At 43.3% G+C, this 72,089-nt stretch overlaps 1 protein-coding gene across 2 annotated transcripts; it reads left to right on the top strand.

The window, feature by feature from the left end:
• Positions 1 to 16,771: 16,771 nt before the first annotated feature.
• gabra3 (gamma-aminobutyric acid type A receptor subunit alpha3) lies at positions 16,772 to 69,759 on the top strand (the record flags this gene model as incomplete). 2 transcript variants are annotated; one of them, XM_083665047.1, is made up of 9 exons in its annotated part: positions 16,772 to 16,857; positions 27,477 to 27,601; positions 29,927 to 29,994; positions 40,891 to 41,111; positions 53,086 to 53,168; positions 55,649 to 55,792; positions 58,732 to 58,884; positions 63,030 to 63,235; positions 69,433 to 69,759. In XM_083665047.1, 9 exons carry the CDS (start codon positions 16,772 to 16,774, stop codon positions 69,757 to 69,759), a joined length of 1,413 nt encoding a protein of 470 aa, XP_083521173.1. The 2 variants fall into 2 exon arrangements, with proteins under 2 accessions (XP_083521173.1, XP_083521174.1); XM_083665048.1 differs by lacking the exon at positions 16,772 to 16,857 and having other exon boundaries at positions 27,484 to 27,601; positions 63,030 to 63,266; positions 69,395 to 69,759.
• Positions 69,760 to 72,089: the final 2,330 nt, after the last annotated feature.

Below are 72,089 nucleotides of genomic sequence, written 5' to 3'. Positions count from 1 at the left end.
TATTATTGTGAGTCATGAGGTCAAAATGCTCCTCGTGAACTAGCCCAAAAGATAGTAAGGTTTACTACAGACATAACAGCCCACCGGTATTCAGTCATATTCAGCTTATAAACATAACACCAAGGCATCCCAATTTGTGCTGCGCCAATGTAGACCTACCTACGTCTTGGTGGAAGGGGCGGAATGGGCGGTGACAACATTCCTCTCCTTGTTTCCCCGTGACGCTTTGAGGAGGACGCGAGTGGAGGACGTGAGGAGAGGAATCATGAGAAAATAATTGAGAAGGGGCCTCTGTCTTCTGCACAGCCTTTGTTATGGCCCAGGACTTGTGTGCTCGCGAACACATTGTCTACATGTTCAGAGCCGAGAGCAGGGAAGTTCACTGGGCAAAGGTTACGCAGTAATGAAATCAAAGTAATTCACTTTCAATGTATGCATGCTGTGCAACAGTGATACAGTATTATTTGTCTGTCTTGAATCAGAATATAATCATGCAGTATGACACAAGGCATACTGTAGTTCAGGTGTGTTCATTATATCCATGTCATTGTTTTAGGTCTACTCTGCTGCCACTGTTGATATTACATTACGTGCTGTTTTTTTCCCTGGAAGTACTAAAGCTGCATCTGTCTAGTAAACACATTCTGGCACACTGCTAATGTGAAGTGTTGCAATGGCTCCAAGGTGTTGTGTTGTGTGTGTGTGTGTGTGTGTGTGTGTGTGTCTGTGTGTGTGTGTGTGTGTGTGTGTCTGTGTGTGTAGCTTGTTGCAGACACAGTATTAGTTCAGCACTCAGCAGCAGTCTGAAAGTGTGTGCTGTACATATCTTTGTCTCGAGTGAGACATAAAGGGTCAGCGCTATCCTCAGAATGTTTCAGCCAAGCGTACCCTGTCTCTCAACATGAGAAGTGAAATGACAGTAGAATAGTTCAGTGAACATGTGGTGTGCATTTGGGATTTAGAAACAGTGATATCACGCATGAGTGGTAGTACTGTATAATACTGTATTGTCTGTGTAGGCATAGGCTTCCCTTCAGTGGAGTCCATACAGTATGTTACAGTATTGTGAGTCCTAATAACCAAAATGCAGTAACACTTGACATTTAGTTGCTCTTGGAAGTACTATAACACTGCATTGTGTGCAGTGTTGTAGTAATGGGATTGTATTAACATGGCTTTACATACTACATATAGTAAGTACTCTAATGTAATAAAATAAAGTCTCTTATGCACTTGTAAGAACACATGCTCAACTCAATTGATATGCAATTATGATGCTTCTTATTTATGTTACAACCAAGGTACTGTATAATAGCAACTACTGTACATGGAAACTAATACATTGTACAAGCATTTTCCACAAATATAACATTGAACAGTGTACTATAACTTTTGATAACACCGCATTTGTTTATCAAGTCAGTATAGTCTCTTCTGTATTCATCATTATCAGTGCTGTGATTGTGAAAAAGCCCAAAACAGCAGCTCTGGAATGGAGTCAAAGTCAAATATGAGGACATGTCACAGCTTTGGCTTAACTTATCTCTTCATGGACTCGTTGTTGGCCCTAAAGTCTGAATGACCTGGATCTGTCTTTGAGGATGCCTCGTTTCTAACCAACCATCCACTTTGGGCTTAAGGGCTCAGTGTGCCATGATTAGTGAAGACCTGGGTTCTTTCTCCATTCAGCCCTTCTCTCTCTCTCTCTCTCTCTCTGTCTGTCTCTCTCTCTCTCTCTCTCTCTCTCTCTTAGTGCCTGTGGTCACAGTGCATCTTGTTAGCCAAGTACCAACAACTCAGCACTGATTTTCACACCCAACGAGGAGGAAATGATTAAACCAAGTTAACTTTTCAACTCTTATTTTCTCTCTTACAGACAGAGAGCAGTCAATTTGTCATTATGATTTATTAATCAACATCAGTTTCATCATTTTAATCTCACCCTGCTGTGATATGAGGACAGCTTAGTGAGGGGCTCTGTGGGGCTGAGTTCAAACACTCTCAGAATGGTGTTACAAGCTGCGTAACGGTAACGATCCAACTTTGAATAGCATTGATCGTATTACAGATACAGTATTACAGATACAGTATTACACACAGATATTGTTGTCAAGTCAGTCCTATGAATATACAGTGTCTGTCCAGCACCAACATTCATCTCCATCACAAACCTACTGATACTCTGAGTATCTGAGTGTCTGTATAATACGATGATAGTAGTTCACCCCAGTGACATGTTTAGTACCTCAGTTTATGGATAACAAGCAAGTAATCAATGGATCCTGGAAGTCCGTGACCCAACAATATGGCTTAGTTTACTTACCCACAGCAGGACACAATGGTAGTAGTACTGTAGGACCTTCTGATAGATTGCCTAACTCAAACTCAAGGCAACATTATAGCAATGTTATAAGAACAATATTTTTTTGTTGTGTTGAGTCAAGGGATATATTTAGAAAGAAAATTCAATTATAGGGTGATGTAGGTCAAGAAAGCGATGATCCAGTGATGGGGCAAAGGGCTGGAGAATACCTGTCATGTTCATGCACGAGATATCTCTGTTACAATAGTGATGCAAAGTGACATGAAAGGGCATGTGATTGATGGTATTGATAGACTGGGAGTCCCACAAGAGCCTAAGCAGCTTGTCTCCTGTGCTCCCATTGGTGTCGCGTGCTTCCTAGCCCATCCATAAGACCTGGCCATGACAGTTTTGGACTGCAATGAGGACTGACTGTTACACACAAACTCTCTCTCTCTCTCTCTCTCTCTCAGTCTCTCATGGTCTGGTAGGGAATATGCAGAGGTCTGTCTCTCTTAGTTCCATTTCAGGGTTGTTCCTGTACTTAACTGTGTTTTAATGTATTCAAGTCCTTAAATGTTTCATGTTAACAGTATACCCTGGAGAGCTTTGGTATAAAATTCACCATGTACTCTACAGTGATGTAGTGGAGGTTTTTTTATTTTGATGAATAGGGTTTACCCACCTTTTCTGCTAGGTCAATGTTATATGCATTAGGGTTTACCCACTCATTCAATCCATGTTCAGGGTTTATCCACCTTAGTTTACCACTACATCCCTGGTAGTGCAGGACAAGGTTGAACAGAACCAAAATACTGATTGAGATCTGTCCTTGTCCATGGACTCCTTTCAAAGTTAAGGAACCAAATACAGTGCCCTGCGTAAGTAATGGGACAGCGAAGCATTTGTTCTTCTTTTGGCTCTATACTCAATAGGTTTGGATCTGAAATCAAACAATTACAATGTGGTGAAAGTAGACATTCTCAGCTATTTGTTACATATTGCTTTCACCATTTAGAAATGACAACATTTTGTATGCATAGTCCCCCTATTTCAGCACACCAAAATTAATGGCACAATTGGCTTGACAGGCCTTTCTGGTTAGTCAGGTGTGTTCAGTCATTTTTGCAGATGTAAGAGAGCTGTCAATGTCTAGTATTCATTCTAGGCTTTGCGTTTGCCTTTGAGTCTGCTGTCGGTGTCTGTCAAGATGAGGACCAAAGAGATGTCAATGAAAGTCAAGGAAGCCATTATGAGGCTGAAATATCTGAAAAAAATAATCAGAAACCTTAGACTTACAGTGGATGACCGAAGAATGCTCACCATAATTAAGAAAGCCCACAAAACTACTGTCCCACATATCAGTAACACTCTCCAGGAGGTAGGCTTAAATATGTTAGAGACTAGACTACAGAATACGTCACCAGCCGAAGTACTGAGACTTAACCAAAAAGGATGGTCAGATTACAATTTGCTCAAAAATACCTAAAAAAGCCTGCAGAGGCCTGGAAGAAGGTATTGGGGATAGAGGATTATCATGTACCAGAGTGATTGCAAGAGGAAATGATTTACAGCATCTGTGAAACATGGTGGAGGGGGTGTTATGGATTTGACATGTACACTCACCAGCCACTTTATTTAGGTACACCTGTTCAACTGCTCGTTAACGCAAATATCTAATCAGCCAATCACATGGCAGCAACTCAATGCATTTAGGCATGTAGACATGCTCAAGACGACCTGCTGAAGTTCAAACCAAGCATCAGAATGGGGAAGAAGGGTGATTTAAATGACTTTGAACGTGGCGTGGTTGTTGGTGCCAGACGGGCTGGTCTGAGTATTTCAGAAACTGCTGATCTACTGGTATTTTCACGCACAACCATCTCTAGGGTTTACAGAGAATGGTCTGAAAAAGAGAAAATATCCAGTGAGCAGCAGTTCTCTGGGCGAAAATGCCTTGTTGATGCCAGAGGTCAGAGGAGAATGGCCAGACTGGTTCAAGATGATAGAAAGGCAACAGTAACTCAAACTCGTTACAACCAAGGTATGCAGAAGACCATCTCTGAACGCACAACATGTCGAACCTTGAAGCAAATGGGCTACAGCAGCTGAAGACCACACCGGGTGCCACTCCTGTCAGCTAAGAACAGGAAACTGAGGCTACAATTTGCACGGGCTCACCAAAATTGGACAATAGAAGATTGGAAAAACATTGCCTGGTCTGATGAGTCTCGATTTCTGCTGCGACATTCAGATGGTAGGGTCAGAATTTGGCGTGAACAACATGAAAGCATGGATCCATCCTGCCTTGTATCAACAGTTCAGGCTGGTGGTGGTGGTGTAATGGTGTGGGGGTGTTACGGCCGCAGCCGACGCCTGCCCATGTATGTCTCTTGTTGTGCTGTCAAGCAGGCTATGTGCTACAAGACTCAGAGGCTCCGCCCACTCCGTCGTTATCGCCAGCGGGGATCCTGATTGGATACGTCCCAACAAGCGCGCCTATCAGGACCCAGTGCGGGGGGTATAAAAGTGGGGCCAGCTTGTCAGTCAGGGGGCTGTGTGTGTTTGAACAGTTCCCTTGCGAGACTTGATAGAGACAATTGTGTTAGAAAGATTTCGGTTTGTATTGTAATACTGTGCTTAACGCACTTGGCTATTATTTGTTATTGTTATAGAAAATTGGGCCAAGTTTAGTTTTGTTGTACTGATTTGCACCACACGTAGTGGATTCTTTTGTTTAGACACTTGAGGAGTAGAGGTGGCTGTTCTTGCCTGTATTTAAGTTTTGTCTGCTGCATTAGGCCAGTGAGGTTTTATTTTCGCTTTGGTTTTGTTAAAATAGAACGTTTGGTTTTGCTCGCCTTTTATGAGCTCTCTTTTGGTTATATTTGTTTGTTTGAGTTGAACAGCCCCTGCCGGCCCTTTTTCCTTTGTAGTAGTCGCCTAGTCTGTGTCACCATTGTCACCTTTATAAAAATGATCTAAGTTCCTTGTTAATAAAATAACTATAATTTACCAAATCCATCTGGTTTTATGTTGCTTCCCTTTCCCCTAGCGAGCCGGGTTGTAACAGGGGGATATTTTCTTGGCACACTTTGGGCCCCTTAGTACCAATTGAGCATTGTTTAAACGCCACAGCCTACCTGAGTATTGCTGCAGACCATGTCCATCCCTTTATGACCACAGTGTACTCATCTTCTGATGGCTACTTCCAGCAGGATAACGGGCCATGTCATGACAATGAGTTCACTGTACTCCAATGGCCTCCACAGTCACCTTAGAGCACCTTTGGGATGTGGTGGAACGGGAGATTTGCATCATGGATGTGCAGCCGACAAATCTGCAGCAACTGTGTGATGCTATCATGTCAATATGGACCAAAATCTCTGAGGAATGTTTCCAGCACCTTGTTGAATCTATGCCACAAAGAATTAAGGCAGTTCTGAAGCCAAACGTGGGTCCACCCGGTACTAGCAAGGTGTACCTAATAAAGTGGCTGGTGAGTGTATAGCTGCCACTAGAACTGGCTAACTTGTCTTAATTGATGATGTAACTGCTGATGTAGTAGAATGTATTCTGAAGTGTGCAGAAACATCTTGTCTGTTCGAGTACAAGCAAATGCCTACAAATTCATTGGATGGCGCTTCATCATACAGTTAGACAATGACCCCAAACATACTGCCATAGCAGGGCCAAAAATGGAAAGTTATTAACTGGCCAAGTCAATCTTCAGATTTAAATCCAATTTAACTTGTTAAACATTTTGTTTCCTGATGATAAGATTTTAGGGAAAAATACCTCAAAACAACCAACAACTGAATATAGCTGCATTACAGGCCTAGCAGAGCATCGCCAGAGAAGTGTCTGGTGGGGTCAATGGGTATCAGACTTTAGGCAGTCATTGCATGCAAAGGACCCTATATACCTCGGACTTCAGGCACAACACAGACACTTGCCATCTGCAGACGTTCTCAGACGATTCTGCTATTGTGGGATGTGTCAGTAGAGGCCAGGAGACCGAGTATAGAGGACTGGTGGACAGTTTTGTTGAGTGGTGTGAGCAGAACCACCTGCTACTCAATATCACCAAGACAAAGGAGATGGTGGAGGACTAGGGTCCCCTTGTCTCCTGTTTCCATCCAGGAGAGGAAGTGGAGGTGGTCCAGAGCTACAAGTACCTGGGGGTGCACCTGGACAATAAACTGGACTGGACTGGTAACGCAGATGTCCTGTACAAGAGGGGCCAGAGCCGGCTTTATTTCCTGAGGAGGTCTTTGGCGTGTGCAGGACTCTGCTGAACATGTTCTACCAGTCAGTGGTGGCCAGCGCAGTGCTGTACGCAGTGGTATGCTGGGGGGGCAGCATCAAGGAAGGTGACACCAAGACGCTGAACAAGTTATTAGGAAAGCTGGTTCTGTCCTCTGTGTCACCCTGGACACTGTGGAGGTGGTGGCCAATAGGAGGATGAACTCCTGGCCATCATGGACAATCCCTCCCATCCCCTACATGACACTGTGGCAGAGCAGAGAAGCTCCTTTAGCAACAGACTACGACAAGCACATTGCACTAAGGAGATCTTTTCTGCCTGCCGCAATAAGACTGTACAACTCCTCCTCCGGCTGGCTCAATCGGGGTGATCAGAGTCAGGCTGGGAGATGTTAAATCATAACTGGACTGTCCTTACTGTATATAATGTTTCAGATGTCAGCTGCTATAATGCCTTAATTTCCCCTCGGGGATCAGTAAAGTATCTATCTATCTATCTATCTATCTATCTATCTATCTATCTATCTATCTATCTAGACCAGATACTAAACATGACTGTTTAATTTGAACATTATATTAATCTGTTCCATACTTTTGGTGCCCTGAAACAGGGAGACTATGTATAGTATAAGTGTCATTTCAAAATGGTGGGACCGATATGTACACAAATAACTTCAAATAAAAGCTGAGAATATACTGTATATGTTAACCTACTTTAATTGTCTGATTTAAAATCCAAACCTTTGGAGTATACAGCCAAAAATGTCCCCATTACTTGCAGGGCACTGTATGCCCATACTATAAGAATGAATGGTGATGGAGAGATGCAGTATGCTTCTGTTCAACCAATCCAAACTTAATGTTTGACTCATAAAGTACAAAGTTAGCTATAATGATTGTCCTCTTTACAATTCGTCTTGCTTTATTTCTATGGTCCTGACTTCAGTTTGACTGTCCAAGCAGTAGAACATACAGTACAAACATGAATTGCCCTCTCTGGTGAGGATCTGCTCTGTTTGTCATGTCACACCACTAGTTTGATGGAGGCTGTCCTCTGAGAAAACCTGACAGAATTAGCATTTCATAAATGTGCTTTTTGACGTTTGAGACGAGGAGTATTAACCGCCCCAGCCTCCTGCCCCCAATCCATGGTGCTGTCCTAGCCTTCCAGGCGGGGCTGAGAGTTGTGCTGATGTTGCAGGGTCCAGGGGTTGACTAATGTAGAGCGAAGCTGCGAGGTGGAAATGGCATTCCACTATGTACATTGGGTCTGTTTCTAGAATTAAAGCGTTGCCCTTGGCGACCTTTGCCTCTGTGTTTCTCCCCGCTCTTTTGTAATGGATTGCATTTTCTCTGCCTCAGTGTACGTGCTTGTAAGACTGTCCTCACTTCCAACGTGATGAGAATTGTGTGGGTTTGCTTGGACATTCGATTAACTATCAAAGTGCTAACAAAACAACTCGGCTCCTGTACCGTATAAATCAAGAACACAATTACATTGACCAGGGTCTTCGTTATTGAATAATTACAGTAAATTATTCCTTCTCAAGCCATAAAAATACAATGGACATTGTGTTTTAATTTGACAATAACAACATGGTTTCACTGCAACAACATGGTTAATTGGTGAAATCTGTTTATCACACTTCATCACCTCGTACATGTACCACCATCATTCTCTATTAGGCACCATGCGATACAGTTAGTCTTTCTTACGTGAGCCAATGGGGAAATCAAGAAATCAAAGCGTCAATAATTGAGTGAACTGAATGTATCAGTGTTATCTCATACATATACTTGGCTGTAAGTGTTTTGAAGAATAGCAGCTATTAGCTTTAGCTGTAGTAGGAATGCTGCAGTTGGAACACAATGAGGCGAATGCTAGTGCTGCAGCATGGTCCATTGGGCACTTAGGAACTGGAAACGCTACTTATAATGAGATTTTCTTCTCTTTTTCTCCTCTTGTCTTGAAAAAACAGCCATTTCTGAGTCCTCCTCTGTAGCCTAAAGCTTTTCTCCATCTCAGTCCAAGAACGCCTGCAAAAGAAACATATTGTTGAGAGTGTTTACCATTGATGACAACTCCAGAGAACCATTCATTTGACACAGGATGTTTCCCCAGTAATGTCTCTCTGCACTGCATGTAAGCAAGTGTGTGGATCTCTTACTAGTCTTTAATTCTCCATCCCCTTTGTGTTTCTGGTAGGACCACAGAGAGTATGTGAAACGGGAGCGTTAGTGGAATGCCTGCCTCTAATGAGAGCCATAGTGAAGTAAATCATAAGTAGTGGCATCATTACCATCCCCTGTCACCCCACTTGTCAAACAACAGTAACCTTGGTTGATGGTTATATAACATAATCACTTCCTGCTGGGTTGTCTGATGCTGCATGTGTGCAGACCATAATATGGTTTGAATAGATGCTGCCTGTGCGTATATGTATTATGATTTTATGTTCATGTATTCTATGTTTCTGAATATGTAAGGATCACATTGCTCTATTGTGAGATGTGTTTGCTTTGCCCCATTTAGCCTAAACATGCCCCATGTAGATAATTTGAAAGTTCTCTAAATGGGTCTGTAGAAAGAGAATAATCAAATTAAGTGAAGATCATCAGAGCAGCAACATTTAAAAGTCAAGGTCGTGCAAATGGTAGGCTGAAAACATGATAGCATAAGGTAATACTGCATTGCTTTGAGCGCAGGTGGTGTGTGCTAGAGAAGCGATTGGTCTTCACTGGGAACCCTTAATGCACTCAGACAGATTTCGCCTACGAGGCAGCCCCTATCCCACGTTTAACATCTGGTTTCCATTCGAATGGGAAAAGTGTGTATGTCATTTACTGTTGTAATGATCTGTGCAGAGCTGTTGCACTATCCTGCAGGTCTCTAGAAAGACTAATTGTACAGTCACACTCATTTACATAATTATTCTAAAAGTATTTTATCTTCTCAAATCTGGCTATTTAGATGAGTAACTATGTGTGGGGAGGCATGAGATATTCCGTAGATGCGTAGTGTGTGATTTTGATATGGGACACAATATCTGAGATCTCACCATAATTCTATCCCCCATACTGTACAATATGTGTGTCTGCCTGGGATTGTTTTGTTGCATTTCAACTAGTTCATTATCTTCAACCAGTTTGTACTTTAAGGCATCTTGTCGGCTATGTTCTTACAGATTGTATTGGATTATCGTACCGTTTGTATATTGTAACTATTGGAATATACACTCACAGAACACTTTATTAGGCACACCTGTACTCCTTCTCATGGTGGAGGTGGTGTAATGGTGTGGGGAATGTTTTCTTGGCACACTTTGAGGCCATTAATACCAATCAATCATTGCTTGAATGCCACAGCCTATTTGAGTACTGTTGCTGACCATGCGCATCCCTTCATGGCCACGGTTTACCCATCTTCTAACGGCTACTTCCAGCATGATAATGCACCATGTCACAAGGTTTCATGAACATGACAATGAGTTCAGTGTTCTTCAGTGGCCTTCCCAGTCACCAGATCTGAATCCAATAGAACACCTTTGGGATGTGGTAGAACGGGAGATTCACAGCTTGAAAGTGAACCTGACCGAGAAAAATCTGAAAAATCTGCAGGAATTGCGTGATGCAATCATGTAATCATGGACCAGAATCTCAAAGGAATGTTTCCAACATCTTGTGGAATCAATGCCACGAAGAATTTAGGCTGTTTTGAGAGCAAAGGGAGGCCCTACCCAGTATTAGTATAGTGTTCCTAATAAACTGCGCAGTGAGTGTATGTACCTCAATGGCATCTTCCCCACTTGTGCTCAGTCACATGAGAGTGTTCCTAAGTAGATTGTTCACATTCCATGTTCCATATATTAATTCTATGGGAATTACTGTACCTGCAGACCTCTTCATTTCTGTATTGTACAGCTTGCATATTTTGATAAATGGGTGTCTAATATTGCAGAACCAGCAATATCTCAAAAGAGATGGCCCAATTGTGCTTCATTTGAACGAACGCATGTAGGTGTGTAGTCATTATAGATCCAGCTTGACAGAAATGGACTGTCAATGGTTTTCTGAAACAGATTTGTATTGGAGCTCATAAATCATATTGGACTAACTTGCATTTTGTTATCCATCTATGTTTAGTCCAAACCAGGGTGTTTCTAGGACAGGGGCTCATACATGCCTCAGTGTTTCCCTCTCTGATCACACCAGAGGCAGAGTAAACATTGCTTTGAAGTGGATTATATAGCCCAAGGAGCAGACTTAGACCAGCCCCATTCCCTCAGCAGCATCCTATTTGCTTATCACATTAATATGAAAGCACAAGGTTACATCTCGGCTGTTTGGTCAGACTCTTACCACAACTGTTTCATGCGGGTGTTTCTTTTCTTGCTGCCACTTGCTATCTGAGGTGATATGTCCTTAATTGGCAAACACCTCTCCTTGCCCCCTGTCAACGTCCACCCCAAGTTGGTTTCTGTGCTGCCTCTAGAAGACCCAAGCTGTTGAAAGGCCTTGTTGACCTTGCTTAGTCAGGTATTAAAGTCATCTTGATCTTCCCTGTCTGCTCATGGAGTGCTACAACACTAATATTACAGAATGGCACCTATAAAAAGCTTAATTAAGTTGTCTCACCTTGCAGTCGGGAGGTGACACAAGGTTTTTTTCCCCCTCTGCTTCCTGATTTACTTGAAATGTCAGAGTCACCTGTCCCTCCCACTAGCGAGCTCCTCGTTGGTTTGTCCTGTGCTGTTAGATGATTTTGGGGTTGCAAACTCAAAGCTGTCATATTGTGTGTGCCCTCTCAGCCCCCGTACGTGTGACTGTGAACAGGAGTAGACAGCCCAGGCTTGGGACACCAGCGTGAAGCTGCCGCCACCATGGAGGTGTCTTTTGCCTGTCCGCCAAGTGGTAACAGAAGCCGGTAGTGGCATGGAGGCTAGTGTCAGTTAGATAGTATGAATGGTGTTCTGATACTGTACTAGTAAATGATACTGCAGACACAGGGCTTAAATTACACTTTGCAGAGGGGTTTGAAGTCCACATGGTATTATCAAGAGAGAGGGCTGCCATGACATCTAAAGGAAACCTAGAGAGAGAGGTTTATTACTTATTTATATTGCGTGCAGTCCAGTTACAGTACACTTTCTCTGTGCATGCCGATAAGGATCACCCTAGCTTATGTTGCTTTCAGAGTGTAACGTGTATTGGTTTGTACACGCTTTTGTCTCCTAACAATCTACATGTGTAAAGTAACTTACAATACTGTATCATACCATCAGTCTCCTCCTTGTCTTTGCCTATGGATGAATGCATCAATGACATTTAAGGCTCTTAAACATGAAATATGGGAGATGATGACCTCCATGCGAGCAGGACTCGCTTCAGTAGGAAGCAGTAGATGTCATGACATTAGAGACGTAATTTTCAGTCAGACATTATAGGCCAAGGAAATGTTATTTCTGGCTCTGGAGGATCCGGGATCCTGCGGCTTTTATGGGCTACATAAAATCTCTAATGGCTAACGATCCAGAATTAGTCGTAATATAGGCCCATTAATAAAATCGCAGAGAGAGAGACAACGATTAAACAAAGTCATTTGGTTCTCAGCTGGAATGAATATCTGGGATATTCTAAAGTGTTTCAGCCTAGTTTCAGTCTAGGAAGAATGGAGTCATCAGGGACAGAGACACGTGGTCATGATATGGGCCAGACCTGTTTGTCTCTGTAACCTGACTGAACTGAGTGCTAATTTTTACCATCTCACACACAAGCTGTTTACCCATCCTCAGATCGTTTGGGTTACCCACTTCTTCTAACTGAGAACATTGATCCCCTTGAGGAAGATCTGTGTTTGATCCTCTCGCTCTGTAGGGTGGTAGGGGGGGGTCTCTCATCAATGCAAAATGGAGGAGGTTCTCAACCAAGACACAGCTGCTATTAAGCAGTTAGCTGTAATACGCTCCAGTGACCAAGCCACTGCTGACCCACAGTGCTGAGCCATTGTGTGTGTGTGTCTGTGTCTGTGTGTGTAATCTGTGTGTCTGTGTCTGTGTGTCTGTGTCTGTGTGTGTGTGTGTGTGTGTCTGTGTCTGTGTCTGTGTCTGTGTGATCTGGAGATGCCTCGCTCGCTTCTCCTGATGTTCCTCCTGCTCTTAGACAGTCTCCAATGGGATGCAGGGATCTCTTAAGGCATGCGTTTTAATCAGTGGTCATTTAGCCAAACATGAATCTTACTTTGTAGTCCACATGTGGGCCTGGAGCTGTGATGGACAGCCGGCCCCGGTGGTATTTGACTATTGACACATATGGCCATGGAGATAAAGTGAGCTGAGTTTCTTTGACCTTTCTCTCTGATGGTTTGACAGGTGCCGGCAGGGAGATGTGTCTATTTTCAATATGGTTTGTTGTTGTTTTTTCCTGCGTACATGCACATACAGTTGAGAGGATTTAGCCTCACCACTCTCTCTTTGGGCAGGACGGCACATACCGAGGCAGGTTTTTTTTTCACACCCTCAGAAGCTGATAGATGTGTCAGAAAGCACTCGGAGTGCTGAATTATATATAATTTTTAGAGAAGGTCTGTGACAGCATGTGTTTTTTATATGTTGGCTTTGTCATGTAGGATTTTGTCAACAGCTGATCTTACGATTAGAGAGAGGTAGACACAAAACATGAAATATCTCATAGATGCACTTAGGCACCTTCTGTCAAGTCACTCCTCATTGTTGTAGTGGGAGAAACATTGTCAACCTGTACTGTGCTGTATATAGTCCATGGAAAGTGTGCACTTGTGCCAGAATCTAGTTATTGCCTTGGTGCCAGAATCTAGGGGATTCAAAATGTAAAAGCGAGAGCAGATCAATAGGGTAGATGAAGGACTTCGTATTTACCAGCTGCTTCCAGCTCCCCCTACTCTCTAACGCTAATGAAAGCATTGCCCTCTCTATCTCTCTCTGACACACATGTGCACACACACACACACACACACACACATGTGCACACACACACACACACACACACACGCACACACACACCAGTACCTTTGTCGCTGATAACACTCTCACCTTTATTTTATTTTTTTGTTTAAAAAAATCCTACCCAGTTGGTTACAGTGTAAGTAATGCAGTATGTACAGTGCCTATAGAAAGTCGTCATACCCCTTTGAAATAGTTACTATATTTGTCGTACAGCCTGAAATCAAAACCCATTAAAAAAAAAAAGCTTTATGTACAAATTTAGCCATACAACATCAAACTAATGAAAAAAAAGGCGACAGTTCTGAAAATTTATAAAAAATGAAAAACAAGAATAACAGGGTTGGTGCAATTACAGCCATCAATCTGTTTGGATATGTCTCTACTAGCTTTGCACACCTAGATTGGAGAATATTTGCTCATTCTTCCTTGCAAAATTGTTCGAGTTCAGTCAAATTCCGTGGTGAGCGGCGATGGACTGCTCTCTTCAAGTCCATCCACAGATTTTCTATCGGATTTAAGTCAGGGCTCTGACTTGGCCACTCAAGGACATTCACCTTTCTATCCTTAAGCCACTGTGTTGTTCTTTTGGCGGAATGTTTAGGATCGTTGTCGTGTTGGAAGGTGAATGACCTGCCCATCTTCAGCTGTCTAGCAGAGGGACACAGGTTGTCCTCAAGAATTTGGGTGTACTTGGCAGCATCCATTTTCCCTTCAATCCTGACCAATTGCCCAGTCCAATTGCCCACATCCCCACAACATAATGTTGCCACCACCATGCTTCACAGTAGGTATGGTGTGTTTTGGGTGGTGTGCTGTGTTTGGTTTTCGCCAAACATAGCACTTGGAGTTCAGTCCAAAAAGTTCAATCTTAGTCTCGTCTGACCATAAAACCTTTTTCCACATGGCAACTTTTTCAGAAAAGGCTTCTTTCTTGCTACCCTGCCATACAGGCCAGCTTTGTGTAAAGCTTGTGAGATTGTTGTCACATGCACAGACAGATCAGTCCCAGCCATAAAGACTTGTACGTCCTTCAAAGTTGCCTTTGGCCTCTTGGTAGCTTCTCTGATCAATGTCCTCCTGGCTCGGTCATCCAGTTTGGACTGACGGCCTGATCTAGGCAAGGTGTTGGTGGTGCCATACGCCTTCCACTTCTTAATGATGCTCTGAACAGTACTCAGAGGGATAGCTAAAGCCTTCAAAATCTTTTTGTAGTCTTCACCTAACTTGTGCCTTCCTACAACTTTATCCCAGAGGCCTTTTGAAAGTACTTTTCCAACCATGGTGAATTCTTTGCAGAACCATGCACTTCTAGTAGTGGAATCCTCAAGAAACAGCTGGTTTTATTCTGAAGTAATCAAAACCACTACAATTGACGTCAGGTGGGGGGCAATTAGCCTGGTGTTTGATCTGGAAGTTGATTGGTTGCACCTGAGCAAGTTTATAATGGTATACTCTAAGGGGCTGATCACTAACCAAACCAGGTATTTCACTAATTCATTTTTAATAATTGTCCAGAATTTTTATTTTTTTTATTTTCACTTTGATGATGAGGGTTATAATGTGTACATACAGCTCAAAAAAGTTAGATTTGATTTATTTTAATTTCCAGGGTGTAATGTGACAAAAGGTAAAGATTTCACAGGGTATGATGACTTTCTATAGGCACTGTATGTGGTTGCCAGATTTTTCTTTAAATCCAGTAAAAGGCGTCTATGTTTCCTCTTGGCTGAAAGGGCAATTTTTGTTGACTTTTTTGTTTTTTTGTTTGTGTTGTCTCCTTGCCAGTCCCTAGCTCCCTACAGTCTCTGTTGGCTCATAATGTATGCATGTGTGGGAGATTCCATTATTAATCCCTACAAAGCCTATACCGTTGGTGTGTCTCTGAAGAAATGGGCGAATAACAGCAGCTTTATAAAGTAACCTCTTGAGGGGGAAACGGCATGGACCTCCTAATGCTGCAGCCTGCTGGTTGGGTGACACTCCAATCAGAGCTCTGCTGCCTGCGTGAGAGGAATTACTCAGTATTTATGCTCCATAGCTTTTGTGCTGCTGCATATTGGGAAGAAAAGCTCATAAATTATCTTGTCCTCCTGTGTATGTTTGCTCGTGAGGAAGGCAACACGTTGGACTTGTTTCATTTGAATCATTTCCTGTTGTTGCCAATTGAAGGTTTCCCCCCACTGTCTCAACATGGTCAAATATTCATATTAGTTTTGTCATGATTGCATCGAAAGCAGGACTCATAGCTGACAGCAAAGGGCATGTTGTCGTCAATCACAGCAGGACATAGTACTACCATATTAACAAGCAGGAATAGAAAGGTGACTAGAAAAGGTTGAAGCCCACTGGGGGAGTTTATTCCAGTGAACCTGCAACCTTTAAAGTGCCTTAGTCACAGGGGTTGGCACATAATAATACATATATAATGTTCAAAGCCTAATGTTAAAAGCATGTGTGAGTTTGTATTTGACATTTATATCGAAACATTAACATTTTGGCACAACATGTTCCTCATGGTAGCACTCCGTATCACTGTGTAGAGACATACTGTTCATCCTGAAGCTCATCTCTGGTTTTCGGCCATTTATGAATGTTTTCAATGATATTATTGGCATCATGTATGCTTTCAAGATGTCTTTGCAGTTCTTATTTTGGGCCTTTTATAGAGAGTGTTGTACAGTAACACTGTAATAACTTTCAGTAGATTTTCAGTGCATTATAATTGCTATATAAATGCTTGTGAATCCTTATAATGGTTATGAGTGTTTAGAAATAATGGAATACGTATTGTGTATATACAGTATTACTCCTCAAAAGGTTATAAGAGCTTAATAATCTAAATGCTATTGTTATAAAGTATGTTCACAATAGTTTTCCCAAACACTGAGAGCCCCTTCAATGTCTCTGTGTCACCGTGGACGTAGGGCAGCATCATTACATTCATCAGAACCCCTGCCTGTCTCTGGCAAAGCTTGTCATCTTGTCAGGGAAACAAGATGACAAGCTTTTTTTTTGTTATCATGTGACTGTGTGCTCTACTTTCTAGGCCCAGAGATTCGCATTGATCTGAGAATGCTAATGCACCATCATCTGCATGTCAAACAGTTTTCAACATTGTAGTAGCCAATTAGTCATAAGCTGGTGCCCAACCCTTTCTAACTCAACCACTCTGATTCCCCCCGATCCCTTCTTTTTTCGACAGGGTTTTGGGGCGCAGTTTGATATGGCTGCCACTCCCGGGAAACTTGCAGCATTCGTCGCGGGCATATGGATCTCCATTCTGCTCCTCAACCCCTTTCCTCAAACTGGGTAGGATGACTCATCACTCTCTCTCTCTCTCTCTCTCTCTCCTCTCTCCATCCTCTCCTCCTCCTCCTCCTCCTCCTCCTCTGTCCCCCATGTTGAAGCTCTGGGGATGTGTTGTAGCTAATACATTCATTAATAACGCCGCCCCAGTTCTGCGGCCAGGCTTTATGATCCGCAGAATGCCATTTGGAGGCAGACGTGGCTGAGTGTAAATCGCTATTGGATTTCTAGTGGCAAAGCGGGGCTCAATAAACCTGGAAGAAGGCCGACTGAGGGTAGACCTGAGGGAAGGCGAGACAGGGCTTAGCCCAGATTGCCTTGCCATGGTGCCAGTCAGCTCTCACTGCCTGTTAACAGCATACAGTACAGTACTTGTGAATTTCACATCTGTAGAACGGTGCCGCCAGGAGGAGGCGCTTGCCAAGCCTGGCCAGAGAAAAGGCCTAAGATCAGTGTTCCTACACAGCCCTAGGGTGCTACTGTACATGCTTTGGCCTCATGTATCCATTCAGGAACATGACCCCGGCTGCTGTACCCAGCCCAAAGCAACATTTTTCTAACTAATGTTTTGCTTAGTCTATACTGTACTGTCTCAGCCCTATCTCACTTCAATACTACTTGCCCTTACTGATTAACACAGTCAATTGGCATCTATCCATTCTGTCTCATCTATTACCCATTCCACATTACCAGCCTATTTCCTTGGAGTAATATACTGTTATTATATTGATACATCTCTGATTAGCATGTCAAATGCAAGGAGACAGTAAGTCAAATGCAATCTTCTCAAAAACGTTAAAACTATGAGTCTTTTTTTCGCATTAAAGCTTGTAGCTTGTGCATGCATGTGATGTATACAGTATAATTGCACAGAATGTGTGTGTTTGTGTGGTCAGCATTACACATGAGGACTCTCTTCATCCCAGAATTAAGCACCCCAGTCAGGGTAATCTGTCAAAGAAATGCATTGATTGAAATCTCCTTTTTCCATCTAGCTAGAGTTAGGAGCATATCAAGAATCAGATGGGGAGTGGAGGAGAAAGAGGTGGTTGGGGAGAAATGGGCGGTGGTGCAAAACCAATTCAGCACTAGTACACACGCACGCACACACACACCCACACACACACACACACACATACACACAGGCGCACACACACAATATTCAATTGGAGTAATTTAAAAAACCTTGCACTGTTGGAGCAGTGATTCATTTTATACAGTGTCAGCAAAGAATGGAAAAGAAAGATGGACCGAATCTGATTTGATGTGACATAACAGAGCCTGTTTTCCACTATACGTTTCCGTATTCATATACACCCTTCAAGTAAATCCCATCGTTTCCTCCCCCATTATTAGGTTGATTTGCTCTTTGGAAAATGTACGATGCATCCTTATTTTTCAGACATGCTGGCAATCCATTCCTGTTTGCTGTTTGCAATGCAGATTTTTGCCCGGTGCATGCATACATGCATACAGTAAAAAAACAAACAATGTTAATAACAAAAGCTCTGAGAAATCTGTGCGTCCTGAAACATGCAATATTATAATGAGGAGGAAGATGATGATGATGACGATGATAATGGAGATTATACTGTAGTTCCCAGTATACCCGAGTTACGGAATATGTAAATGATTCAGATGATTAGCAAAACAAACAAGCCCAAACAGAGTAAACAAGCCGTTTAAACAGACAAATTGAGGCCTTGTAGTGGCTTGTTTCATGTCTCGGCTCACTTTGTTGTCCTAATAATCTTTCTGGTGACTTAAGTGAGGAACCTAAATAGTCCTGCTTATTTAGATGACCCATTTCTCTCTCTCAGTATCAGAACGGCCCCTCTCTGTGAATTTGAAATACGGTATCTGTGCTTTGTTAAGCCTCCCTGTCTGATCCCCGGCCTTTTGTTGCCTTGCTTCTCCCAAACTAAGTTTAACTTCGACTTCCCCTGGGATGGACCAATAAACTATGGTATTTATTATTTCTCTCTAATGCGGTTATGTGGAAATGTATCCTGAGAATGAGAGGAAAAGAGTAATGGCTCCATGAGGCAGAGCTTCAGAGCTGGCATTAAGGTTAGTCCTGCTTTGTTAAAAAAAAGAAAAAAACGTTCAACCATGTCTTAGCAGAGATTAGATGTGCTTAACATTATTTAGGTGGCATTCCCTTCATTCTGAAATTGGATCATATGTTTCCAGATATTAATAAGCGTGAATTGTGAGTGTGCTGCATGCTGGCTCTGACTCCTCTTCTCTGACATCTCAAGGAGGCAGAAAAAGAGTAGTAATAACAACAGCAGTCATTGGCGTCTCTCACTTCCTCTCATTCTGCCTCTCTCTCTCCCGCTCTGCCTCTCTCTCTCCCGCTCTGTCTCTCTCTCTCCCGCTCTGTCTCTCTCTCTCCCTCTCTATCTGTCTCTCTCTCTCCCTCTCTATCTGTCTCTCTCTCTAATGTCTGTGTTGTTGTGTTTTTAAAGCATCAAAGGTATCCAGTTCCAGTGCTTCTGCAGTCTTTGGAAGCCACAAATGCAGTATGTCCTAAAATGTGTCTATATAACCGCACACACTGCCACCCTGACTCCAGGGGCATAGAAATTAATCTTTTTTTCTGGGGGACGGGGCTAGATTAAGCATACTCTTGGTGCATATCATCAAGGCGTCCTCAATCACTTGAGAAACGACGCAGCGTCCTTGCATGGCAATCTTTACTCAGCAAATTGCATTTAGTAAAACCTGCGCTAGGTGAGGCTTTGCCTGAGTTCCCCCTTTTTAGATTTAAAGTGGAGGGGAGCAGAGGTGGGGGGTGGGCATTGTGATGTGGTGTCTGTCTCTGGAAATTTGTATCTGAACCGAAAATGTAAGTGTACAGCCGTACCAGCCATGACCAAGTTTGTAAATAATCCTTTTAGACTTCAGAGCACCAGAGTGCTTATACCTCCAGAGTATCTCTCCACATCAGCAAAGCTGTCTCTCCCCGAGTCCTGCCGCCTCCCTGATGCCCACTGATACCATCGCCGGGCTCTAAATCGGCTTTGCTACAGTGCAGGCAGGAGACTTTGCTAATGGATAAAGTTGTCACAGACAAATCCCTCATATTAGGTTCTGTCACTCTGTGCATCGCCGCAATCCCTCACTGCACACGCTCACTGATAGGCAGGGCTTGATTAAACTATTATTCGCAACAATCCATCTTTTACATATGAATGAGCAGTGGCTGTGTTCATTTCCATTCTATGGAGGTCTTACAACTCCCCGCAATCCGCCTCGCCTCCAATCCCTGGCTAACGAGTGCGGACAGCCAGACCTTCTTCTGTTGTCTGTTTTGTTTGGAATCCGTTTTAAGCGTCACCGGCTAAAGTGACACATAATCAATGGCTATAAGGGAGAGAGTGTTGTATGTCCACCACGCTATGGATAGAGCGTCTGAAGTTCCCTGCTCCTCTCCCTTTTCTCTCCCCATCTCGCATGTATTATTCACGGGATGGAAGGGAAGGGCGTCACTTTGAGATGTGACCCGGTCGACAGATAACATTCTGTCAACGTTACGGTGGCATTGTCAAGGTTAATGTGTTACAAGGCTGGGAGAGGGTAATGTATTCCCTCATGAGCCTCCCTGCAATGCTCTCTTGGATACTTGCCTGGTGATGACTTGCGTTCCTTTTTCAGCCACATGAAGAAAAGTAAAGTAAAAAAGTAAATGTTTCTATGTAGAGCACTGTCAGATACTATATCAATATCACATGACATAAGGCACCAGTGCTCGAATTTAATAATTCATAAACTATGAAAACAATGCTATTGCATCCTAACCCTCCAATTATAGGCTACTGGGCATGCCTCATGAGCGTAACGTTTGTGTCCCGAAGGGGTTGCGCTGGGGATGCTGTTCCAGGCACGTACTGGAACAGAAGCGTGCTGTCAGTCAAGCCGCTGACCAGAGAGAGGCTTTGGGCAGACTCAGTCTTGTGGTGTAAAGTATCTGGATAGCTGTGTAAACTAAACTTGCGCTGCAGTGCCACAAGCCCCACGTGAGGCCACGCTGCTCATGGAGCTTGTCTAGCATGTCTCCTAGTCAGCTGTGGGAGTGATTCAGCTGTGGCTGACCAACATTTTCATAACAGTGACGTGACATGCCCAGTGTGGTTTGGGGGGTGAGATCCCATCTTGGCCTTTTTTTTGCAGGACAAGAGATGAGGATGGTGGATATTGGAGCATCTCATACTGAAGAACACCACGGTTAAGCAGCGCCTTTTCTTTATTGACAGGGAACATTTAATTAATGTGTTTATCAATCTGAAATTACCCTACAGTACATCTCCCCACGTTCTCCATCCTGCTCACAGTTTATTGATCCCCCTGCTAATTACCTGCATTTCAGTTGGGATAACTAACAGCAGCATTGTGCTGATATATATTGAGTAATTGATCTGTCAGCTTCAAAGTTCCTAATTGGTGAACAGTCCCAGCAGGCATCTGTGAATCATATTAGAGGATCCCCCAGAGGGCGTCTCGGCACAGTTGCACTCTCAACACGGAGAACTCAATCCTGCCCTCGGCTCTAACGGATGATACATGTCTGTCTCATTACTGACCGCTCACAGCCAGTTGACTCAATGGATGATTCAACACCTTCAGTGACGTCGAGAAGGGCCTTGAACTACTGTTGCAAATAAACTGCCGAAACAATCAAACTGCAATCCTCTGTTTTTTGCCCTGGGGCTCTCTTTTGGAGTCCATTGTTTTTTGCTCTGATTACACAGTGATTTGGTGCAAGCCAATATACTTCCTGTTATGCTGGAGCTTGCACTGGATTTAGAGAATACTGTTGTAGAATCCTGTTACAGTTCATGGTGTGATAGGTCTATGACCCCAGAACACCTTTCAGATAGCCTTTCCTAAAATCCTATCAGTACTCGTACTGTAAGATTTGCGCCAGTCAATGAGTCCTGTCTGTTGAAGCACGCTCTTGTTGAGAGTGATTCTACAGCACACTGCCTGTTGGTACGTCAACATGCCTCATTGGACTGAACACAAGGGAATAGCCCAAAATAAGTGAAGCATCCAGATTGAGTGCCTGCACAGAGCTTCAGAAAAGCATGACAAAACTCTGGGAAGCCAGTCAGTTAAACAATGTTCACTTAACAGGCTTTGCTCCATAAAAGGTACAAACTTTCTCTGAAATAATTATGAAGTTGAAAGAAGAGAAACTAATATGAAGAAAGCCCCTAGGAGATGCATTCTGCCTAAGTAAAACGTTAGGAATAATTATTCCAGTAGAACAGTAGAAAGACCTTTTTATGCATGCTGCTGTATATTTAATTCACTCACACACAGTAGATCTTAATTTAGCCAAAGGCACTAAACCAAGGACACATTGCACTTTAATGTTTGGGGGGGACAAAAACAAACAAAAAACTTGCTACATGTAGATCAGAGTAATTTGTGAGCACAATAGTTTTCTTTTCAAATCTCCCAGGGATATTATTACATGTATATCGTATGTATGAATACAGCAAGATTGTAGGTTGTAGTATGTCACTCTAGTTGGTCCTTTCTCCTGGTTTGGTCGCTTTCTAGAGCCTGACTAGGTATTGGAGGTTGATCTCAGCTCTTCGGCCTTAAAGGTGCAGGGCGTAATTTTGTAGGAAATCTGCCACCTCTAACCACCACGGTGAAAATCAGTTTGAATTTCCAAATAATATTCCCTAATAATAATATAACCCCCCGAAATGGACTTGCAGTGTTGGACATTAGCTGTTGTGTTTCTGCATATGCGTACTATTCGAAGAGGCAGCTACCAGAGACAAAAAGGCAAAAATCGGTGAGTCCACTCCCCTAGAACACCCCTGGCATTAACAACATGTTTATATGCAAACTGAGTGTCAAGTTGGATACACCATTTTAGACTTTTTCCTGACAAAAAAGCATTCGTAAATGAAATATTTATTTCAAGGAATCTCATTTCCTGATCGCTACCAATTGAACATAGTCATTACAACACAGTCATTAGGAGGCGTTTAGAAAGCTTGAATGTTACATACGGGACCTTTTTAACCCTTTACACATGCAATTTGGGGAGGTGGGGAGTTACTGGAATGGTTTGTAGCGTGGCCCAAATTTACCAAGCCTTTGCATCAGGTGCAATGTTTTTTCACATGTTTTTTCAATAGGCAAAAAAAGCACAAAACAGAAAACTAAAATGTTAAACTATCATCATTTACACTTCGCTTGAATGTCATTGCTTCTTATAACCTAACCTACTACTTTTACCTTTTTGGTGTTAACAGGTGTAAACTTCCTGAATAATTAAGGTCCCTTGTCTGCAAACAGACAAGGCAGATGTAAATGGGAGAGGCTACATGATCCTACGAGGGCCCATCCAATGTGTTTGAGTCCTGGCCAGCCTTTGCAGGGGTGAGAGGAGCAGCAGCTGCTGGGTAAAGATGGGTCTGGTTCAGCACACAGCGCCAACAGACAAACAGAGACAGACAGACAGACAGAGACAGACAGGCTGGCAGACAGACAGACAGACAGACAGAGCTGATTGGGTTTGTGCCGAAGGGTTTCTGAATCAGCACACTTCGAGGCCCTGTGTCCTGTAAAGGGAAACAAGGAGAATGTGGAAAAGGCCAATGGTGTCGTTTAGGTCACAACCTGCCAGTACTCCAGGCAATAAAGCAAATTGACTGTATTCAACCTGCTCAGTGTGGAGGCTAGGGAACCTTTCCGTTAATGTGCAGAGTAAGATTGAAGAGCGGCCCCCAGCAAGGGGCGTTGACTTTCATTTGGCAGGGTGATCAGATTGTATCCGACTCTCTTGTTAGAAATGTGCAGGTGTGCATATGCTTGCCAAAGCACTCAAACAGAGGTTTGTTTCAAATGGCTATTGATTAATGCCCCAAGTCTTCTTTTAGGAACACAACATTTTTACATTCACTGGCTATTCATTTAAAATGCTGTTGCAAGAGCAATAGATGTATCGCATTAAAAGAGCCTCCAACACCAAGCGTGTGTACATGTGTATATGATGTGTATACAGCACGTAAATAATATGCAGTAACTGCAACAAAAGATAAATAACATTTGCAGCTCATTTCAGGTTTGGAATCTATTTTACTGCTGGTGTCGGTGAAATGAAAAAAAGGGAAATGAAGGTGTAAGGGGAGGGAGAGTGAGAGCGGAGGTGAGAAAAGAGAGGGTTACAGAGTTGGAGAGAGATTAAGGGATTCAAGGATACTGTTGGAAAAGAGTATGATGAGAGAGAGAGACAGAGAGAGAGAGACAGAGAGAGATCTGCCCCCATGTCCCAGGCCCTCAGCCCCAGTGTAGATCAGGGAGAGCTCAGTACTGAGCTGTTGCCTGTTAAACCAGATGGGGGACACATATGTTTGCCATCTATCTGTGAGACATATTTGTATGTTTCTGGCACCTGTGACTCACTCAGAACATATCCAGTCAAAAAGGTCAGCTGTGTCTGGATCATGGTGGGCTGATGTAATGTTTATGCAAAAATATTAGTAATATGATGGTTTATCAAAAAGCCTATGTGTTTTATGTCCAACATGGGCCATTCAGATGTTATATTTTCCAGTTTCAATCATGGACACTCCAACCCTTATCAAGACAGCAGCAGAATATACAGTACCTTTGTCTCTCTCTCTCTTTCTCTCTCTCTCCCTAAACATTGTAAAGTCATGTTTAAGATTTCAGTATCTGTTACAGAAACCGTTACATTACATCTCTCTGAGGTGTGACATGAGTTCCACAAATAAAAGTCTCAACTGAGTTTCCAGAGTGGTCCTCTTCAAAAGAGTAGCTACTGTACAGTACATTAAACCCTCATTAGCTTGAAGTTGATGAAAGACTAATCCAGAGAAAGGTTGCTCCTCAGTGAGCTGAGATGTGGCACGTGTCTCCTGAGTCAATCAAAGCTGTATTAGCAGCTATTGTTCTACCTGTTCCCTTTTCTCTCCTGGACGCCTTATCTCCTCTGTGCATAGACAACTGGAAGACTCTGAAAAAAGAGGCAGACAAAGGAAATCAGTCATATTGTCAAGGCATTGAATGATACGAGGCATGTCTTTGTCAGAGACAATGTGTCGCATGAGATGCTGCATATCAATGTCTATAGACTGGTGGTGGGCTGAGGGGGTGTTTGAGTTGGGGGAAGGTGTGTGTGGGGGGGTATGTTGGTGGTGATGGGTGGCAGTAGGGGGTTGCCTCATTCTGGAATAGAACATTTGTTAATTAAGAGTGTATTGATGAGGAATGGGCCCCCTCATGGTAGTCTTCTCCATAGCCCCCCTGTTGGAGTGAGATGGCGATTGTCTTACATTTTAATTTCCCATTGCCATAATAAATAAATGAAGCAGGGGCCCCTGTAGCTACAGCACGCTGGGGAGAGTCATCAGCTTTCAAAATGTCATTTCTGAGCAGCTCAGAGCGGCCCAACTAATCCCCTCCATTCGATTCTGGCAGCCCCTGGTGCCCAGCAGCGAGACAATGAGTCTGTGTCGCGTGGGCCCAGCCACTCCAGTGGCGGACAGATATCGGGGTCCTTATCAGTCAATCAGTGCCAAGCCTCCCTCTAAGCCCACACGCCACACTCCAGAGGGAGGGAAGGAGAGAGAGAAGGAGGAAAGGAGAGTTGTGTGTGTGTGTGTGTGTGTGTGTGTGTGTGGGTAGAGTTGGGGGCGCTTCCCGAGGTGCCCACTTTGGATGCAGGATGTGTAAGCAGCCGCTCTTAAAGCTCAAGGAATTTAATTAGATGTCGGTGGAGTTATACCCAGTGCGGCTCTTTTTCCCTCTCTCTACCTCTCTCTCTCTCTCCCTCCCTCTCTCTCTCTCTCTCTCTCTCTCTCTCTCTCTCTCCCTGTCTCTCTATGTTGCTGTGCTATGTTTATCAATCAGACCTGCTTCATTTTCTGCTCTGGCCCCTTTGGCTTTGACTGGCGTCTGAGATGATTGGATGTGAAACGCAAATAGGAGTTCATACGTCAAGGTGCCACACACACACACACACACATACACTGGCAGAGACACTCACGCACAGAAGTGATGTTCTTGTCTCAAGCTTCCAGGGACTTTGTCTCATCCAGAAAATATGATTCTGTCATGGTCCCATCACTTCAGTGTACCTTTATGACATTGTCTTAACAGTGCTGTGAGCACTGGTATACTGACAGTTTTCCTTGACTTCACATCCCTTGACACAACACTATTACTTGTGTGTCTACCAGTGGAGCACATGTGCTTGTTTATACAGGTTGTTTGTTGTTTATACCTGTAGTCTATGTGACTGAAGGTAAAACCAGCTTGATGTGTTTGAATGCTTAACGTTGGTATTTGAGGAGATGGTCACGTGTGTTGGCAAGTCAGAGGTTGCAAGTTCGAGACTCGGTTGGAGCAACTCGAAATTCAGGGCTACTGTTTGCAACAACTTGACGTCTGTTTCATTGGTGCCGTGACCCGGATACGCAGTTGGGGTTAGCTCTGCGGCTGGGCTTGCTGTGGTATCGTGAGTTTCAAGGGGTGTGTGTACCGAGTTGAGATGGTTAGCGCACTCCTTAAGTTCAAATACCCCCATCCGCTCTGTCCAATTGCTAGCTTTTTCGATAGCACAGCTGGTTAACATCAGGTATTTGAGGATGGTCACGTATTTTGACAAGTCAGAGGTCGCAAGTTCGAGACTCAGTTGGAGCAACTCTAATTGCGGGGCTACTGTTTGCAACAACTTGCAGTCTGTTTCACGTGCTTGTATATAAATTAGTGCTGGGCTGTTAATGCCCTCCATACATGGTTCTTGATAGGGGTCATCTGGAAATAGGTTATTGGTCACCTCCTCAGGGGATGTTGGTTTGATTGAGAATGGCACTCATTAGCTCATCAGTGCTCTCTCTATAGTGCCCTCTCCATCTCACCACTGCATTGTTCACAAGGGAATTGTGGGCCCAGGAAGAGATAATTGCTCTGCATATTTAAGGTAATTAAGGAAGTGGAGGTTGACTGCATATTCAGGACCTCGTTTGTTGCTCGTGGGGTATTATGCAGGGATAAATCCCCAGGCAGAATTTGCCTATGAGTTGTCTGTAGCTCTGTGACAGGCTTCACTAATCCGTCAGGACTTCAATCAGTCTGTCCATGTCTGAAGTGTTGTGCTGCCATACGGTGCCTCAAATGTAACCACAACATGTTTGTGTCTCAATCAATGCAGCACCCATGACTATGAAGGCTAAAACATGTTCTTTCAAAAAAAATATATAAAAAGGTGCAATTACCTCTGCAGCCCTCTCAGTGGTTTGTAACAACAGTGTTTTCTCCAACGCCCTGACCTGAGCCTCCTTGTATACAGGAAATTGATTATGAGCACAGTGTGTGAAGCTGTGGACAGCCACGTGTGGTTTAGTTGAAGCTGTTTTGCAATTGCTTGCTTCACCAGCAAGTTACTGATGTGAATTTCCCATGGCTGTTCTGAGGAGCCCAAGAGACGGCCACTGGAACTGCTTCTGTATATTCAAAGACTCAAAGATGTCTGCTGTGTTCATTCTGACACATGCACTCTTTCTTTCTGTGTTGCTCTCTCTTTCTCCCCCCTAACTGTCTCTGTCTTTCTTCCTCTCTCTCCGCAGGGCGGTGGTGGTTGGGCACAGGGAGCCACTGCCTGATGACAGCAGAGACAACATCACCATTTTTACCCGGATCCTGGACAGGCTGCTGGATGGGTATGACAACAGGCTGCGGCCTGGGCTTGGGGGTGAGCTGGATGTTGATTTTGAATACTTTTTTTTTTTTTTAATTTACAGCTATTCACAGTGTCTTAACTGGCTGCCTTTAGTTCCTAGTTCTGTTAGTGCTGGACAATATCCTAAACACATGCAGTACATACAGGACCAGGAGTGAGGAACACATGCAGTACATACAGGACCAGGAGTGAGGAACACATGCAGTACATACAGGACCAGGAGTGAGGAACACATGCAGTACATACAGGACCAGGAGTGAGGAACACATGCAGTACATACAGGACCAGGAGTGAGGAACACATGCAGTACATACAGGACCAGGAGTGAGGAACACATGCAGTACATACAGGACCAGGAGTGAGGAACACATGCAGTACATACAGGACCAGGAGTGAGGAACACATGCAGTACATACAGGACCAGGAGTGAGGAACACATGCAGTACATACAGGACCAGGAGTGAGGAACACATGCAGTACATACAGGACCAGGAGTGAGGAACACATGCAGTACATACAGGACCAGGAGTGAGGAACACATGCAGTACATACAGGACCAGGAGTGAGGAACACATGCAGTACATACAGGACCAGGAGTGAGGAACACATGCAGTACATACAGGACCAGGAGTGAGGAACACATGCAGTACATACAGGACCAGGAGTGAGGAACACATTGAACTGGACACAACTACCTCCATTGAAAACTCAGTGAGCACCTGCAAGTCCTCATTCTCCTTCCTCCATCATTCGGCCCAAGCACACCCAGCCTGGCGGTGATAGATTTCTGGCTGTGACCCCCATGAGGAATTGGTTCCCTTGTCAGCGTGACCTCCACTGATCCTTCAGAGCCAGACAATGGTTACATAAACAGCTCCAGTTTTCATGATCAGAGTGAGGATACAGTACAGCACATCTCCTCAGATGTTGAACAGATTGCTTTTTGGAACAGTGAAATGACTAATCCTCCTCATAAGGAGATGCTTATCAGAGGCAACATACTACAAAGCCGTATTCAAAACAGCAGTCTCCTGACACTTTACATGTAAGCCAAGTATAGGTCCCAAGAGGTCCAACAGAGCTATGATTTCTGCCCACTGGGGATGGCCCAACATGCGGACAATGCTAATACTACACAATAATAATCAGGGTTGTGATTACTATTCTAATCATTTCACCTTCATTGTGGATTTTTGAATGTCATCTTATGAGTCATTTGAATCATTTGTCAAAAGTCCTGTAAAAGTGTGAGGATGTGATGTGTTAAGCTGGCAGTGTTGAGAATAGCCCTCTATCGCCCACCCCACTTTGATGTTTGATAAGTGCCACCGGCGTTTGCCACCTATGCACTTTCCACAGCTTTTTCGACCTCCCTAAGAGAGAAATCCCAGGTGCCCTCCAAATGCGTTGGACGTGTACTGTGTTCCAAAAGCCCTGAGCATCTGATTTTGATAAATGGCCCATGTCATGTTGCCAGGGGAACTCTAGGCTCCATAACAGCAGGATCTGGAAACATTCCATCGACACAACTATGTCTCTGAGCAAGGACTGGCAGACAGCCACCCGGCACCTTACATCAAAACTCCCTCGTTTGCACCGAGACGTTCATTTACATCCTACAATCGATTAAATCAAAGTTAAGCCCTGGCTGTGAGGCTCTAATTGGAAACCCTATAACTAAAAGGTGATTCCCCCCACTCCCGTCATCGCATTTTGGATGAGTTATGGGCAGACTGTTGGCAGTCATCACTCTGTGTTTCATCTCTGGCCTTTTTTAAATGCAGTTTTCTTGAACTCCACTCTGTGCGCATTTCACCAAATCACACAGGAAATGTTGTTTACCCAGAATCTGAGATAGAATCCACCCTTAGTTAGAGGATAATACACAATGGAGAGCATTAGGATAATACACAGTGAAAAGCATCATCTGACACCAATACAAACAAGAGCTAGCAAACAGGCCTAAATATGTTTTTAATGTGCTCCTGCCAACCCTCATTATTTGCCGGGTTTCTTGTTTAGTTTGTGACTGTTAGAATATGCAAACGCTCTCCCAGTAAACAAACCCCCCACCAAAGCTAGCTACCTTCAGAAGTTCACCCTTGTTTATTTTCTTGAGTGGTGAGGTATCAAACATTAATGTTTCTGCCACTATTGAATATTGAATATTTCAATGTGTACTGAACTGACTCAACTCCTTATCAACAACCGACTGAACAAGAGTAGGCCTTGGTAGTCAGGGGAAGTACTGGCAAGTGGAAACCATAACTTGTAAGAGACACTCTGTTGCCTTTGATCAAGTCATCTAACCTCTGTCTCCTCTCCTTGTCCAATCAGAGAGTATTACCGAAGTGAGGACAAACATCTATGTGACCAGTTTTGGACCGGTGTCAGACACAGACATGGTAAGTGTCAATGTCCTCCACTGTTCTGTGTTCTGAGATTCTAGGAATGTGACCCCCCCCCCCCCCCCCCCCCCCATATAACCAGCAGTTGACTTTCATCCATCAATGGGGTTTCTTTTAGAATTACTCTCAATACAATGACAGTATTTATTCTCCTTTTTTACCGTTCTGGAAACAAATCTTTACATTAATTAGATGCTTACAGTACTGCATATAAAGAAAAGAGATTCTGGACAGCAACTTGATCCCTTCAAAGATGTTTTTATTTGCTGACGTGTTTCGGAGCAAGCTCCTTCGTCAAAGCATGAAAGCTTTCTCCGAAATGTATCAGCAAATAAAACATGTTTGAAAGGATCAAGTTGCCGTCCAGGAGCTCTTTTCTTTATGCGGTATACTTCATATTCCATGAACTGAGAACCCCTCCAGCAATTAGTTTAGTTTGAGTAGTTTGAATTTTGAGCGGCAGCACTTTTCAGCAGTTAGATGCCCCTATACCTGTGTATTAACATTATAATAACTGTAGTAACAACATTGTTATAACATAAAAATCTCAATGCAATTACAAAGACATGACCAATGTACTGCAGTACAGTATAACAGCATGTTAATACAATGTTGTTACTAGTGTAATTTCAGAGTTACAGCACAGGAGTTACACACTTAATGTAAAGCGTGACGAATATGGCATTTATTTTCTGTGTGCAAAGATTGCAAAGGATTCTTCCTGTATATTTCCTGTATATATTCCTGTATTATTATGGCCAATCACTCCTGTTAAAGGCTGTTAGGTTAAGGTGTTGAAGTGCCATTGATGGACTTTCCTTATCAAATATGTCTCTATTGCCTTGAAATTGAACAAGATTAAATGAATACTGCAAGCGTCTTGCTCAACTGGAAGCTATACTACTGTATACATCTTGGGATTGTGAATGCCTTAGTTGGCCAAAGGCCATAGTTAATGCATGTGGATAAGGATAAATGTGGAAAAGCGGATCCTCTACAATGCAGCAGTAAGTCATATTTACCATTTGACCATGGAGACTGACACTGAAGTCAAAATAATGTTGATTCATGAGGCCATTATTTAGACCCCAATAGAATTCTAGAACATGGCTGCAGTTTACTGGGTTCTGCCTTAAATTATTATATTTCTCTAATGACTGAAATAATAGTGAAAAACTCAAAAACTAAGGATACATGTCAATTACAAGTTCATTTAGTTTTAAAGATGAGAAGCTTAGCTTTACTCAAATATTAGGATCCCCTTCACAATCTGTCATAAATCCTCACCACACTGTCAGATTGTATGTATGTATTTATGTATGTATGTACAACCCATTACTACTAAAATAAAACAATAAATAAACCTGGCAGTCTAGTCATTATTGATACCAATCAATTTGACAGTTAATAAAAAACTAATTTGGTGAAATATATCACCTACATATGAAAACATTAGCTAGCTAGCCAGCTAGTACATTATGGCTCTCTACACTCACATCCCTAGATTACACACCACACTGGATTATTGTCTCCAATATGAAAAATGGACACAAATCGATCACCAAAGGTACAGTAATCTTGTCATGTTTTATTTCTTCCCACTCAAATGCTAAAATAGAGAGTCATATGTTTTTGTTGAAGTGATTTTACCTTCCATGGTTTAAGTATTGTGTGCTTAAATTGCTTCATTGTATGAGTGAAAGTGAAAATGACGGCCGGCCGCGGCCGCTCTACTAATATACAGGGCGGCCGTCGACGGCCGCTGTGGGGTCTAACAACTGGAGAATGGCATTTTATATAGATGTACATTCAGGCGTCCTGTTCAGATTCAGTGACACAAAACATTTCAGCTGCTTAGAATTGGTTCATTTTAGAGATCAGGATCTGGTTATGGGGTGGGACTGGAGGAATTGCTCGCGTCTTAATCATACACACAATTGGGTTTTGGCATGCAAGATATATCACCAGAGCCATGCAGTGCCACTGCTCATCCTGCACGTTCCCTAATAGTGAGAGGAAAACAGAGTGCAATCTGCTGCATTATATGCAGCTTAAACCCTACTTGAATTACAAAGCAATAATTAGCTAGGTTAACATTAACATCCTCTGAGTATCGAAAGGATTTAGCGAGTTTCTAGAAATTATTTATTAATTACCCCAAAAAAGTCCAGCCGTTTTAACGCCTGGGAAAACAGCTCCAATTAACAGGAAATTACATAATTCCTTTTCTTAGAGGACAACCGATACCCAGGGCATCTCACAACTTTGTGTCTCACACATCCAGTGGTCCAATTACCCATCTATGTGCCACGATGAGTCTCATGGATCCCTCCCCCTCTCCCACCCTCGGGGCCAGTGGTTCTACCTCATCACTGGGCCCAATGTGCCACGTCTGCTCCACTTTCTAAACAGTCACGACAGGGGAAGAGTTAATGCTAAAGTCGGAGTGAAACCACACCAAAAAAAACTCAAATATCAGGCCAGTAAGAAGGGCACGCAAATCCCAGTCAAAGTGCAGAACACTTACAGTAAGTGACTGTGTTGTCTGCAGATTACTCTAGGGGCTGTCAGCCCAATCCATAGAATATGGGTTGTGTTGTTGACGGCGCGAGAGGAAGTAAATGTGCTGCTCTCTCTGTTTCTTCCTCCCTCCCTCCCTCCCTCCCTCTCTCTCCCCCTGTATCTGTTTCTGTTTCTACATCCCTCTCTCCCTCCCTCTCCCCCTGTATCTCCCTCCCTCCCTCTCCTCCTGTATCTCCCTCCCTCTCCCCCTGTATCTCTCTCTGTCTCTGGAGATCTGTGGAGCTCAGTCCCATTTGTTCGCTGGTCTGCCCTGTTATGACGTGTTCTCTGGTGGGCTGGGCTTGACAGGCCTGGTGTGATGAAATTGAGGGCAGTCTAATCTGCCCCAGGTACTGTGTAGAACCCTGCCTGATGAGGATGGCAGAGGTAGTCTGGGGGGCTGCCTTGATCCATCCAAGCTCTGCTCTCATTTCACTCTCATCTATTGTGCTGAAAAACTCTGGAGACCTTCGGTACAGGCACACTAGTGTGGACTTGCCAACAATCAAGCTTTGAAATGGCCTTATCGTGCAAGATATGAAAAAAGGCATTATCATTTATTTGTCTCCCTCCCTGGTGTTACTTTGCTTAATTGTAGTATCCATCTACTGTACACTAACGGTTTAGTATGTTATTGAAACAGGCTGCTGTCTGAGCCAGATAGAGTGAGGTGGACATGAGGCTTCTTTGGGGCTTGATAAGCTTGGCTCTGTTCTGTTCTAGTCCACCATGCATTAGCCTTGCCAGGAAGTGTCACTATTTGGTTTATTATCAAGAGGTACAAACCTCTTTCCTTTCCTCTGTGGCCTATTTGGCTAACCCTGCCAAGGACTCTTTCTCTAAGGCAACTCATATTTCTTCTACTGTAATTGGTCCCTATTTCAGCTACCAAATTACTTTTTTTTTGTGAGGAAGGAAGAAAAATAACAGTTGGATACCAAAAACTGGGAACCCTGTACAGTAAATGGTTCTCCAAACGAACAAATTAGGTGGAGTTTGAGGGTAAATGCTGAGATTAAGCATCCATCATTCTTCCCTTGCTCAAGGGGACTCAAGCCAAATGAGTCTTCTCGCAGGAAAATAAGAAAATAAAGAACTAAGGGTTGTGGGGAGGTTAACTGAGAATTAAAACCATTGTTTCTAAATCTCCAGGAAATAAAAAATGTAGCCTTCCGGAAAACTCAATAGATGCACTCTGGGAAAACTATGATGTGCTCTTACAATAGTACTCCATTTTCTCCCACCTTACACGTCTTCATTTCACTCTTTGTCACAATATGATAAACTCATATTCAGGGCGGGAATAAGTGTTAAGAGCTGAACGTGCACAGTCTGGAGGAAGACAATTTGCATCCTTAATAGGCCGCATCCATGAGAGTCTGTATTGTGTTGCCATAGTTACAAGTCGTTAAGCCGGCTCTCTTAAATCCATGCTGTGTAATTGCAATGCAACTTAAGTCTCCCAAGTATCTCTCATAAACATTTTTATGTTTATCAGAATTGTTTACTGCAGTTGCTCAGCTCAGTCATGTATTTTGAAATCTTCTTTCATCTGAATCTGTTTCATCTCTGTTTTATGAACAATAATATGTGAAATGATAGATATTCAAAGATAGTTATACAGTACTATATAACCTACATGCATTCCACATTTACCTCCAAGCATTATCAGATAACGATGTACATTAAGATATACATCAAGACCAGGCACTCCAGAACCTTCTGATCAAATTAATTGCCTGTGGCAGCAGAGAATGTAATCATCTGCCTTGCCAATGAAACTATCAGCCCCATCACGAGGAGAAGGCAGGAACACAGTAGCAATGTTTCCTGCCTCACACTCAACCTCTGAGCACTGCAATTGGCATGTCACACCACTGATAGGAGAGGAAAACTTGACAGTTGAAGAGGAACACTGGGAAATGCTTAATTCCCCACTGAGTGGCTCATAGGGAAAACATGCAATGTCTAACTGTATACTATCTAATATGATAGCATCAGAAGGAAATCTTCCTGATTGTCTACAGTACATGCTCTTGTCTTCCCACTGGGTTTACCTAGCCGTGTCTGATGTACAGGAGCAATTGGAGAATATAATGTGATTCACTATGCGCCTCTTGTGTCATTTTTATGCAATTATCCACATGATGAAAATTGCTTTTCATGCAGTCAAATCAACCATTAAGCATGAAGTCTATTTGACACCTCTTTGACAAGTGCAAAGCGTAACCTTGATCAGTTCCCACTATGCTGATCGATATTAATCCACAGGAAATATCCTATCATCATTATCATCAAATCAGTGTTATTGATCTTTGAGACGGATCCATTAAAGGACCATTTAAAATGATGTTGTTGTCGAGGTCAACAGAACATCATATGGAAATGTTTAGCTGTGCACATCTCAATCTGTTGATGTTCAATACGGCATGTCCACCATTTGTATGGAAATACTGCTGTTTGAACTGAAGAAGATTTTTCTGGAACAAATCAGACGTGTTGGCCTGAAACAATCTGTTACTAAAATGTGTTTCTGCCTCAGAGCCAAATGTGGAGGAGCTGTTGGTACACTGAGATAATGTGTGATTGACAGCACATCACACATGCACAGGTCAAATTCCCAGCAGGGAAGATGGAGAGAGGAAGAGAAAGAGAGATTGGACTGGTAAATTGGGAGAAAGCGAGAGGGGGGCGGGGAGGGGGGGCGGGGACGGGAAACAGAGGAAGAGAGAATGACTAGCTCTTAATTATCGCATACATAGGCAAGAAGTCTCTACTGTGGCTCATCATTACAGAGCTCAAGGAGAGAATTGGTCTGGTGGAACCAGGTTGTCCTCCAGCATCTCTCATTTAGGGGAGGCCAGACAATGTTTTTGGAGACAAATCAAGACTGCAGCAGAACCAGACTGAAAACAAAGTTAGTTTGTTCAATGAGAGGCACTGATATAAGGGTTAATGATAATAATAATAATAATAATAATACATTTTATTTGATTGGTGCCTTTCTGGACACCCAAGGTCACCTTACAGTAAACTAAAAATACATTAAAAGTGCAATAACAGTACAATTAAAATCAAGGAGATAAAAAAGGCATGCAACATGTTCAAACATAATAACATAGGACAAAATGGCAACAACAAGACATAAACAGCATAAAAATACAGGGTATAAAACAACAAGACAGGGAACGAAGACTAAGAACACTATTAGCTACCTCACTGAATCATCTAAATGAACGCATCTTCAGGTGCTCAGGCTACTGCAAGCTCACAAGGTGGCTGGGTTGGGCACGAAGCTTGATTTGGGCTTTGGGCCCACCATACAGACACATAACCTTGGTGAGCTCTGCAGGCAGTGTGGATCATACTGTAGGAGGGAACTGTGCTTGCTGGGAGGCAGCCACAATACCACTAGCTGAACACCCTTAAAAGAAGAGCCAGCTTCCATGTCTGTTGGCTGTGGGCGATGCCGCACCATGCATTCCATTCTCAGGCATCTGCCACCAGTCCAGAGAGGCAAGGGGAGGGAGGGAGGGAGGGAGGGAGGGAAGGAAGGGCAGAATGGACCTTTATGTCTGTTATCGACAGGAGACTACCATTGTTGAATAGCCAAAATGACACATGAAAAAACACTTTGACTGCAGTGTACTGTAAACTAACATAATTTTATTTGAAAGAACCGCACTGAATTTGAGTTATTGCTGTTTCACAAATGTTCCCTTCTCACTTGCTGCCCAAGTAGATGAATGTGTCACTCTGAATTTTGTTCAATTATACGGATGAATTTGCAAAGCAAAGCAAATCCCTATCCAGACTACAGTATCAGTATTAGGAGATGTTTTTAATTGTAATATATAAACAAAAGAATAGATTAGATTAATGTCCTGACTGACTTAATTGGATCGTAAAATGATGATGCCTCCCTTTTTAATTAATGTGCAATGCCACAGTGGCCCCTATTGCGATTACTGTGTAAGAGTATCTGGGGAATTCTATGATTAATTTGACGTTGAAACCCATCTATAGCATTTAATTCCCATGTGAGGAATGAACATCTTTAGTTGATGGTAGGCATATCATAGCAAAGGAACTATGGATTTTTTTTCTGTCTATGCAATACCATGCTCTCTCTCTCTCTCACTGTATACAGGGTAAAATACTAGCACTTTATACTGTACTGTACATATTTGTTGACAGAGTGGCCCATACTGTAACCCTTCAAAAATATTAATCTTTGACAACAATTAGTTTGACAGCACTAAACTAGACAGAGAGGCTGGCCAGAGTGTTTCCCTGGCAATATGAATCCTTTCATGAATGTCTGTCAGGTTTTGACGTGCAAACATTCTGACATTTGATCCAGACCTTGAAATCTTGTGTTCGCACTCACTAGAGTGCTATTTTCACCAACAGTTTTCAATGTGTGCATGAAGAAGTCACATTGATTTTGGCTACAGTAAGGTAAGGATCACAGTCAAACCTATAGTACACAGTCAGGGTGAGATACAGCCTTAGTGGTGCTGGATGCTTTGTGGTTGGTAACTGTAGAAGCCACTGAGCTGTAGTATACAGTAGGTTAAAAGTCTAGTGCATAATTTAAGGCATTTAAGAAGATGGGTTGAAACTCAGGCACAGCTGTACAGGCATTCCAGTCCCTAATGGTTGTTTATGTTTTGGCTTCCCATCAATGATCTATCCCAAGAAGCAGCCTTGTAGACCCTAATTACAGCATGCTGTGCTGCTGTTTTGGAGCGAGTCCCCCTTCCATAAGCTTCTAATAAGCTTTTGAGTGTTCATCTCTGGAGAGTGGCACCTGATTGAGTTGGCACCTCACACTTGGGTCTGTCCTCTCCCGGTTCTCCTACAAACATGTTAAGAAATAGGTTAATCCCAAGCCCCGCATGCCCCCCCCCCTCCCCTCCGTAGGGGAGAACGTCAGAGAGAGACGATCAGCTCCGTCTCCTCTCCTCCCTGGTGTCGATCTCCCTCCTCTCTCCTTGGTGGGATATTTTTTTTTCTTTTTCATGTTTGTGTTTTCTCTCTGTACTCTGTTGATGAGAAATCAATCACTGAGTCCCTGGAGGAGCACCAGCTGGTCTTTGAATCGGGTGTGCCGTTTGGCCTTGTGTGTAGATTGGCTCCGCTTTTCTTTTCTTTTTTTTCTTCATTCGTTTTATCTTCAAATTAATTCCCCACCTTGACTCAACACCCCAACCTAAAAAGAAAACAAACAAATGATATCTTGGCCCACAGCTAAGCCAAACACACTGTGCTGCCTTTATTTATCACTGAATGTTTTTGCTCTGTTTGTGTTGGGGAGTATGTACTATACTGTACTGTAGTAAGTGTGCAGTGAGTATTGGGGTGTTGATGGAAAAATTGGCATAGTATAAAGTGGTGTGACGCTGATGTTGGAGGTTTTGTAGTTTGGGTGTCAGTGGCTAAGCAGATGCAAGGCTTTTACAGTAGGTCAGAGTGCACAGCACTCGAAAGACACCATAAGGTTGTTCCCTTCTTCTCTCTGCAGGGATCTCCAACTTTGCCGCACCCACTATATCTGTGTGTATTTTCCTTGTGTCTTCATCTATCTAACTCTTTTTTTTTCCTAACTGGAAAAGTGCTTTGGTGTTTCCACTGGGTTTCTACTTGATAATTAACACCCTCCCTGTGATATAATTAACACAGATGAATGACTTAAAAGGGATAAACTAAATTCTTAAAGGAGAGAAGAGAAAAAGGCTGATAGAAGAGAGGGAATAACTAGGAGAGAAGTGCAGAGAAATTGCAATTAAAAGCGGGGAAAAAGACTAAACACAAGGGGGAAGTGAGGGGAAGCAGGGAAGTGACTTGAACATTCACACGAGAACACAAGCCACGCTTTCATCACACAGACGCACATCTCCCTCTGTTTATGCTTTCAAGGTTTTTTTTCCCCCCAATTCTGTTTCTTTGAAATAACAGAATTACTGGTGTGACTTGGGCAGGGAAACATAAGTTCAAAGAATGAGATCCCATAACTATAAAAGTACAGTATAGAGTTCTGGAATATGTGTGGGGCTTTGAATATCTCTGGCTGTTTGTTCTTTTTTTTTCTTTTTTTTCTGTAGGATTGTTTGTGAGGAAAGATATAGTGGAGCTGGGTTTGATGAAATACACACAGGAGCTGAATGATGGAACTGATAGAAAGATAGATGGAAATGATTTTGATGAGAGTTGTACAGCGCTTTACGTGCAGCACAGAGGTATTCCATTTCTTCAGCTCCAATGCCCTGTTAAAGCAATCTGAGTGAGTGAGAACACCGTTTCTTTTTTCTCGTTCAGACTTGGGAGTTGAATCAAAGTAGAATTGTAATTATATTTGACTTGCATTAAACACAGACCATTTCTTGAGGTGCTGAAGAAAGTTTAAGTTCCCTGGGGCCGTGGAAAATAGAATCAACGCAGCGTTCGTTGCTTTCAGCGACTTTCCACACCAAAAGCTTCCTTGTGTTCTTGGGTTGTTTGTTCTTTAGGGTTCGGCAAATCAGGGAGTTGTTTGCTCTTTTGTAAACATGCTCATTGCTACTGATGGGTGATGGGTGTGATGAATAAAGATGTGACTGAGTGATCTTTTTGTTTAAGCATTAGCACCGAAAGAAATGGTAAGGGTTTGTTTCTAAACTCAGTATATTTTTGCAGCCTTTCTCTCTGGGTCTCCTTGTGAATTTCGTTTGTGTCTTGGTAATTATATAGCTTAAAGCATTGTGCTAGACAGAATTAGCCCATTTTTAAAGTTAAATCCCCAATCTTATCTCCAATTAGCATTTTCTAGACTATGAGTAATCATGTCCTCACATTCCTCTGTGTCTTGCATTTGTTTTCGGTAAAACCATTGGCTTCAACCTTAGGGGAGTGTCTTTGTGTGTGTGTGTGTGTGTGTACTGTATGTCTCACACACACACACACACACACACACACACACACACGGACAGACCGACAGACGCATGTGCATTTAGGAGAAGATCAAAGATCTTTGCTTGAGAAGCTGGGCAAGCTGTGGTCTTACTCTCCATGCAAAGCCTCAGTGGAGGCTTTAAAACCCCAGAGCATTTGGCAGAACAATATGTACTGTAAACAATACATCATCTATGCATGTGAGAGACAAATGTCCTGTCTAAGTGTCAGCCATGTTGTGCTAGATTACCCACTGTCACTGTAGGCTGTCTCTGTTTCCACCATGTGAGCAATCAAGGCATCAATATAGGCCAGACGGCAGTTTGAAAACAATGGACATCCGGAAGGATTTATACCATCTTTATTGAAAATATGTCAATTTCAACAGACATCAATGAGACATGTGATATTTATGTTTGTTTGCATGGTGATGAATCAACAAACACAAGTAGGTGTTACTACTGTGTAATAGTACTAACCCTAACCCTAACTATTAATACAGCCAACACTCTAAACAAAACACGTCCTCATTACCATTCATCACTGTTTCAGTGATATACTGTAGGCCTATGTGGTGTAGCACTGACATTGTGTCAAGATTGCCAAACAAGTTTGAACTAAAGCACTTAACTTAAGTGCTTAACTTAAAGTGTGTGGATTAAGTTAATTGGAACAATATTTAATCTATCATGTAAATGCAAACATGACAAAGTTGGGGACGACAGGTGATAGCTCCTCGATTAAATTCAGCTCCTGGTCTGGTTAAAAATGTCTCTCTTGTATCTTGTTGTACTGTACAGTATGTTCCATGAATATCCCGCTTGACCATAACTGACCAAAATGCCCAACTGAAAATAAAACAAAAGTTAGCAGATTGTATTGTTTTGACATATTAATACCTATGGAAAATCCTATCAAACATTGAAGAAGGGTCTAAGGAATCTAGTCTGAGGACAGCTCCTCACTTCAGCTGCAGCCACTAACACCAGGCGATTTCTCTCTGAACTTAGAGAGGTTTATCGGGGACAGTGTCCCTTGTTACGTGTTTGGCAATATGGTCGGAGAGATAACTCTTGGAAAAGGCATGTTTTATCCCGCTGGCGACAGCTGTGAAAACGCAATCATTCGAGTATGAACTCTGAAGGATGCCTTAAGGATCCCACATTGACAAGGCTGTTTTCCCCTTAAAATAAAATGCATGATGAATTATTGACGTGCGTGCTTGGAGAGGAATCTCAACTCTCTGGTAGTCAAGGCCACAACTGACAATATGCAAGGACATCGTTTTTAATCTCTTTTCAAGATGGGAGAGGAGATTGAGAATAGAAGATCAGCATTAGATCATGAATACAGTATAGTTACCTTAGTAACTGATTGTTCTCTTGTTGTTTCCCTCAGGAGTACACCATTGACGTGTTCTTTCGTCAGAGCTGGAGGGATGAGAGGTTGAAGTTTGATGGACCAATGCAGGTTCTCCCTCTGAACAACCTTCTAGCCAGTAAGATCTGGACTCCAGACACTTTCTTCCACAATGGGAAGAAATCTGTGGCTCACAACATGACCACTCCCAACAAACTGCTGCGACTGGTGGACAATGGCACCCTTCTGTACACAATGAGGTGAGTCACTTGAGGTCTCAAGTGAGAAAACCAGCATTGCCCCTTTACTCTTATAACTCCACGTCATACTTTTACAGTTATTAAAAACCACTGAGAATGTTTTTTTTTGCTGTGCTGGCAGATCGAGCCTGGGCTCCAGTGTAATGTTTGTGACATGGTTGGAGTCTGAGGTGGGAGAGGTTGCCTTAGGCCAGCTCCTGGAGTGACCTGTACACAGAGGTGCTTTGATGAATGACTGGGAATTGAATTGTGGATGGCTGGTCCAGGAGCTATCTAGAGTGATGTGTCTGCCTGCCAGGGGAGCGACTGGTCATTCCCAGCATCCAGCTTGACACAGCAGCAGCACAGCAGCACATGCTTCATGGATAGATAGCCATTGTAGTGTAGAGTTTAGTTACTGTACTGTAAGCTCTTCCATCCTTACTTATACTAGTAAAGTACTGTTCGCCCTGAGAACAGCAGCTTTTAGAGGACACTCATTCAGTACACTACACAGTTCAGTATACTGCTACAGTACATTATATGTATATGCACAGTACGGTAGCTATTGAGAATCTTTCAACACATTTGAGTAGATGTAGTGCCTATCTTAGAAAGCTGTACTAGCACGAACTACTTAATCACTTACTTACAGTACAGAATGAACCTTCCCTCCACAATCTCATCATCAAGTATTGCTTTTGAATTGCTTGACATTACTGTATAACCCTTAATCAAAACTCCAAATCTAAGTAGGGCTCTTCATTTTGTAGTGACGTTTGTCCACAGGGACTCTGATGCTGATAATGAAAGTAGCTCTCAGGTACAGTTAATTTGGCTGTGAATTTCATGCTGCAGTTTTCACATTGAAAGGGTGATGGAACTATTCTTTTTTAGGCTGGGTCTTTTTTGAGTTCATTTGATGTGTCTGTAATTCTCCCGAGGCTAAGAATAACATTTGAATTTGGATGGATTATTAAAAGGCCTGTCACTTGTTCATTTGCAAGTAAAGATAGCATGTGGCAAGGCCTTTTGGCTATTTTAGACACTGTGCTCAGGCAAACAAGATGCATAAAGTGAAACTAATTCTGGAGCGCCAAAGTTGCACTCTGTACATTAGAATAAGACCAAAACCTTATTTGATTTCATTTAATTTCATTTATTCTGAAAATACAGTATCTCTTTTCAGTTGTCATCATCGTTGTATTGCTACTAGGATTATTACAGCACTCGGCAATTCCCTGAAGATGTCCCATGTATTGTTTTCATAAAATAAATGAGAAAAGCAGAAAGCGAGCCAGTGTTCAATGTTTCGGCTAGTTGACTTTCCATCTTTACCACCATCACCCTACCGTACAGTACAGTACATGTCAGTGATTGTTGCATATGCATTGCACTCTGTTTCAATACAGTCTGTCACACCATTGCATCTACGATACCCCTGATCTAGTGCCACAACCAAACTGGAACCCTTACACGACAAAATAAAACACTTAGGTTGCATAATAGGTTTCCTTGGAGGGTTGAAAAGTATACCTACTGTACGATAGGTCTGACACATAGAAAAACATGTTTAAGCCTGCAAAATGTGCAAAATGTCACCTTTTGTTCTCGTATTGCAGTGTGTTGTGGTGTATACGCCTCTGTGTGGTGGCATTGTGAGAGGAGGCTGAATAATTGATCCCAGGCTACGTGTTTGTAGCTGTTCCTCACTAGCAGGTCTCCTCACTCAGAGTTCCTCCGGTTGTATCTTAAAGACAGGCTACAGTTGTTTCTAACAGCATTTTACAGAGAGTGCATTATGTTTTCATGAATTAAAGAAATCTGTGTGCACAGACTGCCTGCGGTTTATGTGACTGATACAAAAGATAGATTACACTTCCATTGCATCCACCCTGCAAGCTGACTCAAAGGCATCCTCTAAGCTACGGCAGAAAACAAAGAGCTTTTTCCTTTCTTTACTTAGGAGCAAAGCCCAGATCAAATACAATAGCAGTTATGTACAGTATTGTACAGTGGAAAGCCATACATTGCCATGTACAGTAGAGTACCACACATTTTCTTATGTTGTCAGTAGTTACAGTATGTTACTCTCTGATTATGCGTCATGGAAACTCATTAAAGCACCACTGTACAAAGAAGATTTGATCATATTAGTGAATGAAGGTCCCAGTCGGGTTTTTTTTTTTTAAGCATTCAGGGTCCCCCTTTTTAATGTCTCATGTTCACAGCAGCATTATTAAAGGAAATACAGTACATGTCAAAAACAGCAACAGAACCCTTATGTGTGAAATGACAGAAAGGGCCTGGTAATGCTGTTGTAGTCTCAATCAGAAAGTCACAACAGAATTTCTTATAAAACTAAACAGTCTCATTCTGCAGAGGTAAGCACTTCTGCCGACGCAGGAGCAGACAACGTGCTGGGAGAGGGAGAAAATCAATATGCCAAGATACAAAAAGAACAAGAGAGACACTGATTGTGGTTTTGTTTAGCGAATCAGACAGCATGGTGCAGTCTCATCAAAGCCTGGGCCAAAGTCACACTGCTTATGAGCTGCAGAACTCCACCGCGCCATCCACCGTCACCAGCTATATTCAGCCCTGATTGGCTCCACAAGGGCAGGTATGCTGGGAACAGTCAGCACCGCCTTTATGAATTAACTACAGTACAGTATATCTGCTGCTTGTTTTAGGAGGGTGCAATGCAGCTAGCAGAGAAAAAATAAAGTTATAAAAGAAGCTCTGCCCCCCCCCCCCCCCCCCCTACCTGTATCCTCTAGTTCTACTGCACTGTCTGTGTCTCACCCTCTGTGTCTCCCTGTGTCTCACCTTCTGTGTCTCCCTGTGTCTCACCCTCTGTGTTTCCCTGTGTCTCACCCTCTGTGTCTCCCTGTGTCTCACCCTCTGTGTCTCCCTGTGTCTCACCTTCTGTGTCTCCCTGTGTCTCACCCTCTGTGTTTCCCTGTGTCTCACCCTCTGTGTCTCACCCTCTGTGTCTCACCCTCTGTGTCTCCCTGTGTCTCACCCTCTGTATCTCCCTGTGTCTCACCCTCTGTGTCTCATCTGTAATGTTTAGTATTTTCTGGCCCTGATACTCCTACCATAGTACCACTCAGAGTAGATACCTCTCTAGTCTATTCTGTAACATTGTTTAGTAGGAGAGAAGATGTCTGTTCATAGCAGGAAAAAACAGAGATGGGAGACGCCAGAGGGTTCACTCAGCATCCATTTCCATCCACAGTCTTTGGAAAAATAAGGACTGGGTCGGATTTTCAATGCTGGGAAACAACAGGAGGGCTGTGAACATGAGTTTGTTACTAGTATCTGCACATTGCTCTTATTGATTTGAGCTAAACGTGTGTAATGTCCAGGGTCTTACAATATGTTCACCACACAGTGGAGCATGTGTCGCCCACCAATCGAGAAAAAAACACTTCATTTAAATAGTGACTGCTATGCACATGCGCAGTTTGACGAGATCTTCTGCGCTTGTGAATAATTGCCAATACACATGAAAAAAAGTACTTGTGACACAATTTAAAATATCTTCCCACTAACCTGCACTTCGTTGTCCAGCTAATTTCACACATTTATATTACGAAATATGAAACCTATCACTGACAAAATGCCTGCAGTGGCTACGTTGCTAGTTTGAACAGGGGTGAAGGGGTGAACAGCGGCTAATGTACCAGATATCTGGTTAAACCCACGGCCAGAACATCTAAAAAGAAGCTATCTAAGATATAGAAGAAAATTAAATCTAAAACAAAGCTCAGACGATAATGATGAAGCATGCTACCCTGCGATCTGACTGTCACCGTTGTCACGTTCCTGCAGATGTGCTGGTGTCGTGGATGTGCTTGAGGGGGCTCCATCTATTATGGGGGATAGGCTGGGCTGACAGCGCTGCGGAAACACAGGTGGTGCAGCTCCACCATCACAGCCCACATGCTGCAGGTATCACACACATATGTTCCATGTTCACTGGATTGATGGCGTTACCTAGGGATGAGTGACTGTTAATTTAGGACCCTCTTAGCGCCTCAGGGAGGGAGTATACATCCTTGGGAGTGTCTTGAGGTGTGCAGCTGGAGCTCAGGAGCTGGCATTCAAGACGAACAAGGAAATGCACTTATCTGCTTTTTGAAATATTATCATATGGCCATGGTCAATATATTTCCATGAAATGGATCCTCTCTGAATACTGATTTAAAACATGAGAGGATACAGGTTATCTTAGATACGGTGTAGCTTATTAAGCAATGACAATCTACATCATGTCTCTGTGCTTTAAAAAAACTAGATTAAAAAAAATCTAAGCCCCTCTCTATTTCACTTGGCAGGGTATAAAAGGTGTACTTACCCCCCCCCCTTCCCTTCCTCCTTTAAGTTCCCCTTGACCTCTCTGTGACATTCCCATCCAGCTCGGGCAGTGAGCCTCAGCAGTTTGTTAGCCTGGGATTAGCCCAGCGGTGGACTGCCCAGGAGCACAGCCTGGCTCCAGCCTGGCTCTCCCTTCCTGTCACAGCCCCTCGCCTGGCCCGGGCCCAGCACTCGATATGGGGGTGGCAGGGGTTAGGATTTAATTGCATGTACAGAGCTATAACAGGCACTCTCTTTTGGTGCCTGTTGGCAAAGCTCTGTCACAGAGCCAACACTGATGTCTCCACCTTGTATGGGGATGAGAGTCACTGGCCTGGCAGGGAGGGGGCAGGCACGGGGGTGTAGTCACAGGGGTGTAGACACGGCCGTGGGGGTAGATGGTGGGGGGGGTGGATAGATAGTTTAAGGACAAGCATTTCTTTCTAGTCATGTTGTTGATGGTTACACGGATGGTCATGTCGGAACCCAGGGCCTGACTTAGTGAGACTACACGAATGGAGATGGCTATTAATTGCCGTCTGGGAGGAGTTGTTGCGCATGGAGGTCTTGAGGTTACCTCGACTACGCAGCCTTGGAATGTCAAGCGTAATAGGGGGTTGTGCTGTTTGTTTGCTCTCTCAGTGTGTGCCAGCTCTGTACTGTGCAGTTGTCCCTGCCAATGTAGTCACCTGTAAATGGCACCTTACCAGGGTCAGCCGTATGAAACAGCAGCCTGGGCCCTGGGATCTACAGTGTTCTGTAGGTCAGGGGAGGCTGGTGGTGGTAGACCTCCACTAGCCTTGCTGTAGCTAGCTGTTGGGAAGGGGTTAGGAACAAGTCATAATGCCCTTTAATCATGTTAGAACCTCCTCCTTCTCTCAGCTCCCTCTCTGCTGAACACCTTAAAGGAATGGTCAGTCATTCACAGTGAGTTCAGCTATAAAGATTCAGAGACTGATTTACTGTACTGCGTGGAACACCATCTTCATTGGATTCACAGGAACATACTGGGGGAATATATAGTATAGTGGGGCCAGTGGGGAAGCTGCAGTCCAGCTCAGATGGCCCTGGAGGTGTTTTTGGTGTATTATTGAGTGGTAAATTCAGTTCTTATGTGGAAACCCAGTTGCTGTTATATAATCGTATAAGGGATGACTGTAGTTCTTGTGTTTGACCCAGGATTTGCTAATGAAATCTTCAATGTTTTCTGCACTTTTTGCTACGTTTATTATGAGTATCACACATGAGATGAGATGGCAAATTGTCTCGAACCAAATAAACAATGTTAGAATTGAAAATACAAATCCTGCTGATAATTGTTACACGTTTTCTCCTCGGAAACATCATAATTGATTACGATGTGTGGGTTCGTGCTCATGCCTGTGAAGAAATGAACACAATCATACACTGCTAGATACAACTGAGTCAGCAGCAGTCCAAGTAATTACTTTATTTATCTCCAGGGAGTCTGTTGCTTAATAGACATTTACTGTGTTGTTTGACTGAAGACTTTATGGCAGTCCCCCCCGTGAGAAATGTGCTTTGCTTATATCATATAGAGACCCTATCTGACTTTTAACAATGCCTTTGATAAGCCGACATAATATATGCTGAAGGTACAGACAGTACATTAATTTCAGTGTGAATTTTAGGGGGCGTCGAAACAAAAACGTTACTTTTTTTACGTTTGACCTTCTCTCCTCTGTGTTTACTGGTCCTGATTGGATTAGGAGTCTTCTGTGCTAAGTAAATATGGCAGTTTGTCTTTTGTTTTTGCAGAGATTTGAGTTGGATTACTCTGTTGTAGTTTCACTGATGTCAAGTGTCTTTGGGTCTTAGCAAAACATGTGGCTTTTTCAAGTCCTCCAAAGTGGCGAAAATAATAGAAAATGCTGCCATCTTCCTCATAGGAGTGTTGTGTAATTAGAGCCCAGGGGTTTGTTTTAATGATGTTTGTACACTCTCAAGCATAGAGCCCAGGCATTGAATTCATGTTTTATTATCACAATTAACAATAGCTGCACTACTGTAAACAGGAGCAATTGCTACAAAAACACACAACGACTCAGTAACTGTGCAGGCCAGCCGGTTTGGGTTTAGAGAAACATGAGATGAGACATGGCAGCCAAAGCATGTTGAATAAAGACCAACAGTGAAGAGGCTTTTGGTTTTTAGGTGCAGTGCAGATTTGGTGTACAAATGAGTTGTGTAACCTTGACACAGATGGAAATAAAGTCAAACTCACTCAGGGAACTGTCTGTACTCAAAAACATCCAGCTTGCCTTATGATTGACACACCTCTGGGCGATTTTCTGTATCTAGGGAAGGGAGGAGGGGTGTGTGTGGGGGGGGGGGGGGGGGGCATGGAGGACTAAATGTAGGGGGCAGTTGGCAAGGAGGACAAGGGACGGGGAGGGAAGGGTTCCCACGTCACCTCTCATTTTGCCACAGTGGTGACTGACACCTATTGTAACAAGACATTTCATGCTCTGTTTGGTGCCTGGCCACCTTCTAATGAGGGTAACAGTGTGTTATAGCTCAGCTCTAGATTTTTTGATCTCGCCTATGTATTTTTGTTGGAAGAGGTTTAAAAGTTATCCTCTAAGTCTTAGAGTCTAAGAGGTCAAATTTTCTGTTTCTTCACCACTCAATGTCATCTTTGTACCTCTCTGTGTGATGCACGTGAGGAAACTTAACTGATGAGCCTATGATTCGTCTAAAGCTTAGTCTTGATGCCATGTAGAAAACTGTAGTTCACCCAAATACATTCTCCAAATCTCAAGTCGTGTCTGGTTTGCATCTCTATTTGAAACACTGATTCAGCGAGCAGCTTTTTTAGGTGCCCTTTTGCTTATGCTCAGATGTACAGTAGTCTGCTATGAAGGAGTTGATGTAAACTCCAGTGCACTCTTGTTCAACACAGTTCAACTGTGCCTGCAATACTTTCCTAAAAGGACAGGTCATTCTGTCCCGAACACTTATGTCAGCTCACTGAGCTCAAATCATTGGAAGAGGGGAAACAGTTTCCTTGGTTTCCTTGCATAACTGTGTAAATAACGTGAATGTTATTTTCATTGACTGTTGTAGCTTGTATGTTGTGAAAAGCCTTGATGATGGTTATACAGTATTTTTTTTATGAATATCTGATGTGTATGTAAGAAACTTGAATTGCGGCATCTTCCAATCATGCCCTGATCATTGTTTTCTTCATAACCCTGCTTTGTTGTTGCAACAGTACACAGAGGGTATAAAACAGCATGGCAGCTTATCATGAGAGAGTGGGGCATTTTTGTCTTGAATGAACCACCATTGTAAAGGACATCCATGCCTCTGAAGTGGACTAAAAATTAGGGATGGGCATTCGACTAAATTGTCTTAGTCGATCGTCGGGAGAATTAACGATCGATTTTCGATTAATCATTAATATTTTTATATTAAAATTCACTATTTATAGGCTATATTCAAAATGCAATGAAAATACAAAAACACAGCGTGTTTTCCTCATTGAGATCTTTATTACAAGATGAACTCTTGTGGCAGTTAAACCGGATCCGTTCAATTGAAGATACGCGCTGCTGTGCTCTAGCAGCGGAGCCTGCAGCGGAGCCGGTGCTTATAAACACAACTGACCCTCGTTTTTTTTTCCAAAATAATAATAATATTTAAAAAAATCATGTTAAACAATAACTTAACCAAAAATATATAATACTTAGGTCGGACAGGTTTTGCCAAATGTAACTCAAAACTATCAAAAAAGGCACCAAGTCGAGAAAGAGGGAGATTAGCCTACCCAACAATGAATTAGGCTTATTAACAAAGCTTCATAAAAAATAACCAGTAACTCACATACAACTTCAGCACCAGTCTACTGATTTTTGTTGAGAAAGATGAGCATGTTAACATGCTCTGGGGTCAGACGCGACTGCAGCCTGGTGACCGTTAGTCCAGCCGCCGAAAACACCCGCTCTGAGGGGACCGACGTTGCCGTGATGCACAGGTACCTTTTTTTAAACAAAATGGTCCCACACCACACTTCGCCGTGACCTCTTCATGATTACTTTTGAAATACACGGAAACTCGCAGGTAACTGAGTAGGCCTGTGGCGTTTTTTTCAAATATTGCCCCCGTGTGGTAAAATTAAGCAATAAGCCCCAAGAGGCCGAGGGTTTCGCTGATTTTACAACAGGTAAGGGGAGTTGTTTGGCACGACGCGAAGCCTAGTTTCATCGACTAAAAAAATAATGTCATCGACGAAATTCTAATGATCAATTAATCGATCGTCGATTAATCATGCCCATCCCTACTAAAAATACAACCCTACCCAAGGTTTCTAAGCAACCAGGTAGTGATGCACATTAACACAATACATAGGAAACCTCTAAACTCCGCGGCCATTTCCGCCTGCTGTTGCCGGGTGTGCGTTCTCAGTCCGGGTTGGCTGTTACTACCATAATTACCTACTACGGCACCAGCTTTTCTAAAGCTACCTCTCTGCTTCAATATGCATATTCCGTAATGCAATTTAGCCTAATGTAGCAGTAAATTAATTGTGTAGTGCGCGAGTAGTACTATGCAATTCAGAGCGTTTCCGCAAGTCATTGTTGATAGCGGTAATTACAGAGATCTTCTCTCTTGCTAATTGCCATGCGCTGGTATAACTCTGAGAGCTTGTGTTCAAAACCCAAAAGTCCCAGGCATCCGTACTCGGATAAGGAATACAGGAATACAATGTAGACAAATAAATCTTGGGTGGATAGTAACATGGTGAGCCTTGACTGAGGCTTTAAAGCCAAGGGTAGAGCTGCAAAAATGTAATGGCTTTCCTGATCCTTTGACCTCCCCTCTCTGTGAAATACCTGGATACACTTGCATAGTCAGACTTCAGCAGAAATTACACTGCAGATGTACAGTATTGTCAGGGATGCAAGATTCCCAGGATCTGTTTGGTTGACCTTGAGAAGAGGCAAATCCCCCATTCCACATGTTGACTGATTGAATGTCCCCTCGGCAGATGCAGGGTCACTCACTAGCTTTCCGTAAAACTTTCAAGCTCGTTTGTACGCCGTCATTCTCCTGTCACCCCCCCCCCCCCTGCCCCCAAACACACACACACACACACACCCTCACTCCCCCCCCCCCCCCCCCAATGCCACTGTCTAGAGGAGGTGCCATCATTACTGTAGCGTACGGTGCACCTGCGGGATTCCCGACGTGGAGACTCACTGAGAGACTCATTGATCATGATCAGAGTCCCCAGATATGATGATAAGTATGATGAATGATTCTTATGACTCATCATAAGGGGGCAGGGGGTGCCGCGGAGAAAGGTACAGTGTTAGTTTCTGACGTGACCATTTGTTCTTTGTGAGGTGTATATGTCAAGGTGAAAGCTTATCACTGCAGAGCGATAGATTGACAGGATGACAGGCAGGCAGAGTCAGAGAATGCCCCCAGAAGCTGTGAATCATCCAAAGAGACTAGCTGCAAATGCAATAGAGTTCCATCAATACAGACTCATCTTCTCCACTGGTGAAATTGCAGGTATAATGGGAGAAGTTTTCAGAGGATGGTGAGGTGTGTAGTAGAACTTTGAGAAAAATAAAGGGGGGGTGGAACACACGCCTCCAAGTCTCCAAGGCCCCCCTGGAGCTCCGACAAAGACAAGGTGCTACTGGCTGTGGCGATGGCACCGCGATCGATGCAGCTGTTTTTCAGGAGGCGGAGGCGGCAACTGGAAAGGGGAGGGGGGGGCTGGCCCCCTGAGGCCATTTTCACTGTGGCTCCAGGGCTGACGGTCGAGCACGCGCACACACACACACACACACAGGAAGCCCATTAATTAATGTCAGCTGCAAAATGTTCCTCTCCCTCCAAGTGCAGTTAATTTGCAAGGCCAAGAACATCATAACCATTATGCTTGAAGATTACCCAGGAGGTAAAAAGCTTTATCTCATTAAACACTTAAGTGTGGTGGTACCGTATAGACTATTCTGAGGGACATTGTAGACATGGTAGTTGATGACAGGGCAGTGTTCCAAATGACAGCAGTGTTCAGCTGGACAAAACACAATATCCATCATTTAAAAGAAGTAATATTTCTGTCATTACATAAAAACCCTTTATGATGCATTTGGACAGTAGCTATGTTAAATTATTTGTTTACATGATAATCATATTCTTGAATTTGTAATCGATCTTGATTATTTTAGATTTTTTAATCTAAATTGAATGATTGGCCAGCTGCATCTCACGGAAAGTGAGGAGTACATAAATTTGAAATCAATCCACTTTTATCAGTTAAGAGTGTATCTTTTGACACCATGACAGTTTTTTTTTTCTAGGGCCCATAAATCTTTCTCACTGCTGTCTGCAGAAAGCCTTGTATTAGTTGAGCTATAGGCTTGACCAATGAACACAGACAGCCATTGACCTGCCACACTGAAGTCATTTCTATTGTCCACACTTTCTCAAGTGGAATGGTAAAAGTGAATGCGGGAGTGGTAGGGAACAGAATGAGTCAAGTGTGCTGTGTGATGTGATCTCCCAGGTAGGTGCCAGTCTCCTCCCATCACTCCTAGTTGATTTGCAGAGCTCAGCCGGCAGCTCCCACAGGAGTGGATTGGGTGATGTGAGGAGGATCAGTGGGTCAATATCTAATCAACTGGATGAGGAGGCTGCAGGAGAGCAGAGAGCGCTGGGGACTGTGTGGGTTCCACAGGTCTCAGGGGCAGCCAGGCCAGGCCAGCTGGCCCAGGCCCTAGTGGTGGAGGGAGGGAGTGGGAGACGCACTGATGGGGAAACTGACAAATCACTGGCAACCCAGACACAGCAGCCTGGGCAGGCACCTTGACGGGCAGGCAGCCGCCCTACGTGACTGCACATGCCGACTGTTCCCCACCCCACCTGCATCGTCCCTCATCTACCCACCCCCACCCCCCTCTCTCTCCTCCTCCTCGTCCTCTCCTTCTCCTCTCAACGAAAACCCAAATGTCAGGTCAGTCTCAGAACTGTAGATTATCTCAGACGCACCACACAAATATTCCTTCGGTGTGGCTGGCAGGACAACCTTGGGAGGCATCAAGGAGACAGGAGTGTATACTGACTGTATTCAGATACAGAGAGAAATGGCTTTTAAACCCCTGTCATTCACCACAGCCTCTGTGTTTTTACTGCTTGACTGACTGTTGGGTTTCTGAACGAGAGGCCTGACGTTAGTAATGCACAGCGAAAATGAGTCTAGTGTCAAGTGACTCCATACCTCCTGTTTGTACCTAGCAGTATCTTCAGATTTAGTGTTAGACATACCGTTCTGTACATAGAGTTATGCATACAGTAAGCGGTGGTGTGGTAGAGCCATGTACAGGTACGTACTGTTTCCCTTGTCTTGAGGCAGGAGGACTCACCCACCACCGCTTTCTCCCTGTTTACCAGCTGTCTCACAGGATCGGACAAAATAAATAGATGTCTTGACGTTTAGTAACATCCCAAGATAAAAAAAACAAGCCGCTTTATGTTTCTGCTACAGTATGTGACAGGTGTCGTGGCGTGTTAATGTCGTGGTACTGTAAATTGAAGCCTATCCAGTGAAGTGTTATTGTTTGTTTTTCTCTCTCTCTCTCTCTCTCTCTCTCAGGCTGACCATACACGCTGAGTGCCCCATGCACCTGGAGGATTTCCCCATGGATGCACACGCCTGTCCTCTGAAGTTTGGGAGCTGTAAGTCTCACTGCATATGCACGTCTGTATCTGTTCCACAGCAACTGACATCACAGAGATAGAGGTGATGGAACAGATCTATATTTACAAACAGTGCTCTATTTTTGTTCGCCAAGTAGCTATTTTATATTGGTCAAAGCTCTAAATCTGTTTTGAATAGACTATGTGAATTGCAACATTTAATCGAGGCTTTTGCCCCTTTCATTAATTCTACCTCTATCGCTGCTACTCTCCTCTTCTCTACCAAGCACTCTCTGAGTCATGTTTCGCAGGATATGACAGAGGGAGGGGATTTCATAAGTTATTATTCCAGGAAATAATAACTGTACCAATGACATATTAAAGGTCAGAGTGACACGGCGTTCAGGACGCTGTGAATAAAACATCAGGTGGCCAATAAAACAAAAGGGCCCCCTTTCAGGGCCTTTCAGCAGGACTCTTATATTTGCAGACTTTGTGCACAAAGCCCCCTTTGGTGCAGCTCCTGTATTTATATCAACGGAAATCTGTTGTAAAGCCCAGGAACAATCGGCTCCTTAACGCAACAGTACACGGTTGGCAAGTAATTAGCGGCCTTTGTTGAGGCCTGCTGTGGTACAGGCAATCTGCTGCAACGCGCTCGCCCCAATCACTGCTATTTTACATGCAATTTCTCTTCATTGGAAATGGCACAGCAATCCCAAACATAAAGTAAATGTATTTTTATTCTCCTACGAGTACTGAAGCTCAAATTCTGAATATCAGCTAAATACACCATGGTTTGTTTTGTCCCCTCATAGAAAAAAAATAACTAATTTCAGTGTAGATTTATGATATTATTCGGCACATAAAGGAGATCTCAGAGCCAGGGCAGCGTGCTGTGACAGAACAATGCAGATGTGGGTAATGTACATGCAGGTTTGCTAGTGTCTTTGGTTTCATATGATTTAGCCTACATCATCTGAATGAGGTCTATGATACAGTATGTTTCAAAGTCACAATGTGTAGTCAAGGGAATTCATTTCAGTTACATTTAGCTATGATTTACAATCATACTGGCTATGTGTGGGAAACTGGCTATGATTTACAATCATAGCCAGTAAATGCATCTACAGTATAGTATTATTTGTACAAATTCACTTGAAAACAGATATTGCCATGTTGATCAATCAGCAAATTTTAGCACATTTTCACCACATTATTTCTACGAGCATTTACCTACAGTAGTATTCACAAGAAAACGTTGTGGTGGCAAAAAGATATTTCAAACAGTTAAAAACGATTGGTAAGTTCCAGGTGATTTTTGTCATGAATTCCATTAGAATATAAAAACAGACCAAGAAGATAAAAAAACTTCTGGGCCTGGAATGCTGTAGGACATGTTGCTTGTTTTATAGTATCCTGTATGCTGTGGTCTGGAACTGTATACACCTGTCCTGGCACAATGGATATCCAGAGAGAATAGACCTCTCCCTCTCCCTCACTTTGAATTGATTGGGTATGAGCATAGAGAAAGATTTCCGAGCCTTGAATAGAGGAGGGTTTTATTGTGCAATGAAATTGTCTGACATTGTTGACCTTTTCCTATGAGCTGGGGTGGGACTGAACCACACTCTGTGTCCTCTTCAGCAAACAGACACAGCCATAGAATGCGCTTGTTTATTAGAGAATAGAACTATACACTTCATAACCAATTACAATTATTTTCAGATGATGAGGCATTGAAGTATAGGAAGGATTTGATTAATGGTCTCCCAAGAGAATTAAACAATAACTTTCTCTGTGGCTATCAAAATTTAATTAGCAAACCTCCAGCTGATGTTTGAATTATGTTCATGGTACTCAACTGGGATATGTTGTCCCCCCATCTCCTCCCCTATAATGCAGAGCAATTGTAGTGTGTGTGTGTGTGTGTGTGTGTGTGTGTGTGTGTGTGTGTGTGTGTGTGTGTGTGTGTGTGTGTGTGTGTGCGTGCGTGTGCGTGTGCGTGCATGTGTGCGTGCGAGTGCGAGCGCAGTCTTCTTTAAATGCATTTCAGGCTCCTCTCCAAAGGCTTGTCCTGCATTCAAACTCGATAAGCCCCATTTATGACATTATTCTTTGTGCTGAGAAACCTCCAGTTCAAGGTGCCACATTTATAAACTAATCAAAGCACAAGGGCAGCCTGCTTGTATTAAACTCTCATTCAAATACACTTCATTGGTATGCATTTATTCAGATCAATGCATGCACCCTTTTTCACATAACCTTTGTTTGTTGCCATTATCAGGATTAACCATTGGTAGCCTTTGGAACAATGCTGCATTATAGAAAGGATTGCCTAATAAACAGTACTCACTATGCATAAAAAAACATAATTTTTATTTTCCATTCTCACTCGTGGTCTCTCTGCCTCTACTTGTGTGTATGTCTATCTGTCCATCTGTACCCCCCCCCCCCCCCCTCTCTCTCTCTCTCTCTCTCTCTCTCTTTCTCTCTCTCTTTCTCGTTCTCTTTTCCAGATGCTTATACCAACAATGAGGTTATCTATTTATGGACCCAAGGACCTGAGAAGTCTGTGGCTGTGGCAGAGGATGGCTCAAGGCTAAACCAGTATGACCTACTGGGTCACGTTATTGGGAAAGAGACCATCAGTTCCAGCACAGGTAGCCCAAACACGGTCTTAACATGCCAATATTAACATGCAGCTCCAGGACAGGCACTATACTCCTATGTTATCAAAACATTAACACAGAGACAACGGTTTTTAAGTCTTGGAACATCTGCTTTGAATAAAAAAAAAAAGAAAAGATCTCTCTTTTCAGCTCCTGGCGTGCAAGACAATTTGGATTAATTAATTTCTCCCTTTTTTCCTTTGTCCACCGTTGGCATATACTTACAGATTCCATTTGTGTCTTTTTGTAAAGTCATTTATCTGCGCTGCTTTGCAAGCGGCTGGCTCATCGATTGGTTTCTGCTGCTGTTATTGGGGTCAGTGTGGTCTCACCACTGAAAGAGAGACTTGCTGAGTGTGAGAGAAGAAGGCGCCCGCTGATGACTGAATGCAGTGCCTTTCTCAGGCTGGTGGAGACCGACAAACTCTCCTATTTTACCCCCCCCCCCTCCATCTGTGAAAAATGGAATATGTGAAAATGCAGGGGAGATGAATAAGGCTGATCTTTGTGGCAGTTCCCATTTAAATGCCATTTAATCTGAGAACACACACTCTGATTTCAGATTGAAATACACATTGATCCCCCAAGCTTGGGGAAGTATTTTAAATGGTAGCAAATAGGAAAATGTTCAACTTTTTCAGTGGTGAAAAAACTATTCATCAGTACTATAAAGATAAGGTTCCTTGGAGCAGGGAGGGGGGGAAAACTCTACTTTTTGACTGATTGAGCTCAGGTTTGGAGTCCAGGCGAATTGGCAGTGAATTATAGGAAATTCTGTCAGCCAGCACTGTTGATCAGCCATTCATTTGATCTTAAATTCTGATTGCCATAGCTGCTGCGAAAACCCCTTTATCTACAACACCCACAATACTGATCGTTTTTCCTCACCATCCTCTTGGGGGAGGGGGGGGGGGGGGTGGTTGGTCAATCTCTTTCTACAAGCCAACGACAGCTATTCAAATCAGAGGACCCATGCTCAAAGACACAGGATACATGATAGACAGATACTGTCTAACCTCTTTTTAGTAGCTGTGATGTATTAGGGCCTTTTGTCTCTGCTCTCTTATTGTTCAGTCTGGTTGTATGGCTGCTGTGATAGAACCAGCGTGACAAGATAGGGGCTGTTGTGGGTTGGACTCTCGACAGAGATATCAGAGCACAGGCTCCAGAGGCATGGTAGAAATGTCCCTTGTGTCCATTCAGACTGACATGCCAGTGATGCCTCTTAGTGATCCACATCACTGCCACAACGGCTAAGTGTTTAATGCTGTTCTTGTGGAGGTTTCCAGATATCTACAAAAAAAGCCACATTCAAAACATAGTTTACTGTACATGTTTTCGACATACTGTAGTGTGTAATGTAGTGTGTAAGTCTATTCAACATACAGAAGTTTACCATCCAGGGAATACATTCTACAGTAGGTACTGGATCACATTGTGCTTGCAATGTTTTAAACACCAGGTTTTGCAAGATTACTTAAGCAATAACACATGAGGGTTTCTACATTGTGGATATCTGAACGTGGATATCTATATGTTCCGATATCTGTTACGGATGGGGGGCGCACTTCTCAGTGCGGTCCCGAGGTGTCTCCCTCCGGCCGCCCACCGTGCCGCCTCACTCTCTCTCTCACTCTCTCACTCACTCATCATGGACTCATCACCTGCACCTGTGTTTAATTGTCACTGATGCCTTATATACCCTCACTTCTCTTCACTCCCCGCTCAGTCTTCACAGTGTGTGCACCGTGTGTTGGTCACCTGAGATATGAAAGCCATGGAATCTATACAAGTACTGTTTTGGAGAATTTGTTTTCTCCCCTTTTGTTTTCGAGTAAAGTCTGTGTTTGTATCCTGTTTTGCCAATTCTCCTTTAAGTAAAGAACCTTTAGTTTGGTATCGCTGCCTACTCGTCTGCCTCTATTATATGCATCGCACCTGGGTCCGCTCATCATACCAAAACGTTATAGATATCCTAGATATAGCAAACCCTCTTGTGTGTTATTGCTTTTATACAACTGGTTTACACTGACAACAAGCAATAGTGCTAGTTGTTTTTGTCATGATATACTGTATTGTATTGGTTTATTCTCCCCACCCATAAAAGCAGTTCATAAAACTGTTACCGTAGTCGGGGACGCAGGTTGCTTGATAGTTCTGGAACGCATCGTCTAATATGATTGGCATGGCAACCCAGTAAACAAATCTCTAGATGGCTGGCTTATAAAAGCTAGCTAGCCAGAGGAGTGTAGCAGCATAAGAATGACAAAAACAACCATGAATGATCCATTATTGTAAGAATCCTTCCATTGATATAGCAACTTACAGTGTTTATGGCCTATGTGTACATTTTGCAAGTGAAAGTGATGAGGTAGCCATACTGATATTGTAGATATCGGAATGGCTGTAATGCTTCTTGGCCAGTCACAATGCTTGATTTGATCAACCTGTTTGCATGCGTTTTGTAATATTCTGTCACACTGCATTGCGTACAGTATAGTATGTTTTTTCCTAAGGAGCTGGAGACAGTGAGGCGTGCTGCTTTAACACACTAGCTGTGTTTGTCACCATATAACTGATGCCACTGCTGCCAAGGTCAACAGATCTAATCTGGACTAACAGTGGTGGGAAAATAAATCTCTGCCTTTAACAACCAGACGCTGTGACACACAAGCAATCAGTTAACCTCCACACTCACACACAGACACACTGCTTCCCACCGGATCCCATTGCTGTGCGCGCACGCATGCATGCTGGTGTATTAACTTTCATAAATATAGTTTTGAATATTTCAGCAGGGTGCTTGTGTTTGTCTGGACCGAACATGAGCTGTATTAATAATTCATTTCCTCTGCATCTCTCTCTCTCTCTCTCTCTCCCTGTCTCTCTTTCTCCTTCCCTCTCTCCCCCCAACCCTCCTCCCACCTTAGGAGAATATGTAGTGATGACAACGTATTTCCATTTGAAAAGGAAAATTGGCTATTTTGTGATTCAAACCTACCTCCCCTGCATCATGACTGTCATCCTGTCTCAGGTCTCCTTCTGGCTAAACAGAGAGTCGGTTCCCGCCCGCACTGTATTCGGTGAGTGTCTTCTTCCCCTATCTCCTTAACCTCGAAATGCACTTAACCAGTAATTGAACCATTCCGACAATTTGGAGAGCTGTTGTTTAAATGATGAAGCTCCATCAAAACAAGTGTGCAGCTTACGCATTTGTGGAGCAGCTTTTGTTCACATCATCAGATGCATTTGAGAAACTGTAGTGCCAGGGCAAAGTACAAAAAGTTAATCTTGGAGAAGTTTTGCTTCAAACTGCAAAGTGTATAAACAGCTCAGTGCCCATATTGGCACAGTGGGACCCGGGACAGTGATGAATTTGGTTTTAAAACTGTGCTTAGATCACAGGATTGACCTGTAATTACCTTGGCCACCGCAAAATCACCTAATTAATCACAGATTAGTGGGAGCAAACTTGGAGGGGAATTAAGTTGGAGAAAGTGAGGCCGTCCACCCCAGGGGACGGAGTGATAAAAAGGAAGCGTTGGAGTTGCATCTCACGCACAGGATATTGGGTGTGCTTTGCAGAAAGTTTAAGCTGGCCAAGTTTTAAGAGATTATTGCTTATTGAGCTCTTGCTAACTTTGGCAAGGTGTCTGGCTTTGTCAACACTTTTTTGGGGGGAGGAACGCATCAGGTGCAAAGCACTGCTGATCCTGCCAGCATGGCTAGAGAGACTGAGGAAGGGTGGGATTCTGCTTCCACTGTGATGGGACAGAATGAAACCTGAGCTCTGCCAATTTGAGTTTGTGGAGTAGAAAGGAAAGTCAGCTCATTCAGGCTTAGGAGAAATGATAGAGTAACAAATAAAAGTTCTGCTCCGTCCTCCAAAGCAATGTCAAAGTAAATAATGAAAACACCTAAACCTCTAGTCGGGAAAAGGAAATATTTCCTGATCTAGGCATACAACTTTAAAAGAAGGCAACAACAGCTATGAGGCACTGTATGGCAACATATATTATCGTAAACAGATCCTGACTCCACACACACACACACACACAAACAAACACTTACACACCCGAATGATATCATTGTATGTGTGTAAAAATGTATATCCATCTGCCTGGATATTGACACGTTCCCCATAGCTGATTTGATGCATGACACTAGTAGTACTGGTTCTTTAGACTGTGACTAACTGTTCTGGAAACGTGACTAATTTGAGAAATCAGAGTCATTGAAAAACATTCATCTCACTACCTAGTGCCTCTCATGTAAAGAAGCCAGCTAGCATATGTTTCTTCTAATCAGTTTACCCCACACTCAAAGATAAGAGCGTGCACATTATTCCCCCTCCTCTCTCCTCGGTCATGGAAGCCCACGGTTTTGCCTCTCAGGCTGTGATGAGGAGTGTGTCATGGCAACCCAAAGTGCCTCCCCTGGCAGGCCTCTGTTTGGCGGCTAATTAGTGTTTCAGAGCAGGGCATGCAGTCAAGCACAAATTATAGAAATAGAGAGGCCAGAGTGAATATCATGTTATGGATTGATTGTCTGTAAGCTGAACAGGCATGTTGGATGTTGGTTCCAATTATAATGTGTTATAATTGGAGCTGAGCATATATGTGTCTGAGCACTGCACTAGGTGGGAATTATCTAATGTATTTCCTGTGGCACACTCCCCCCCTACCAGATAAGGCTTCTTAATTTTCAGAGTCCAATTTTCTCTTCATGAAGAGAGAGCCTTCACCCAGTACAGTATGACTACCTGAATGAAGTCTTTTTGATTTCCAAGCAAAGTCACAGTAAGATGGCTGTTCTTCCTGTAAGTGTTGATATCTTTTCTCATATGTTCCCTTTATTATCGTAGCGGCTCGGTTGAAAGCCAAGGCCATAGGGAATCTTTCAGCAGACACCCAGCAGTTTGTGTCTGCTGCTAGGTGAAGTGTACTCCAAGTGTTTGTTGGGTACACAGCATGAGCAAATTGTTACTTGTAATCGGGGTGCACAAAGGCACTGCATTGTTTAAAGACAGGTGTGGAATTAATGGAAGTGTGAGAGCAGCCTCAGGGCTGTAGACTGCCGGAGCGTCCAGGTAAACAGGTGTCCTGCTTGAGAAGGTGTTCATTCTCCAGCTGCTCCACATCATACTCTCTCCCAGGGCTGGTCTGGAGCGGAGAGGAGGGTAAAAACTGCCCTGAATGGCTGGACAATCACTTCCACTCAGGGGAGGCTGGTGGAGGTAAAAATCAGACGGGCACGCGTTTGATAACATTCATCATTCCATACCATTAATTACAATGAGCCCGTCCTCTGATTTCTATGTCCACCAGCCTCCCCTGCTTCCACTGATATCCAACATCCTATGCCAACTCTGCTGGAGCTGTCCAAAGAGCTCTAAAACTGTTTAAATATTTTAGGAAAAACTGCTCACTTGTCTGGTATAAATAGCAGCCAATTCAGAGCCTATGTTTATGAGTATCAGCGGCTCCGGAACACTGTTTGAAAGTTGATATTTAATGAATCATTTGTTCCCTGGCGGGTTGCCAGGTTGTAGATTCAGCTCTGGCTGGCGTGACCTGATATTTTGTGTGGATAATCCAGTTTGTAATTTTCTCATTCACCCAAATGTAATGTGTGATTTACGAGTTGTACAGTGGACGTTGAACACAATACAATACAATCTCTAGTGACATTCTGGTTAGGTCTTCTATTGATGTTTTTTTAATTGCCTGATGGAAGCCCTATGGAAACTTAAATGTGGCGATTGCAACCTTTCGTTCTCGAACATTTCTCATTTGTCAATATTTTTCACCATTTCAGCAATGGTAGAATACCAATATTAAAGTATGCAACATACTTTGTCCAGATGCACAATATACGTGCACTTCAGGGACATTTCAATGCTATCTGTTGAATTAAATACAAATCATTGTTGTCCCGGCAGACGTATTATTGGGATATATTTGTATCGTTTGCATAAATCAACAGTATGAGCACAGACTTCAAAGATTCAGATTTCTTATTTTGGAGTCAGAGGGACAAGATGACCTCCTCCGCTGCACAATGTCAATTTTTAGAGCCTATATTTTCTTTTAACAGATGAGACAGGTGGGAACAGGTGAAGTGGAATGATTGCTTATATCTGCTTTGATGGACACCCATTCTCAGCTCTCCTCTCATTTCATTCTTTAAATTCCATGAGACGTCGACGACAAAGGCAGGTGTGCACAATGACCTATAAAAGATTCCGATTTCACACAGCAATTGATTTATCTTCTCAAATCTCTCTCTGTATTGTTATTCAAATTCTACATTGACGCTGACACTTAGGAAGAGCCTTGCATGCGAACCCACATTTGGAATGCTTATGTCTTGGATCTAATTGGGTTTGGGGGCCAAATTGAATCGGTATATCTTGGTACAGTACGTCCGATTCTGTCAAATGTCGAGCAGTAATGACATCCAAGATTGTAGAGGACTTTTCATCACAGCTCTTTTAGTCTCAAACAATGCAAGGAAAGACAAATTAATGATATCTCATGATATCTCAATTAATGATATCTCTAGATCTGATGGCTTTGTCATACTGCTGGACATGCTGATGATGCAGGTGGTTGATTAAACCTATTCGATCTCCTAAAGCCCTCCTGCGTCATGGGTAAATCTCTCCCCCCCCCCACCTCCAACATGGACATTCTGTGGTAGTTGGAACCCCACTATAAGTCACAGCAACCCCTCAGATCTCCATGAGATGAGCAACATGACCTTCTATACCAAGTGCAGCCCTACTCTGCCTGGCTGCATCTATCCCACAGCCAAACCCACCCATAGCAGCTCATCTCCCTATGAAGTGGTTGTTCCATGTTCTTCAGACAGATGGCAGGGGACCGCCGAGCCACCTGTGCTGTATCAATACAGGGATTACTGTGTATCATCAGACAAGCTCGGCAGAGCACTCCTGTGGGGCCTTCCCAATCCACAGCTCTGTTAGACTCAAAGTGTGGATGTACAGTAGTGGAGGGGAGAGGAGCCAAGGTTGTAAAGGTTAGATTAGACCTGCATCTGGAATATAAAACTCTGCTATATGGGTATGAAGGATACAGTATCTCTATTAAAAAAAATGAAATAAGTGGGAGTGTGTGCATACAGTGTGTGCATGTGCGTAAAAAGTATGTTTGTCAGTAAATACACTGTCTCATTACGTTGCTATTCTGTTCTTCTTTGTCCTCAGGGGTCACCACAGTTCTAACCATGACTACCCTGAGCATCAGTGCCAGGAACTCCCTGCCTAAAGTGGCCTATGCCACAGCTATGGACTGGTTCATGGCAGTGTGCTATGCCTTTGTCTTCTCGGCCCTGATCGAGTTTGCGACAGTCAACTACTTCACCAAGCGCAGCTGGGCATGGGACGGCCAGAAGGAGGCCCAGGAAATGAGGGTGAGTGCAGCGGCTTGCAGCGGCTTGCAGTGTTTGCGCGATCTTCATAAAATACTGTAGGTACTAATGGATTACCTACAGTGCATTTAGAAAGTTATAGCACCTTACAGGTTAATGCAGTACCATATACACCATTACACAGGTTCAAAAGCCCTCCTTACTCTCTGTGTGCTCTTGCTGCTGTTGTGGTAGGCTAATCACAACCATGTCTCCATCCTCATTAATCTGCTAGATAGTGTGCCTGAAATGAGCCTGTCTCCTCCTCGCCTCTCTCTCTCTCTCCCTCTCTCTCTCTCTCTCTCTCCCTCTCTCTCTCTCTCTCTCTCTCTCTCTCTCTCTCTCTCTCTCTCTCTCTCTCTCTCTCTCTCTGTCTCTCTCTCTCTCTCTCTGTCTCTCTCTCTCTCTCTCTCTCTCTCTCTCTCTCTCTCTCTAGAGTCGAGTGGCTTTTTGCTTATTCTAGATTATTTGCTCTCTATCTAGCCTCCCCTGATAACCTCCTGAAAAATGAGCGTCTTCAGAGCTAATGGCTCAGAAAGGCGGCGAGGGAAGCCAGACGAGCCCTCATATTGTTTTGTTCTGGGGGGATGAGGAGTTATTGTACCTGGGAAACACTGATAGAAAGTCCCATCTCAGCCTCCTGAAGCCAGCCAGGGGTAATCTGTAAAGAGACACTTTATTTATTCATTAACAGCCCAACGGAGCAGGAACTGTGGTGCTGAACATGGTGAGCAGGGGGTGAGCAAGAACTCCCAGAGACAGTATCCTCCTGCACATAAACACAGTGTATGTATCACCCTTAGACTGAGCGACAGCCATAATTAAGCTAGATGGGGGGTTATATGAGGAGCTCATTAATAAGCATTGTGACTTTGACGCTCCTGAGCTGTAAAGCGTCTTGTAGGCGTTTTGATTTTCAAAAAAAAGTTTTGGACAGTTTTTGGGTGCCATCAAGGGCCTGTTTCATGCGAAACATCTGTGATGGTATTAATAGTAAGTGGAGAAGTTTTAAAATGGGATAAACTGTGTATCTGGTACTCGATTTTGAAGTCCTCGTTAGTGTGCGTTTGTCAACCGTCGTCAACATTTGGAGAAACATCTCAGGCTTTCATCCACTGCTGAAGATCTGAGACAGTCCCAAATCCATTTCAGGCTTCACATTATGCTGAGTGTGAACGACTCTCAGCCATTGGTCAAACAATCCCAGTTCTTGGTACAATAAGTTGACCGGTGGTCCTCTGTATGATTGGCACCATTGCATATTGCTGACATGAAGCCTTTTCTCTAGTCAGGGATGATTTTCTGAATTATAATGCAGAGTGGAGTGTTTTGTCTTTGATGCTTTGTCTTAATGGCAGCAGGCTGTCCTGTGTTCTCTGGCCCAGTGCTGAGCAGGCAGTTGTCGTGATGGATCTGAGAGGTAGGGGTGACTCTGTGAACGATAGCGTGCCATCACAGTCCTCACTGATAAAAGCTCCTGGAGAGCTAACGGATGAAACGCTGTAAGCTTTATCCTCGTTTAAAGTCTTTTGCTTCAAGAGGACAGTGTATGAAGAAGGACTATAATGAAATGGAGGTTCCTTAGAGAGAAGAGGAGGAGGAGAAGGAGGAGGACTCCTGGCTGTGGGTCCTGTTGGGAGTATCGTCCCCAGTCTTCAGAGGCTGGGTTGGGAGCTGCCACTCCTAATGGAGCCAGATGGTGACCTCATTGGCCTGAGGCTCTGTCTCTGTTGATGCCCAGAGTGGTGTTCCGGAGGAGGGTCGATGGGAGGTAATTTACCTCAGTGGCTGTGGAGGTCCTCTCTGCTCTCACTGTTGCCCTTTTTTGTCAGACGTGTCCTGTTAGACATCACCGTGTTGTGAGCCTGGTCAGCAGCACCACTGCACACTCTCCTGCAACCTAATGAGGCGCCCAGGGGCTGGCTGGTCAGGGGCTCAGGTACCGTAGGTGTACAAGGCTTTTAGTTAGCTTTCACTGAACAGATCGAAAAATAGTGAACAGGTATTGCAGAAAATGATTGAATTTTGAAACATTGAGTGGAATTGATATGCATTCACTCATTAGAATCATTGTGATATTTTGCGTATAAATCATAACAAAAATGGCTTACAATGTCATACTGTAACACAGGCAGTGTGCTACAATAACAGTATGTGGTTATTTTGTATCAGAGGATACTTGACACATTTTTGCCTGCATTGTGCCAGTGTTTTGTTAGAGAAAGTGTGAGATGGAAAAACAAGGGAGAGAGAGAGAGCAGTAGGAGGTGAGAGTAGGGCATTAGCGCAGGGGAGAGGCAGCATTTACCTTGATTAGGGATTTTAAAGCATGTTTAATTCATGCTGGCTGACAGACAGTCTGTAACACACTCTGCAGTAATGAGAGTGTGGTGCAGTCAGGTCTCTGTAGAGCCCAGCCACCTCTACAGCTGTCACTGCTCCCAGCAGTCCAGTCCACCACCGCCATACACACACCCAGGGACCCTCATTCTTCCCAAACCATGTCCATACACACACCCAGGGACCCTCATTCTTCCCAAACCATGTCCATACACACACCCAGGGACCCACATTCTTCCCAAACCATGTCCATACACACACCCAGGGACCCACATTCTTCCCAAACCATGTCCATACACACACCCAGGGACCCTCATTCTTCCCAAACCATGTCCATACACACACCCAGGGACCCTCATTCTTCCCAAACCATGTCCATACACACACCCAGGGACCCACATTCTTCCCAAACCATGTCCATACACACACCCAGGGACCCACATTCTTCCCAAACCATGTCCATACACATACTCAGGGACACACCCTTAGTTCCAAACACACACACACACACTGATAAACATTCTCAGCCCCTATGTCCATACACACACACACACACACACACACACACACACACACACACACACACACAAACCCACACACACACACATATACAGCACAGCACAGCACATACTCTTGGCCATGAGATAAGCCAACACTATTTCTCAGAACACAGACACAGAGAGACACTTTAAGGCCAAAGATACTCTGTCACACCCGTATACCCACATAGCTAGACACTTTCAGCCCTAGGATACTCAGACACCCTCACACGCTTATGTACACATGCACAGGCAATGTCTCCCAACACCTCTTCATATAGGGCCAAGGGGCACACATAGAGTAACACACACATGCTCTCAGGCATGTTTCTGCCCCGCACTCGCCGAAAGCCCTCATATAATCACACGCACACATCTTTGCCCTAAAGCCATTTATGCATACTGCTGTTCATGTTGTTACATTGTGGGCCCCAATTTTCTTCCGCTAAAAAGCGCTGCACAACACTAAAACCATGTGCAAAGACGGTTTCGGAAATTGGGTGTCCACCCAACCAACACAAACTTTGCACCAATGTAGGCGGGGGAGTAAATGGGAGTTTTCACGGACATGCCAAGGGGAGTTGGCGTTTTAAAACACCTATGACGTTCCATGTTCAATAATAGGCGAAAATATAAACTTAGTTGATCATAGAGGCAGCAGTTGTCGTCTGTTGGGGATAGTCTCGTACCAACAGTACATCCTCTGGTGTATATTCTGGCATTAGGCCTACTAAAACATCAAATGACCAATGTTGCATAAATCGAATGCCTCCCCTCTCTGTGGCAACTCCTAATTAAATCATAGAACCATACATGTCTTTGATGGGGTAAACAATCAAATAGGATATCTTAAACATTGTATACTGTAGATTATAGTACAATATGCATACCTACTTCAGAGATATATATATGTTCGGAGAGCCTTTACGCACAAATTAAAAAGATTGTTAGAATCATCCTGAAAATTGAACAATTCCACTTTTTTGATACGTGGTAATATTGGAAGGGGAAAATAATATAAACTAGCATATAATAGGCCTATGTAAGTCCACCCCTACACTGCATAATCGCCCACACTGACCATTGGAACCGTGTGCATTGCTGTCTTAACAATGTGTTACACAATGATCCCACAATGTATTTCTTTTTATGTTGAATATTATCCACTATTGCCAGCGACCCCCCAAGTAGGCCTACTAAAGCTACTGTAATGACAACCATAAAGTCCTGACTGCGTTTACAGGGAGGAAACAAAAAGGTATGAAATTATATCAATTCATGCAACAGTAAGACTACACTAAAGTGGCAGGTAATTATGGTTATGACTGGGAGTTGCGAAAGATAAAGGAGAATTGCTATTCTGACATTCGCAGTGAAATCCTGATTGTCGAGGACAATGGACATCTTCATATAATAATAAATGATCCCCACCCACTCAGTGCCGGAGACGTGCCCTCCGCCGTTACGCTAACTGACATTTTGCTGATAAAAATGACCAACTTAGCGGCCACCCCCACTAAAACGCAGAGTTGCGCAGCGCTCTTTAGCAGAAGCAAATTGGGGCCTTGTGTTCACAAGAGCATTGTTTTCTAAACCAAGCATCCTGCTACGTCTGTCTTTGCCTGTATCTTACACACTACTGGTCACAACTTGAATTATATGGACTCCTTACCTTCTCCAATAGCTGATTGGCAGGTATGTACTTGCAGGAGGTTGGCAGTTCTCCTGATACTAGGGATAAATGAGCTTAGGTTGCAGTGGTAAGGGTCATGAGACGCTGGTTAATAGTTATCCCTCACTCATGCTGATGTAAGCCATGGCTATGATAGAAGGGGCCCAGGGTGTTGTTGGATCAGCAGGAATCGATACCCTGTGAAAGCCTCGGGGCATCCAGGGGGCAGGAGCCGTCACTGTTGAGAGACTCCCTCCTCAATGATCTCCACTGATATTGGCATGAGATAGAGCCCTGGCCCCAGCCAGCCAGCAGCCTCTCTGTCCAACAGCGTCCCTTGGTTTTCACTCTGTTTTCAGACCCCTGTGTGATGGATTGGATGCTTTTCTGTGGTAGTTTGTTGTCGTTTTTTTGGAAAGGAGTACTCTTTTTAACGGTTCTTTGGTGAAATGCAATCTATTACCCTTCGTTACCCCTACTTACCCATTTGGATCACCCTCTCTCTCATGAATACTAAAGTTTTAGACAAAAATCAATCGCACTGGAGTGTCATGGTTGTTCCTCTGAATGTGCTCTGCTTACGTTCTACTCTGATCCACACCTTTATGTGCCACCCCTTGTAATCGTTACTGTAGTGATGACAGAAACTTGGCAATATCTATGTCAAACTGGATACATCTTTAGAGTGATTTTCATATGAAATGTTACTCACCCTGACTCACCCTTACTCACTGTGTGGCCCAAAACTGCTTCTCACTTGTCTATATCTCCTATCATATTCCTGTCGCCTCGTACTCCCCCTCCTAATCTACGACCTATATACTGTACAGCCCCCGTCCTCCCGAGTGCAGTTTGTCAGCCATGTTTACAGGTGCACTGATTTAGCTCAGCGACTCATCCTTCTCTGTTGCACTGCTACTCTGCAGTGCCACCAGTAGAGCCTGCCTCTGGTGCTCTGCTCTGCTCTGCTCTCTTTTAAAAAAAATAAAAAATAAAAATAAAATAAAAGCCTCTCGGAAATTAAATCATGATCTTGCCCACGGACTCTTCATTTTTGCCCTGAAACTTTTGACCCAACATGTGCATGTAGCAAGTCTCCCCCCGTGCCCTGGGGTGTGCCTCTTCTCACTGTGATGTATGTATATTTTGTTGTCAGAGGCTCATGCGATTTGCCACTTATTGGAGCGTGGTTGCGTAGTGTTCCATGACCCTGGCCTTTTGTCTTGGCTGCAAGGGTAGCCTAGATCCCTTGCAGGAAGAGAGTTTTTCAGCTCAGCTCTGGACCCAATGATGCAGAATAGGGGATGTCATACTGTTCCCATCAGGTACCTTGAGCATCAGTGCACCCCCAGTCAAAACAGTACCAGGAGATTGTGTCATTTTTAAAAAAAAAACAAGGCTTTCGTTAACAACTAAGCATGGAGCAGGTTGCGTTAGAGAAATATCTTTAGTTTTCTACTTGTCTTTTCAGGCATCCTTTCAGAGTAACTTTGTGTGGATCAAAAATAGGATCATATGTGTATTGTTTTTCTAATTTTCTTGTTGTGTTATTCTGCTTTTGTTTCCTCGATGTGAGATCAAATGGGGGTATGGTTTGGTTTGGTGCCTCAGCCCTGACTTCCTTTATTTCTCTTTTCCTTTTTTTGCAGAGAAGAGAATCGTCCTCTCTCTCCAAAAAGGCCAACAACACGTTCAACATTGTTGGAACGACCTACACCATCAACGTAGCGAAAGACCCAGGTTTAACCACCATCTCCAAGAGTGCCACCCACTCCACAGCTCCTGTCAAACATCACCATCACCCAAAGATGGATGACCCATACATGGAGGCCAGGAAATCCTACAACCGCGTCAGCAAAGTTGATAAGATATCACGCATCATTTTCCCGGTGCTTTTCTTCATCTTCAACTTGGTCTACTGGGTCACATACGTCAACAGGAACCCCGCCATCATGAGGTCCAACCCCCAAAATTGAACTCCTACTGTAGGTCTGAGGATGCACGAGGCCAAGTCCACAACATGCTTGTATCATTGTTTTTGACTTAATTTTGATATTTGCAAGTCTAAATTGGTCGAAGACAAACATTCTATTCGATTCATATGTACAGTATATAGTTGAACTAAATGTTCGTTCGTTTTTTTTTCCTGATTATTTGTTGTTAGATAGAATTGTCAGATGTGGTGTTTTGGACATGTTTTCTCTTCTCTCGGACATGGAAACAGGGAAGCATGTGTTTTGAATCCTTCATCGTAGCTCATTACAGAGGATCAGGTCCCGGTACATCTCAGTGTGTGTACACAACACACACCATTCACCCTGTAATGTGTCAGAAAAAAGGCCATTGGCTGCTTGCCGCTATAGTGGGCTTTCATAGCCAAGGGCAGCATGTAGAGTTCCATAGGAACATCATTAATAATCGTCAGTGTCTGCCCTTCTGCTAGCGCTGAATCTCAACAGACCCAACGCAATATCATCTGGAATTGCTTTTGTGTCCTATGGGCCTGCCTGTGCATTTTCCAGTCCAGTGACTCTTATTGTTTTAACAGGCTGAGTATGCTCAAAGAGAAAGAAGCAGTGTGCCTTTTTGAATACCCACATTATCAAGATAAAGCTTTTGGCACACACGCACACAACGAACGAACACACTCACACACACACACACACACACACACACACACACAAAGACGTATCTACGCACACAGACACACATACACTGGTGTCCACATGGTTAGGCCTGTGTGCAGCTGTACCCCCCTACTGTCCCTTCACCCACAGCCCATGGCATGGTCACTGAGGGTGAAAATCACCATTAACATCTAAAGCTAACGGACCTACACCTGTGTCAGGTAGTGGGGATGTTGCAATGAAAAGAGGGTCAGTGCCACTGAATAAAATGTAATGATAATATGACTGATCCAGGAGGTGAACATTTTCATGTTTTGGCTTACAGTGGTACGACTCAATGAGCCAAATAACCGTTATAGTAATTAGACACCATTACCTCTGACTGAAGTCTAATTTTAGATACAGTATCAGTTCATTTCTTTTCTTTTATTCCTTCCTTTGTTCATGTAGTCAACCATGTTTTAGCCGTAGAATCCTAGTCGATACACTCTCTGTAGAAGTTCTCTTTTTGATGAAAGCTTTGACCCTTGTGCCTGTCCGTGATGTTTCTGTTTCCTTCACGGGATTATGTTACAGGTTTGAGGTCCCATTGAAGAAAGGCAAACCGTTTTTGTAAGATTACTGTTTCCCCATGTTTTGTCATTGTCATTGTGAAGACTTGTTTTTCTGTTTTTGTCACTTTCTATGATTCACACAGTAGAAGTGACTGATGAGATGAAACATTGTAGAATACCACACCGGCTACAGCTCTAGACAGACTCACACAAACATAAGAAATCTGGCCATTAATTGTTTGAATATGTTACATACACACAGTATACTGTACAAGCCACCGACGTGAAGCAGGTATGGAGGGGAGACAGGTGTTGATTTATAGGTAAAAATATTCTATAGAATATAGAATATCCCTAACATATGGCAACAATGATAGTTCTTGTGAAAGTTATGCTGTGGCCAGGACTTTTTCTATGTATTTCCAGTGTGTTCTGTGATTGTTAAGCAGAATTAATGGCTTAGTTCAGTACAAATGAATATTTTGCATAGGTTTTGTTTCAAATGTCACACTGATGTACTTACCTAGCACCCAACATGCAGTATGTTCTCAACCATCTCTGAAAATAAGAGTAGCCTACTAGCCTCAATGGATAAACATCGGTCAAACGTAGAGTTTGTCAAACAGTGACCTCTCTAAAGATGTGTTGAAAAACACTAAACCATGTACAATGTATCACACATAGGTAAATGCATGACAATCTGTCCATGTATACGTTTTCAACCTCCGGTAATGCTGTTTGTCATATTGAAATATTAACAGTAAGGCTTTGTCTAGATGTTTCTGTCGCTGTAACCCATGGCTCACTAAGATACAGTGTAGTATTCCATCTCTGTGGAGCTGGGGATCAGCTTTGTCTTGCTGCTACAACAGGGCCAGATGGGGATGGCTACAGCAAAGACACTTATCATAACAGCATATATATATATATATATAAATATATAAATATATATATATATATAAGGAATATATTTATTTATTTATTTATGAACACATACAGTCAATATATGTATGCTATTCAACACATGCAGTATAAGACATGATATACATTTTATATATGATATAGCCTTTACAGGGTCAGTACAAATCTGTTGATGGGTAGAAAGCTGTAGACAAACAAATAGAC

Source organism: Argentina silus (genome assembly GCF_951799395.1).
Source record: "Argentina silus genome assembly, chromosome: 2".
NCBI classification, from domain to species: Eukaryota; Metazoa; Chordata; class Actinopteri; order Argentiniformes; family Argentinidae; genus Argentina; species Argentina silus.
Note: the sequence above shows the minus strand (reverse complement) of the source record. Positions and strands in the feature narration are given on the sequence as shown.